The 71,850-nt window shown below is 41.0% G+C and overlaps 3 protein-coding genes, 1 non-coding gene and 8 pseudogenes across 4 annotated transcripts; all 12 read left to right on the top strand.

Annotated features, from left to right (window-relative positions):
• The first annotated feature begins 10,276 nt into the window (after window positions 1–10,276).
• Window positions 10,277–10,466, top strand: LOC146171112 (U2 spliceosomal RNA). The gene has a single exon (XR_014702976.1). It is a non-coding gene; the product is annotated as a U2 spliceosomal RNA (small nuclear RNA).
• Window positions 10,467–31,205: 20,739 nt separating this feature from the next.
• LOC146171111 (U2 spliceosomal RNA) lies at window positions 31,206–31,376 on the top strand (annotated as a pseudogene).
• Window positions 31,377–31,971: 595 nt separating this feature from the next.
• On the top strand, window positions 31,972–33,426 carry LOC146171110 (uncharacterized). The gene has a single exon (XM_084586540.1). It carries the CDS (start codon window positions 32,149–32,151, stop codon window positions 33,424–33,426), a length of 1,278 nt encoding a protein of 425 aa, XP_084442666.1. The 5' UTR covers window positions 31,972–32,148.
• A 3,611-nt stretch (window positions 33,427–37,037) lies between these two features.
• On the top strand, window positions 37,038–38,492 carry LOC146171109 (uncharacterized protein T26G10.4-like). The gene has a single exon (XM_084586539.1). The coding sequence runs from the start codon at window positions 37,215–37,217 to the stop codon at window positions 38,490–38,492; it is 1,278 nt and encodes a 425-aa protein (XP_084442665.1). The 5' UTR covers window positions 37,038–37,214.
• Window positions 38,493–39,677: 1,185 nt separating this feature from the next.
• LOC146171108 (U2 spliceosomal RNA) lies at window positions 39,678–39,883 on the top strand (annotated as a pseudogene).
• Window positions 39,884–40,694: 811 nt separating this feature from the next.
• Window positions 40,695–40,865, top strand: LOC146171107 (U2 spliceosomal RNA; annotated as a pseudogene).
• Window positions 40,866–43,607: 2,742 nt separating this feature from the next.
• On the top strand, window positions 43,608–50,072 carry LOC146171105 (uncharacterized). The gene is made up of 5 exons (XM_084586538.1): window positions 43,608–44,237; window positions 44,276–44,357; window positions 46,685–46,818; window positions 49,072–49,439; window positions 50,066–50,072. Exons 1-5 carry the CDS (start codon window positions 43,608–43,610, stop codon window positions 50,070–50,072), a joined length of 1,221 nt encoding a protein of 406 aa, XP_084442664.1.
• Window positions 45,095–45,267, top strand: LOC146171106 (U2 spliceosomal RNA; annotated as a pseudogene).
• A 1,570-nt stretch (window positions 50,073–51,642) lies between the features above and the next one.
• On the top strand, window positions 51,643–51,813 carry LOC146171104 (U2 spliceosomal RNA; annotated as a pseudogene).
• A 1,547-nt stretch (window positions 51,814–53,360) lies between these two features.
• On the top strand, window positions 53,361–53,569 carry LOC146171103 (U2 spliceosomal RNA; annotated as a pseudogene).
• Window positions 53,570–61,297: 7,728 nt separating this feature from the next.
• LOC146171102 (U2 spliceosomal RNA) lies at window positions 61,298–61,470 on the top strand (annotated as a pseudogene).
• Window positions 61,471–64,394: 2,924 nt separating this feature from the next.
• On the top strand, window positions 64,395–64,565 carry LOC146171101 (U2 spliceosomal RNA; annotated as a pseudogene).
• Window positions 64,566–71,850: the final 7,285 nt, after the last annotated feature.

The raw sequence follows: 71,850 nt of genomic DNA, 5'->3' as shown, positions 1-71,850 counted from the left end.
TTTACAGTGTGGTAATAATTAGTAATTATATTTACGCAACTGTAAATAATTAGTAATAATAGTTTACCTAGCAATTGTGGTTGGTTTTACAGAGTGTGGTAATAATTAGTAAGTATACTATGCAACTATAAATAATTAGTAATAATTGATTATCTAGCCAATGCTGTTGGTTTTACAGTGTGGTAATAATTAGTAATTATATTTTCGCAACTGTAAATAATTAGTAATAATAGTTTACCTAGCCATTGTGGTTGGTTTTGCAGAGTGTGGAAGTAATTGGTAATTATATTTACGCAAATGTAAATAATTAGTATTAAAAGTTTACCTAGCCATTGTGGTTGGTTTTACAGTGTGGTAATAATTAGTAATTATATTTACGCAACTGTAAATAATTAGTAATAATAGTTTACCTAGCAATTGTGGTTGGTTTTACAGAGTGTGGTTATAATTAGTAATTATATTCACGCAACTGTCAATAATTAGTAATAATTGTTTACCTAGCCAATGTGGTTGGTTTTAAAGAGTGTAGTAATTATTTACGCAACTGTAAATAATTATTAATAATTGTTTATGTAGCCAATGTGGTTGGTTTTACAGAGTGTGGTAATAATTAGTAAGTATACTATGCAACTATAAATAATTAGTAATAATTGTTTATCTAGCCAATGTGGTTGGTTTTACAGTGTGGTAATAATTAGTAATTATATTTACGCAACTGTAAATAATTAGTAATAATAGTTTACCTAGCCATTGTGGTTGGTTTTGCAGAGTGTGGAAGTAATTGGTAATTATAATTACGCAAATGTAAATAATTAGTATTAAAAGTTTACCTAGCCATTGTGGTTGGTTTTACAGTGTGGTAATAATTAGTAATTATATTTACGCAACTGTAAATAATTAGTAATAATTGTTTACCTAGCCAATGTGGTTGGTTTTACAGAGTGTAGTAATTATTTACGCAACTGTAAATAATTATTAATAATTGTTTATGTAGCCAATGTGGTTGGTTTTACAGAGTGTGGTAATAATTAGTAAGTATACTATGCAACTATAAATAATTAGTAATAAAAGTTTACCTAGCCATTGTGGTTGGTTTTACAGTGTGGTAATAATTAGTAATTATATTTACGCAACTGTAAATAATTAGTAATAATAGTTTACCTAGCAATTGTGGTTGGTTTTACAGAGTGTAGTAATTATATTCACGCAACTGTCAATAATTAGTAATAATTGTTTACCTAGCCAATGTGGTTGGTTTTAAAGAGTGTAGTAATTATTTACGCAAGTGTAAATAATTATTAATAATTGTTTATGTAGCCAATGTGGTTGGTTTTACAGAGTATGGTAATAATTAGTAAGTATACTATGCAACTATAAATAATTAGTAATAATTGTTTATCTAGCCAACGTGGTTGGTTTTACAGTGTGGTAATAATTAGTAATTATATTTTCGCAACTGTAAATAATTAGTAATAGTTTACCTAGCCATTGTGGTTGGTTTTGCAGAGTGTGGAAGTAATTGGTAATTATATTTACGCAAATGTAAATAATTAGTATTAAAAGTTTACCTAGCCATTGTGGTTGGTTTTACAGTGTGGTAATAATTAGTAATTATATTTACGCAACTGTAAATAATTAGTAATAATTGTTTACCTAGCCAATGTGGTTGGTTTTACAGAGTGTAGTAATTATTTACGCAACTGTAAACAATTATTAATAATTGTTTATGTAGCCAATGTGGTTGGTTTTACAGAGTGTGGTAATAATTAGTAAGTATACTATGCAACTATAAATAATTAGTAATAAAAGTTTACCTAGCCATTGTGGTTGGTTTTACAGTGTGGTAATAATTAGTAATTATATTTACGCAACTGTAAATAATTAGTAATAATAGTTTACCTAGCAATTGTGGTTGGTTTTACAGAGTGTGGTTATAATTAGTAATTATATTCACGCTACTGTCAATAATTAGTAATAATTATTTACGCAACTGTAAATAATTATTAATAATTGTTTATGTAGCCAATGTGGTTGGTTTTACAGAGTGTGGTAATAATTAGTAAGTATACTATGCAACTATAAATAATTAGTAATAATTGTTTATCTAGCCAAAGTGGTTGGTTTTACAGTGTGGTAATAATTAGTAATTATATTTTCGCAACTGTAAATAATTAGTAATAATAGTTTACCTAGCCATTGTGGTTGGTTTTGCAGAGTGTGGAAGTAATTGGTAGTTATATTTACGCAAATGTAAATAATTAGTATTAAAAGTTTACCTAGCCATTGTGGTTGGTTTTACAGTGTGGTAATAATTAGTAATTATATTTACGCAACTGTAATTAATTAGTAATAATAGTTTACCTAGCAATTGTGGTTGGTTTTACAGAGTGTGGTTATAATTAGTAATTATATTCACGCAACTGTCAATAATTAGTAATAATTGTTTACCTAGCCAATGTGGTTGGTTTTAAAGAGTGTAGTAATTATTTACGCAACTGTAAATAATTATTAATAATTGTTTATGTAGCCAATGTGGTTGGTTTTACAGAGTGTGGTAATAATTAGTAAGTATACTATGCAACTATAAATAATTAGTAATAATTGTTTATCTAGCCAATGTGGTTGGTTTTACAGTGTGGTAATAATTAGTAATTATATTTACGCAACTGTAAATAATTAGTAATAATAGTTTACCTAGCCATTGTGGTTGGTTTTGCAGAGTGTGGAAGTAATTGGTAATTATATTTACGCAAATGTAAATAATTAGTATTAAAAGTTTACCTAGCCATTGTGGTTGGTTTTACAGTGTGGTAATAATTAGTAATTATATTTACGCAACTGTAAATAATTAGTAATAATTGTTTACCTAGCCAATGTGGTTGGTTTTACAGAGTGTAGTAATTATTTACGCAACTGTAAATAATTATTAATAATTGTTTATATAGCCAATGTGGTTGGTTTTACAGAGTGTGGTAATAATTAGTAAGTATACTATGCAACTATAAATAATTAGTAATAAAAGTTTACCTAGCCATTGTGGTTGGTTTTACAGTGTGGTAATAATTAGTAATTATATTTACGCAACTGTAAATAATTAGTAATAATAGTTTACCTAGCAATTGTGGTTGGTTTTACAGAGTGTGGTAATAATTAGTAAGTATACTATGCAACTATAAATAATTAGTAATAATTGATTATCTAGCCAATGCTGTTGGTTTTACAGTGTGGTAATAATTAGTAATTATATTTTCGCAACTGTAAATAATTAGTAATAATAGTTTACCTAGCCATTGTGGTTGGTTTTGCAGAGTGTGGAAGTAATTGGTAATTATATTTACGCAAATGTAAATAATTAGTATTAAAAGTTTACCTAGCCATTGTGGTTGGTTTTACAGTGTGGTAATAATTAGTAATTATATTTACGCAACTGTAAATAATTAGTAATAATAGTTTACCTAGCAATTGTGGTTGGTTTTACAGAGTGTGGTTATAATTAGTAATTATATTCACGCAACTGTCAATAATTAGTAATAATTGTTTACCTAGCCAATGTGGTTGGTTTTAAAGAGTGTAGTAATTATTTACGCAACTGTAAATAATTATTAATAATTGTTTATGTAGCCAATGTGGTTGGTTTTACAGAGTGTGGTAATAATTAGTAAGTATACTATGCAACTATAAATAATTAGTAATAATTGTTTATCTAGCCAATGTGGTTGGTTTTACAGTGTGGTAATAATTAGTAATTATATTTACGCAACTGTAAATAATTAGTAATAATAGTTTACCTAGCCATTGTGGTTGGTTTTGCAGAGTGTGGAAGTAATTGGTAATTATAATTACGCAAATGTAAATAATTAGTATTAAAAGTTTACCTAGCCATTGTGGTTGGTTTTACAGTGTGGTAATAATTAGTAATTATATTTACGCAACTGTAAATAATTAGTAATAATTGTTTACCTAGCCAATGTGGTTGGTTTTACAGAGTGTAGTAATTATTTACGCAACTGTAAATAATTATTAATAATTGTTTATGTAGCCAATGTGGTTGGTTTTACAGAGTGTGGTAATAATTAGTAAGTATACTATGCAACTATAAATAATTAGTAATAAAAGTTTACCTAGCCATTGTGGTTGGTTTTACAGTGTGGTAATAATTAGTAATTATATTTACGCAACTGTAAATAATTAGTAATAATAGTTTACCTAGCAATTGTGGTTGGTTTTACAGAGTGTAGTAATTATATTCACGCAACTGTCAATAATTAGTAATAATTGTTTACCTAGCCAATGTGGTTGGTTTTAAAGAGTGTAGTAATTATTTACGCAACTGTAAATAATTATTAATAATTGTTTATGTAGCCAATGTGGTTGGTTTTACAGAGTGTGGTAATAATTAGTAAGTATACTATGCAACTATAAATAATTAGTAATAATTGTTTATCTAGCCAACGTGGTTGGTTTTACAGTGTGGTAATAATTAGTAATTATATTTTCGCAACTGTAAATAATTAGTAATAGTTTACCTAGCCATTGTGGTTGGTTTTGCAGAGTGTGGAAGTAATTGGTAATTATATTTACGCAAATGTAAATAATTAGTATTAAAAGTTTACCTAGCCATTGTGGTTGGTTTTACAGTGTGGTAATAATTAGTAATTATATTTACGCAACTGTAAATAATTAGTAATAATTGTTTACCTAGCCAATGTGGTTGGTTTTACAGAGTGTAGTAATTATTTACGCAACTGTAAACAATTATTAATAATTGTTTATGTAGCCAATGTGGTTGGTTTTACAGAGTGTGGTAATAATTAGTAAGTATACTATGCAACTATAAATAATTAGTAATAAAAGTTTACCTAGCCATTGTGGTTGGTTTTACAGTGTGGTAATAATTAGTAATTATATTTACGCAACTGTAAATAATTAGTAATAATAGTTTACCTAGCAATTGTGGTTGGTTTTACAGAGTGTGGTTATAATTAGTAATTATATTCACGCTACTGTCAATAATTAGTAATAATTATTTACGCAACTGTAAATAATTATTAATAATTGTTTATGTAGCCAATGTGGTTGGTTTTACAGAGTGTGGTAATAATTAGTAAGTATACTATGCAACTATAAATAATTAGTAATAATTGTTTATCTAGCCAAAGTGGTTGGTTTTACTGTGTGGTAATAATTAGTAATTATATTTTCGCAACTGTAAATAATTAGTAATAATAGTTTACCTAGCCATTGTGGTTGGTTTTGCAGAGTGTGGAAGTAATTGGTAGTTATATTTACGCAAATGTAAATAATTAGTATTAAAAGTTTACCTAGCCATTGTGGTTGGTTTTACAGTGTGGTAATAATTAGTAATTATATTTACGCAACTGTAAATAATTAGTAATAATAATTTACCTAGCAATTGTGGTTGGTTTTACAGAGTGTGGTTATAATTAGTAATTATATTCACGCAACTGTCAATAATTAGTAATAATTGTTTACCTAGCCAATGTGGTTGGTTTTAAAGAGTGTAGTAATTATTTACGCAACTGTAAATAATTATTAATAATTGTTTATGTAGCCAATGTGGTTGGTTTTACAGAGTGTGGTAATAATTAGTAAGTATACTATGCAACTATAAATAATTAGTAATAATTGTTTATCTAGCCAATGTGGTTGGTTTTACAGTGTGGTAATAATTAGTAATTATATTTACGCAACTGTAAATAATTAGTAATAATAGTTTACCTAGCCATTGTGGTTGGTTTTGCAGAGTGTGGAAGTAATTGGTAATTATATTTACGCAAATGTAAATAATTAGTATTAAAAGTTTACCTAGCCATTGTGGTTGGTTTTACAGTGTGGTAATAATTAGTAATTATATTTACGCAACTGTAAATAATTAGTAATAATTGTTTACCTAGCCAATGTGGTTGGTTTTACAGAGTGTAGTAATTATTTACGCAACTGTAAATAATTATTAATAATTGTTTATGTAGCCAATGTGGTTGGTTTTACAGAGTGTGGTAATAATTAGTAAGTATACTATGCAACTATAAATAATTAGTAATAAAAGTTTACCTAGCCATTGTGGTTGGTTTTACAGTGTGGTAATAATTAGTAATTATATTTACGCAACTGTAAATAATTAGTAATAATAGTTTACCTAGCAATTGTGGTTGGTTTTACAGAGTGTGGTTATAATTAGTAATTATATTCACGCAACTGTCAATAATTAGTAATAATTATTTACGCAACTGTAAATAATTATTAATAATTGTTTATGTAGCCAATGTGGTTGGTTTTACAGAGTGTGGTAATAATTAGTAAGTATACTATGCAACTATAAATAATTAGTAATAATTGTTTATCTAGCCAATGTGGTTGGTTTTACAGTGTGGTAATAATTAGTAATTATATTTTCGCAACTGTAAATAATTAGTAATAATAGTTAACCTAGCCATTGTGGTTGGTTTTGCAGAGTGTGGAAGTAATTGGTAATTATATTTACGCAAATGTAAATAATTAGTATTAAAAGTTTACCTAGCCATTGTGCTTGGTTTTACAGTGTGGTAATAATTAGTAATTATATTTACGCAACTGTAAATAATTAGTAATAATAGTTTACCTAGCAATTGTGGTTGGTTTTACAGAGTGTAGTAATTATATTCACGCAACTGTCAATAATTAGTAATAATTGTTTACCTAGCCAATGTGGTTGGTTTTAAAGAGTGTAGTGATTATTTACGCAACTGTAAATAATTATTAATAATTGTTTATGTAGCCAATGTGGTTGGTTTTACAGAGTGTGGTAATAATTAGTAAGTATACTATGCAACTATAAATAATTAGTAATAATTGTTTATCTAGCCAATGTGGTTGGTTTTACAGTGTGGTAATAATTAGTAATTATATTTTCGCAACTGTAAATAATTAGTAATAGTTTACCTAGCCATTGTGGTTGGTTTTGCAGAGTGTGGAAGTAATTGGTAATTATATTTACGCAAATGTAAATAATTAGTATTAAAAGTTTACCTAGCCATTGTGGTTGGTTTTACAGTGTGGTAATAATTAGTAATTATATTTACGCAACTGTAAATAATTAGTAATAATTGTTTACCTAGCCAATGTGGTTGGTTTTACAGAGTGTAGTAATTATTTACGCAACTGTAAATAATTATTAATAATTGTTTATGTAGCCAATGTGGTTGGTTTTACAGAGTGTGGTAATAATTAGTAAGTATACTATGCAACTATAAATAATTAGTAATAAAAGTTTACCTAGCCATTGTGGTTGGTTTTACAGTGTGGTAATAATTAGTAATTATATTTACGCAACTGTAAATAATTAGTAATAATAGTTTACCTAGCAATTGTGGTTGGTTTTACAGAGTGTGGTTATAATTAGTAATTATATTCACGCAACTGTCAATAATTAGTAATAATTATTTACGCAACTGTAAATAATTATTAATAATTGTTTATGTAGCCAATGTGGTTGGTTTTACAGAGTGTGGTAATAATTAGTAAGTATACTATGCAACTATAAATAATTAGTAATAATAGTTTACCTAGCCATTGTGGTTGGTTTTGCAGAGTGTGGAAGTAATTGGTAATTATATTTACGCAAATGTAAATAATTAGTATTAAAAGTTTACCTAGCCATTGTGGTTGGTTTTACAGTGTGGTAATAATTAGTAATTATATTTACGCAACTGTAAATAATTAGTAATAACAGTTTACCTAGCAATTGTGGTTGGTTTTACAGAGTGTGGTTATAATTAGTAATTATATTCACGCAACTGTCAATAATTAGTAATAATTGTTTACCTAGCCAATGTGGTTGGTTTTAAAGAGTGTAGTAATTATTTACGCAACTGTAAATAATTATTAATAATTGTTTATGTAGCCAATGTGGTTGGTTTTACAGTGTGGTAATAATTAGTAAGTATACTATGCAACTATAAATAATTAGTAATAATTGTTTATCTAGCCAATGTGGTTGGTTTTACAGTGTGGTAATAATTAGTAATTATATTTTCGCAACTGTAAATAATTAGTAATAATAGTTTACCTAGCCATTGTGGTTGGTTTTACAGTGTGGTAATAATTAGTAATTATATTTACACAACTGTAAATAATTAGTATTAAAAGTTTACCTAGCCATTGTGGTTGGTTTTACAGTGTGGTAATAATTAGTAATTATATTTACGCAACTGTAAATAATTAGTAATAATTGTTTACCTAGCCAATGTTGTTGGTTTTAAAGAGTGTAGTAATTATTTACGCAACTGTAAATAATTATTAATAATTGTTTATGTAGCCAATGTGGTTGGTTTTACAGAGTGTGGTAATAATTAGTAAGTATACTATGCAACTATAAATAATTAGTAATAATTGTTTATCTAGCCAATGTGGTTGGTTTTACAGTGTGGTAATAATTAGTAATTATATTTTCGCAACTGTAAATAATTAGTAATAATAGTTTACCTAGCCATTGTGGTTGGTTTTGCAGAGTGTGGAAGTAATTGGTAATTATATTTACGCAAATGTAAATAATTGGTATTAAAAGTTTACCTAGCCATTGTGGTTGGTTTTACAGTGTGGTAATAATTAGTAATTATATTTACGCAACTGTAAATAATTAGTAATAATTGTTTACCTAGCCAATGTGGTTGGTTTTACAGAGTGTAGTAATTATTTACGCAACTGTAAATAATTATTAATAATTGTTTATGTAGCCAATGTGGTTGGTTTTACAGAGTGTGGTAATAATTAGTAAGTATACTATGCAACTATAAATAATTAGTAATAATTGTTTATCTAGCCAATGTGGTTGGTTTTACAGTGTGGTAATAATTAGTAATTATATTTTCGCAACTGTAAATAATTAGTAATAATTGTTTACCTAGCCAATATTGAGTAATTAGTGCAATAACCAGGACATAGCATATAAATAATTATTTACTTATTTATTTCCTTTTTAATTAGTAACTGCTCATTGATTGACATATGGACATATAAGCTATGCATTTGCACATACTGTGGTGTTGCTCTGTGATTGGTCGACACCTCCACGACGTCTTCCCTTCGCGACCAATAAGTGCTGTGGCAAAAATGTGACACTTTTGCTAACGACAACTATGAGGCAATAAAGGCTTTTGCCTTAATAGCAGTAGGTATCTGCAATAAAGCATTGCTTGCAAATGTACAAAACATTTCTGGAAAACACTGTTTTAACAGCTTGATATCAGTTGCCAGTTGTAATTTGTAACCCTGACATTATACTATTTTTTGTAATGCGGCAGAGCATTCTGGGCTTGCTGTACCTCTGCCACGGGTCTACCCGGTACTGCACTCTTCCGGGACTAGCTAAGCGACTCTCGGTTTTTGGGGGAGGACAATCACAACTCAAAGATGAGGCCGACTAACTTTTTTCATTCGAGCTCACTGCTATCCATGTGCCTAACAGCAATCCTCTCAATGCCTGTCCTATTGCATTGTTGGGCGCCTCGTGCATGCAGTGACACCTTGGGTTACTTTTTCCGCGTGTCATTGCATGTGAGTCTATTATTTGAGGCAATAAAGAATGGTTTGATTAAGAATCCCCTTCAAGGGATGTGTCGAGATTTGGTAAACCATAGCTCAAGTGCTACAAACAAAAAACGATGGACCGACGCTGTTTCTGCAACAACCGTATGTTTTCGGTGCGGAGAAACCAACCGCGGGGTGCATTCGCGCGGCTAGTTGTGGCATGTACCCTTTTTGTCTTGTGGAAGCGCCGCTGCCTGGCGGAAGCACGCAGGCAGCCAGTACGAGCCATGTACCCGGCGCTGCAGAGCCTGCGCCTCCTGCTCTGGGAATACCTGTCAGAGCGGCTCGAACTAGACGGGGAGGCGCGGTTTCTGCAGCGTTGGCACACACGGTTCTTTGTTGTGAGACCAAATGGGCTAACGATGCCGACATTGTTGTATTGATGACCACATGTAACGCGCGTTGGATCATAACATGTATGCATGTACATCCCCCCCCCCTTTTTTTTCCCTTTCCCCTTCTAGTGCATTGGGATGGAGAGATTTGAGTGGTTCTCCCATTATTATTGTATATCCCTTTTTTGTACCAATTGATTGAAATTGTATAAAGGATAAGCAGACTCTGATACGAAGATAAGACTGTTAATGTAAAGTGACTTACAACATCTGTATTGTATTGGCACATTATTCGGTATCCTTTACATATAAGTGTATGTATATTGTGGTTCACATTGTCAATGTATCGTGCTCTATCAGTTTGGAAGTCAATAAACTTCTCTTTGTGTAGTATCTGTTCTTAACAGCTTAATATCTGTTACGGGTTCTAATTGTACCCATGATATTAAACTGATTTTTGTAGCGCGGCGGAGTGTTCGGGGCTTGCTCCAACTCCGCCACGGGTCGACCCGGTACTGCACTACTTCCGGGACCGGCCCAGCATCTCCCCCTTTTGGGGGGAGAAGGCACAATTGAAAAAAACAGAAAAACTGCTTTGTTTTGTTCTAGAAATTTTTGGACTTTTTTTTCCGACTTTTTTTTCCGACTTTTTTTCCGACTTTTACTGTTATGTGGTTGGTTTTACAGAGTGTAGTAATTATTTACGCAAATGTAAATAATTAGTAATAAAAGTTTACCTAGCCATTGTGGTTGGTTTTACAGTGTGGTAATAATTAGTAATTATATTTACGCAACTGTAAATAATTGGTAATAATAGTTTACCTAGCAATTGTGGTTGGTTTTACAGAGTGTGGTTATAATTAGTAATTATATTTACGCATCTGTCAATAATTAGTAATAATTGTTTACCTAGCCAATGTGGTTGGTTTTACAGAGTGTAGTAATTATTTACGCAACTGTAAATAATTATTAATAATTGTTTATGTAGCCAATGTGGTTGGTTTTACAGAGTGTGGTAATAATTAGTAAGTATACTATGCAACTATAAATAATTAGTAATAATTGTTTATCTAGCCAATGTGGTTGGTTTTACAGTGTGGTAATAATTAGTAATTATATTTTCGCAACTGTAAATAATTAGTAATAATAGTTTACCTAGCCATTGTGGTTGGTTTTGCAGAGTGTGGTAGTAATTGGTAATTATATTTACGCAAATGTAAATAATTAGTATTAAAAGTTTACCTAGCCATTGTGGTTGGTTTTACAGTGTGGTAATAATTAGTAATTATATTTACGCAACTGTAAATAATTAGTAATAATTGTTTACCTAGCCAATGTGGTTGGTTTTACAGAGTGTAGTAATTATTTATGCAACTGTAAATAATTATTATTAATTGTTTATCTAGCCAATGTGGTTGGTTTTACAGAGTGTGGTAATAATTAGTAATTATATTTACGCAACTGTAAATAATTAGTAATAATAGTTTACCTAGCAATTGTGGTTGGTTTTACAGAGTGTGGTTATAATTAGTAATTATATTCACGCAACTGTCAATAATTAGTAATAATTGTTTACCTAGCCAATGTGGTTGGTTTTACAGAGTGTAGTAATTATTTACGCAACTGTAAATAATTATTAATAATTGTTTATGTAGCCAATGTGGTTGGTTTTACAGAGTGTGGTAATAATTAGTAAGTATACTATGCAGCTATAAATAATTAGCAATAATTGTTTATCTAGCCAATGTGGTTGGTTTTACAGTGTGGTAATAATTAGTAATTATATTTTCGCAACTGTAAATAATTAGTTATAATAGTTTACCTAGCCATTGTCGTTGGTTTTGCAGAGTGTGGTAGTAATTGGTAATTATATTTACGCAAATGTAAATAATTACTATTAAAAGTTTACCTAGCCATTGTGGTTGGTTTTACAGTGTGTTAATAATTAGTAAGTATATTTACGCAACTGTAAATAATTAGTAATAATTGTTTACCTAGCCAATGTGGTTGGTTTTACAGAGTGTAGTAATTATTTACGCAACTGTAAATAATTATTAATAATTGTTTATCTAGCCAATGTGGTTGGTTTTACAGAGTGTGGTAATAATTAGTAAGTATACTATGCAACTATAAATAATTAGTAATAATTGTTTATCTAGCCAATGTGGTTGGTTTTACAGTGTGGTAATAATTAGTAATTATATTTTCGCAACTGTAAATAATTAGTAATAATAGTTTACCTAGCCATTGTGGTTGGTTTTGCAGAGTGTGGTAGTAATTGGTAATTATATTTACGCAAATGTAAATAATTAGTAATAAAAGTTTACCTAGCCATTGTGGTTGGTTTTACAGTGTGGTAATAATTAGTAATTATATTTTCGCAACTGTAAATAATTAGTAATAATAGTTTACCTAGCCATTGTGGTTGGTTTTACAGAGTGTAGTAATTATTTACGCAACTGTAAATAATTATTAATAATTGTTTATGTAGCCAATGTGGTTGGTTTTACAGAGTGTGGTAATAATTAGTAAGTATACTATGCAACTATAAATAATTAGTAATAATTGTTTATCTAGCCAATGTGGTTGGTTTTACAGTGTGGTAATAATTAGTAATTATATTTTCGCAACTGTAAATAATTAGTAATAATAGTTTACCTAGCCATTGTGGTTGGTTTTGCAGAGTGTGGTAGTAATTGGTAATTATATTTACGCAAATGTAAATAATTAGTATTAAAAGTTTACCTAACCATTGTGGTTGGTTTTACAGTGTGGTAATAATTAGTAATTATATTTACGCAACTGTAAATAATTAGTAATAATTGTTTACCTAGCCAATGTGGTTTGTTTTACAGAGTGTAGTAATTATTTACGCAACTGTAAATAATTATTATTAATTGTTTATGTAGCCAATGTGGTTGGTTTTACAGAGTGTGGTAATAATTAGTAAGTATACTTTGCAACTATAAATAATTAGTAATAATTGTTTATCTAGCCAATGTGGTTGGTTTTACAGTGTGGTAATAATTAGTAATTATATTTTCGCAACTGTAAATAATTAGTAATAATAGTTTACCTAGCCATTGTGGGTGGTTTTGCAGAGTGTGGTAGTAATTGGTAATTATATTTACGCAACTGTAAATAATTAGTAATAATTGTTTACCTAGCCAATGTGGTTGGTTTTACAGAGTGTAGTATTTATTTACGCAACTGTAAATAATTATTAATAATTGTTTATCTAGAAAATGTGGTTGGTTTTACAGAGTGTGGTAATAATTAGTAAGTATACTATGCAACTATAAATAATTAGTAATAATTGTTTATCTAGCCAATGTGGTTGGTTTACAGTGTGGTAATAATTAGTAATTATATTTTCGCAACTGTAAATAATTAGTAATAATAGTTTACCTAGCCATTGTGGTTGGTTTTGCAGAGTGTGGTAGTAATTGGTAATTATATTTACGCAAATGTAAATAATTAGTAATAAAAGTTTACCTAGCCAATGTGGTTGGTTTTACAGTGTGGTAATAATTAGTAATTATATTTACGCAACTGTAAATAATTAGTAATAATTGTTTATCTAGCCAATGTGGTTGGTTTTACAGTGTGGTAATAATTAGTCATTATATTTTCGCAACTGTAAATAATTAGTAATAATAGTTTACCTAGCCATTGTGGTTGGTTTTGCAGAGTGTGGTAGTAATTGGTAATTATATTTACGCAAATGTAAATAATTACTATTAAAAGTTTACCTAGCCATTGTGGTTGGTTTTACAGTGTGTTAATAATTAGTAAGTATATTTACGCAACTGTAAATAATTAGTAATAATTGTTTACCTAGCCAATGTGGTTGGTTTTACAGAGTGTAGTAATTATTTACGCAACTGTAAATAATTATTAATAATTGTTTATCTAGCCAATGTGGTTGGTTTTACAGAGTGTGGTAATAATTAGTAAGTATACTATGCAACTATAAATAATTAGTAATAATTGTTTATCTAGCCAATGTGGTTGGTTTTACAGTGTGGTAATAATTAGTAATTATATTTTCGCAACTGTAAATAATTAGTAATAATAGTTTACCTAGCCATTGTGGTTGGTTTTGCAGAGTGTGGTAGTAATTGGTAATTATATTTACGCAAATGTAAATAATTAGTAATAAAAGTTTACCTAGCCATTGTGGTTGGTTTTACAGTGTGGTAATAATTAGTAATTATATTTTCGCAACTGTAAATAATTAGTAATAATAGTTTACCTAGCCATTGTGGTTGGTTTTACAGAGTGTAGTAATTATTTACGCAACTGTAAATAATTATTAATAATTGTTTATGTAGCCAATGTGGTTGGTTTTACAGAGTGTGGTAATAATTAGTAAGTATACTATGCAACTATAAATAATTAGTAATAATTGTTTATCTAGCCAATGTGGTTGGTTTTACAGTGTGGTAATAATTAGTAATTATATTTTCGCAACTGTAAATAATTAGTAATAATAGTTTACCTAGCCATTGTGGTTGGTTTTGCAGAGTGTGGTAGTAATTGGTAATTATATTTACGCAAATGTAAATAATTAGTATTAAAAGTTTACCTAGCCATTGTGGTTGGTTTTACAGTGTGGTAATAATTAGTAATTATATTTACGCAACTGTAAATAATTAGTAATAATTGTTTACCTAGCCAATGTGGTTTGTTTTACAGAGTGTAGTAATTATTTACGTAACTGTAAATAATTATTATTAATTGTTTATGTAGCCAATGTGGTTGGTTTTACAGAGTGTGGTAATAATTAGTAAGTATACTTTGCAACTATAAATAATTAGTAATAATTGTTTATCTAGCCAATGTGGTTGGTTTTACAGTGTGGTAATAATTAGTAATTATATTTTCGCAACTGTAAATAATTAGTAATAATAGTTTACCTAGCCATTGTGGTTGGTTTTGCAGAGTGTGGTAGTAATTGGTAATTATATTTACGCAACTGTAAATAATTAGTAATAATTGTTTACCTAGCCAATGTGGTTGGTTTTACAGAGTGTAGTATTTATTTACGCAACTGTAAATAATTATTAATAATTGTTTATCTAGCCAATGTGGTTGGTTTTACAGAGTGTGGTAATAATTAGTAAGTATACTATGCAACTATAAATAATTAGTAATAATTGTTTATCTAGCCAATGTGGTTGGTTTACAGTGTGGTAATAATTAGTAATTATATTTTCGCAACTGTAAATAATTAGTAATAATAGTTTACCTAGCCATTGTGGTTGGTTTTGCAGAGTGTGGTAGTAATTGGTAATTATATTTACGCAAATGTAAATAATTAGTAATAAATGTTTACCTAGCCAATGTGGTTGGTTTTACAGTGTGGTAATAATTAGTAATTATATTTACGCAACTGTAAATAATTAGTAATAATAGTTTACCTAGCAATTGTCGTTGGTTTTACAGAGTGTGGTTATAATTAGTAATTATATTCACGCAACTGTCAATAATTAGTAATAATTGTTTACCTAGCCAATGTGGTTGGTTTTACAGAGTGTAGTAATTATTTACGCAACTGTAAATAATTAATAATAATTGTTTATCTAGCCAATGTGGTTGGTTTTACAGAGTGTGGTAATAATTAGTAAGTACACTATGCAACTATAAATAATTAGTAATAATTGTTTATCTAGCCAATGTGGTTGGTTTTACAGTGTGGTAAAAATTAGTAATTATATTTTCGCAACTGTAAATAATTAGTAATAATAGTTTACCTAGCAATTGTGGTTGGTTTTACAGAGTGTGGTTATAATTAGTAATTATATTTACGCATCTGTTAATAATTAGTAATAATTGTTTACCTAGCCAATGTGGTTGGTTTTACAGTGTGGTAATAATTAGTGATTATATTCACGCAACTGTCAATAATTAGTAATAATTGTTTACCTAGCCAATGTGGTTGGTTTTACAGAGTGTAGTAATTATTTACGCAACTGTAAATAATTATTAATAATTGTTTATGTAGCCAATGGGGTTGGTTTTACAGAGTGTGGTAATAATTAGTAAGTATACTATGCAACTATAAATAATTAGTAATAATTGTTTATCTAGCCAATGTGGTTGGTTTTACAGTGTGGTAATAATTAGTAATTATATTTTCGCAACTGTAAATAATTAGTAATAATAGTTTACCTAGCCATTGTGGTTGGTTTTGCAGAGTGTGTAGTAATTGGTAATTATATTTACGCAAATGTAAATAATTAGTATTAAAAGTTTACCTAGCCATTGTGGTTGGTTTTACAGTGTGGTAATAATTAGTAATTATATTTACGCAACTGTAAATAATTAGTAATAATTGTTTACCTAGCCAATGTGGTTGGTTTTACAGAGTGTAGTAATTATTTACGCAACTGTAAATAATTATTAATAATTGTTTATGTAGCCAATGTGGTTGGTTTTACAGAGTGTGGTGATAATTAGTAAGTATACTATGCAACTATAAATAATTAGTAATAATTGTTTATCTAGCCAATGTGGTTGGTTTTACAGTGTGGTAATAATTAGTAATTATATTTTCGCAACTGTAAATAATTAGTAATAATAGTTTACCTAGCCATTGTGGTTGGTTTTGCAGAGTGTGGTAGTAATTGGTAATTATATTTACGGAACTGTAAATAATTAGTAATAATTGTTTACCTAGCCAGTGTGGTTGGTTTTACAGAGTGTAGTAATTATTTACGCAACTGTAAATAATTATTAATAATTGTTTATCTAGCCAATGTGGTTGGTTTTACAGAGTGTGGTAATAATTAGTAATTATATTTTCGCAACTGTAAATAGTTAGTAATAATAGTTTACCTAGCCATTGTGGCTGGTTTTGCAGAGTGTGGTAGTAATTGGTAATTATATTTACGCAAATGTAAATAATTAGTAATAAAAGTTTACCTAGCCATTGTGGTTGGTTTTACAGTGTGGTAATAATTAGTAATTATATTTTCGCAACTGTAAATAATTAGTAATAATAGTTTACCTAGCAATTGTGGTTGGTTTTACAGAGTGTGGTTATAATTAGTAATTATATTTACGCATCTGTTAATAATTAGTAATAATTGTTTACCTAGCCAATGTGGTTGGTTTTACAGTGTGGTAATAATTAGTGATTATATTCACGCAACTGTCAATAATTAGTAATAATTGTTTACCTAGCCAATGTGGTTGGTTTTACAGAGTGTAGTAATTATTTACGCAACTGTAAATAATTATTAATAATTGTTTATGTAGCCAATGTGGTTGGTTTTACAGAGTGTGGTAATAATTAGTAAGTATACTATGCAACTATAAATAATTAGTAATAATTGTTTATCTAGCCAATGTGGTTGGTTTTACAGTGTGGTAATAATTAGTAATTATATTTTCGCAACTGTAAATAATTAGTAATAATAGTTTACCTAGCCATTGTGGTTGGTTTTGCAGAGTGTGGTAGTAATTGGTAATTATATTTACGCAAATGTAAATAATTAGTAATAAAAGTTTACCTAGCCATTGTGGTTGGTTTTACAGTGTGGTAATAATTAGTAATTATATTTTCGCAACTGTAAATAATTAGTAATAATAGTTTACCTAGCCATTGTGGTTGGTTTTACAGAGTGTAGTAATTATTTACGCAACTGTAAATAATTATTAATAATTGTTTATGTAGCCAATGTGGTTGGTTTTACAGAGTGTGGTAATAATTAGTAAGTATACTATGCAACTATAAATAATTAGTAATAATTGTTTATCTAGCCAATGTGGTTGGTTTTACAGTGTGGTAATAATTAGTAATTATATTTTCGCAACTGTAAATAATTAGTAATAATAGTTTACCTAGCCATTGTGGTTGGTTTTGCAGAGTGTGGTAGTAATTGGTAATTATATTTACGCAAATGTAAATAATTAGTATTAAAAGTTTACCTAACCATTGTGGTTGGTTTTACAGTGTGGTAATAATTAGTAATTATATTTACGCAACTGTAAATAATTAGTAATAATTGTTTACCTAGCCAATGTGGTTTGTTTTACAGAGTGTAGTAATTATTTACGCAACTGTAAATAATTATTATTAATTGTTTATGTAGCCAATGTGGTTGGTTTTACAGAGTGTGGTAATAATTAGTAAGTATACTTTGCAACTATAAATAATTAGTAATAATTGTTTATCTAGCCAATGTGGTTGGTTTTACAGTGTGGTAATAATTAGTAATTATATTTTCGCAACTGTAAATAATTAGTAATAATAGTTTACCTAGCCATTGTGGGTGGTTTTGCAGAGTGTGGTAGTAATTGGTAATTATATTTACGCAACTGTAAATAATTAGTAATAATTGTTTACCTAGCCAATGTGGTTGGTTTTACAGAGTGTAGTATTTATTTACGCAACTGTAAATAATTATTAATAATTGTTTATCTAGAAAATGTGGTTGGTTTTACAGAGTGTGGTAATAATTAGTAAGTATACTATGCAACTATAAATAATTAGTAATAATTGTTTATCTAGCCAATGTGGTTGGTTTACAGTGTGGTAATAATTAGTAATTATATTTTCGCAACTGTAAATAATTAGTAATAATAGTTTACCTAGCCATTGTGGTTGGTTTTGCAGAGTGTGGTAGTAATTGGTAATTATATTTACGCAAATGTAAATAATTAGTAATAAAAGTTTACCTAGCCAATGTGGTTGGTTTTACAGTGTGGTAATAATTAGTAATTATATTTACGCAACTGTAAATAATTAGTAATAATTGTTTATCTAGCCAATGTGGTTGGTTTTACAGTGTGGTAATAATTAGTCATTATATTTTCGCAACTGTAAATAATTAGTAATAATAGTTTACCTAGCCATTGTGGTTGGTTTTGCAGAGTGTGGTAGTAATTGGTAATTATATTTACGCAAATGTAAATAATTACTATTAAAAGTTTACCTAGCCATTGTGGTTGGTTTTACAGTGTGTTAATAATTAGTAAGTATATTTACGCAACTGTAAATAATTAGTAATAATTGTTTACCTAGCCAATGTGGTTGGTTTTACAGAGTGTAGTAATTATTTACGCAACTGTAAATAATTATTAATAATTGTTTATCTAGCCAATGTGGTTGGTTTTACAGAGTGTGGTAATAATTAGTAAGTATACTATGCAACTATAAATAATTAGTAATAATTGTTTATCTAGCCAATGTGGTTGGTTTTACAGTGTGGTAATAATTAGTAATTATATTTTCGCAACTGTAAATAATTAGTAATAATAGTTTACCTAGCCATTGTGGTTGGTTTTGCAGAGTGTGGTAGTAATTGGTAATTATATTTACGCATATGTAAATAATTAGTAATAAAAGTTTACCTAGCCATTGTGGTTGGTTTTACAGTGTGGTAATAATTAGTAATTATATTTTCGCAACTGTAAATAATTAGTAATAATAGTTTACCTAGCCATTGTGGTTGGTTTTACAGAGTGTAGTAATTATTTACGCAACTGTAAATAATTATTAATAATTGTTTATGTAGCCAATGTGGTTGGTTTTACAGAGTGTGGTAATAATTAGTAAGTATACTATGCAACTATAAATAATTAGTAATAATTGTTTATCTAGCCAATGTGGTTGGTTTTACAGTGTGGTAATAATTAGTAATTATATTTTCGCAACTGTAAATAATTAGTAATAATAGTTTACCTAGCCATTGTGGTTGGTTTTGCAGAGTGTGGTAGTAATTGGTAATTATATTTACGCAAATGTAAATAATTAGTATTAAAAGTTTACCTAGCCATTGTGGTTGGTTTTACAGTGTGGTAATAATTAGTAATTATATTTACGCAACTGTAAATAATTAGTAATAATTGTTTACCTAGCCAATGTGGTTTGTTTTACAGAGTGTAGTAATTATTTACGTAACTGTAAATAATTATTATTAATTGTTTATGTAGCCAATGTGGTTGGTTTTACAGAGTGTGGTAATAATTAGTAAGTATACTTTGCAACTATAAATAATTAGTAATAATTGTTTATCTAGCCAATGTGGTTGGTTTTACAGTGTGGTAATAATTAGTAATTATATTTTCGCAACTGTAAATAATTAGTAATAATAGTTTACCTAGCCATTGTGGGTGGTTTTGCAGAGTGTGGTAGTAATTGGTAATTATATTTACGCAACTGTAAATAATTAGTAATAATTGTTTACCTAGCCAATGTGGTTGGTTTTACAGAGTGTAGTATTTATTTACGCAACTGTAAATAATTATTAATAATTGTTTATCTAGAAAATGTGGTTGGTTTTACAGAGTGTGGTAATAATTAGTAAGTATACTATGCAACTATAAATAATTAGTAATAATTGTTTATCTAGCCAATGTGGTTGGTTTACAGTGTGGTAATAATTAGTAATTATATTTTCGCAACTGTAAATAATTAGTAATAATAGTTTACCTAGCCATTGTGGTTGGTTTTGCAGAGTGTGGTAGTAATTGGTAATTATATTTACGCAAATGTAAATAATTAGTAATAAAAGTTTACCTAGCCAATGTGGTTGGTTTTACAGTGTGGTAATAATTAGTAATTATATTTACGCAACTGTAAATAATTAGTAATAATTGTTTATCTAGCCAATGTGGTTGGTTTTACAGTGTGGTAATAATTAGTCATTATATTTTCGCAACTGTAAATAATTAGTAATAATAGTTTACCTAGCCATTGTGGTTGGTTTTGCAGAGTGTGGTAGTAATTGGTAATTATATTTACGCAAATGTAAATAATTACTATTAAAAGTTTACCTAGCCATTGTGGTTGGTTTTACAGTGTGTTAATAATTAGTAAGTATATTTACGCAACTGTAAATAATTAGTAATAATTGTTTACCTAGCCAATGTGGTTGGTTTTACAGAGTGTAGTAATTATTTACGCAACTGTAAATAATTATTAATAATTGTTTATCTAGCCAATGTGGTTGGTTTTACAGAGTGTGGTAATAATTAGTAAGTATACTATGCAACTATAAATAATTAGTAATAATTGTTTATCTAGCCAATGTGGTTGGTTTTACAGTGTGGTAATAATTAGTAATTATATTTTCGCAACTGTAAATAATTAGTAATAATAGTTTACCTAGCCATTGTGGTTGGTTTTGCAGAGTGTGGTAGTAATTGGTAATTATATTTACGCAAATGTAAATAATTAGTAATAAAAGTTTACCTAGCCATTGTGGTTGGTTTTACAGTGTGGTAATAATTAGTAATTATATTTTCGCAACTGTAAATAATTAGTAATAATAGTTTACCTAGCCATTGTGGTTGGTTTTACAGAGTGTAGTAATTATTTACGCAACTGTAAATAATTATTAATAATTGTTTATGTAGCCAATGTGGTTGGTTTTACAGAGTGTGGTAATAATTAGTAAGTATACTATGCAACTATAAATAATTAGTAATAATTGTTTATCTAGCCAATGTGGTTGGTTTTACAGTGTGGTAATAATTAGTAATTATATTTTCGCAACTGTAAATAATTAGTAATAATAGTTTACCTAGCCATTGTGGTTGGTTTTGCAGAGTGTGGTAGTAATTGGTAATTATATTTACGCAAATGTAAATAATTAGTATTAAAAGTTTACCTAGCCATTGTGGTTGGTTTTACAGTGTGGTAATAATTAGTAATTATATTTACGCAACTGTAAATAATTAGTAATAATTGTTTACCTAGCCAATGTGGTTTGTTTTACAGAGTGTAGTAATTATTTACGTAACTGTAAATAATTATTATTAATTGTTTATGTAGCCAATGTGGTTGGTTTTACAGAGTGTGGTAATAATTAGTAAGTATACTTTGCAACTATAAATAATTAGTAATAATTGTTTATCTAGCCAATGTGGTTGGTTTTACAGTGTGGTAATAATTAGTAATTATATTTTCGCAACTGTAAATAATTAGTAATAATAGTTTACCTAGCCATTGTGGTTGGTTTTGCAGAGTGTGGTAGTAATTGGTAATTATATTTACGCAACTGTAAATAATTAGTAATAATTGTTTACCTAGCCAATGTGGTTGGTTTTACAGAGTGTAGTATTTATTTACGCAACTGTAAATAATTATTAATAATTGTTTATCTAGCCAATGTGGTTGGTTTTACAGAGTGTGGTAATAATTAGTAAGTATACTATGCAACTATAAATAATTAGTAATAATTGTTTATCTAGCCAATGTGGTTGGTTTACAGTGTGGTAATAATTAGTAATTATATTTTCGCAACTGTAAATAATTAGTAATAATAGTTTACCTAGCCATTGTGGTTGGTTTTGCAGAGTGTGGTAGTAATTGGTAATTATATTTACGCAAATGTAAATAATTAGTAATAAATGTTTACCTAGCCAATGTGGTTGGTTTTACAGTGTGGTAATAATTAGTAATTATATTTACGCAACTGTAAATAATTAGTAATAATAGTTTACCTAGCAATTGTCGTTGGTTTTACAGAGTGTGGTTATAATTAGTAATTATATTCACGCAACTGTCAATAATTAGTAATAATTGTTTACCTAGCCAATGTGGTTGGTTTTACAGAGTGTAGTAATTATTTACGCAACTGTAAATAATTAATAATAATTGTTTATCTAGCCAATGTGGTTGGTTTTACAGAGTGTGGTAATAATTAGTAAGTACACTATGCAACTATAAATAATTAGTAATAATTGTTTATCTAGCCAATGTGGTTGGTTTTACAGTGTGGTAAAAATTAGTAATTATATTTTCGCAACTGTAAATAATTAGTAATAATAGTTTACCTAGCAATTGTGGTTGGTTTTACAGAGTGTGGTTATAATTAGTAATTATATTTACGCATCTGTTAATAATTAGTAATAATTGTTTACCTAGCCAATGTGGTTGGTTTTACAGTGTGGTAATAATTAGTGATTATATTCACGCAACTGTCAATAATTAGTAATAATTGTTTACCTAGCCAATGTGGTTGGTTTTACAGAGTGTAGTAATTATTTACGCAACTGTAAATAATTATTAATAATTGTTTATGTAGCCAATGGGGTTGGTTTTACAGAGTGTGGTAATAATTAGTAAGTATACTATGCAACTATAAATAATTAGTAATAATTGTTTATCTAGCCAATGTGGTTGGTTTTACAGTGTGGTAATAATTAGTAATTATATTTTCGCAACTGTAAATAATTAGTAATAATAGTTTACCTAGCCATTGTGGTTGGTTTTGCAGAGTGTGTAGTAATTGGTAATTATATTTACGCAAATGTAAATAATTAGTATTAAAAGTTTACCTAGCCATTGTGGTTGGTTTTACAGTGTGGTAATAATTAGTAATTATATTTACGCAACTGTAAATAATTAGTAATAATTGTTTACCTAGCCAATGTGGTTGGTTTTACAGAGTGTAGTAATTATTTACGCAACTGTAAATAATTATTAATAATTGTTTATGTAGCCAATGTGGTTGGTTTTACAGAGTGTGGTGATAATTAGTAAGTATACTATGCAACTATAAATAATTAGTAATAATTGTTTATCTAGCCAATGTGGTTGGTTTTACAGTGTGGTAATAATTAGTAATTATATTTTCGCAACTGTAAATAATTAGTAATAATAGTTTACCTAGCCATTGTGGTTGGTTTTGCAGAGTGTGGTAGTAATTGGTAATTATATTTACGGAACTGTAAATAATTAGTAATAATTGTTTACCTAGCCAGTGTGGTTGGTTTTACAGAGTGTAGTAATTATTTACGCAACTGTAAATAATTATTAATAATTGTTTATCTAGCCAATGTGGTTGGTTTTACAGAGTGTGGTAATAATTAGTAATTATATTTTCGCAACTGTAAATAGTTAGTAATAATAGTTTACCTAGCCATTGTGGCTGGTTTTGCAGAGTGTGGTAGTAATTGGTAATTATATTTACGCAAATGTAAATAATTAGTAATAAAAGTTTACCTAGCCATTGTGGTTGGTTTTACAGTGTGGTAATAATTAGTAATTATATTTTCGCAACTGTAAATAATTAGTAATAATAGTTTACCTAGCAATTGTGGTTGGTTTTACAGAGTGTGGTTATAATTAGTAATTATATTTACGCATCTGTTAATAATTAGTAATAATTGTTTACCTAGCCAATGTGGTTGGTTTTACAGTGTGGTAATAATTAGTGATTATATTCACGCAACTGTCAATAATTAGTAATAATTGTTTACCTAGCCAATGTGGTTGGTTTTACAGAGTGTAGTAATTATTTACGCAACTGTAAATAATTATTAATAATTGTTTATGTAGCCAATGTGGTTGGTTTTACAGAGTGTGGTAATAATTAGTAAGTATACTATGCAACTATAAATAATTAGTAATAATTGTTTATCTAGCCAATGTGGTTGGTTTTACAGTGTGGTAATAATTAGTAATTATATTTTCGCAACTGTAAATAATTAGTAATAATAGTTTACCTAGCCATTGTGGTTGGTTTTGCAGAGTGTGGTAGTAATTGGTAATTATATTTACGCAAATGTAAATAATTAGTAATAAAAGTTTACCTAGCCATTGTGGTTGGTTTTACAGTGTGGTAATAATTAGTAATTATATTTTCGCAACTGTAAATAATTAGTAATAATAGTTTACCTAGCCATTGTGGTTGGTTTTACAGAGTGTAGTAATTATTTACGCAACTGTAAATAATTATTAATAATTGTTTATGTAGCCAATGTGGTTGGTTTTACAGAGTGTGGTAATAATTAGTAAGTATACTATGCAACTATAAATAATTAGTAATAATTGTTTATCTAGCCAATGTGGTTGGTTTTACAGTGTGGTAATAATTAGTAATTATATTTTCGCAACTGTAAATAATTAGTAATAATAGTTTACCTAGCCATTGTGGTTGGTTTTGCAGAGTGTGGTAGTAATTGGTAATTATATTTACGCAAATGTAAATAATTAGTATTAAAAGTTTACCTAACCATTGTGGTTGGTTTTACAGTGTGGTAATAATTAGTAATTATATTTACGCAACTGTAAATAATTAGTAATAATTGTTTACCTAGCCAATGTGGTTTGTTTTACAGAGTGTAGTAATTATTTACGCAACTGTAAATAATTATTATTAATTGTTTATGTAGCCAATGTGGTTGGTTTTACAGAGTGTGGTAATAATTAGTAAGTATACTTTGCAACTATAAATAATTAGTAATAATTGTTTATCTAGCCAATGTGGTTGGTTTTACAGTGTGGTAATAATTAGTAATTATATTTTCGCAACTGTAAATAATTAGTAATAATAGTTTACCTAGCCATTGTGGGTGGTTTTGCAGAGTGTGGTAGTAATTGGTAATTATATTTACGCAACTGTAAATAATTAGTAATAATTGTTTACCTAGCCAATGTGGTTGGTTTTACAGAGTGTAGTATTTATTTACGCAACTGTAAATAATTATTAATAATTGTTTATCTAGAAAATGTGGTTGGTTTTACAGAGTGTGGTAATAATTAGTAAGTATACTATGCAACTATAAATAATTAGTAATAATTGTTTATCTAGCCAATGTGGTTGGTTTACAGTGTGGTAATAATTAGTAATTATATTTTCGCAACTGTAAATAATTAGTAATAATAGTTTACCTAGCCATTGTGGTTGGTTTTGCAGAGTGTGGTAGTAATTGGTAATTATATTTACGCAAATGTAAATAATTAGTAATAAAAGTTTACCTAGCCAATGTGGTTGGTTTTACAGTGTGGTAATAATTAGTAATTATATTTACGCAACTGTAAATAATTAGTAATAATTGTTTATCTAGCCAATGTGGTTGGTTTTACAGTGTGGTAATAATTAGTCATTATATTTTCGCAACTGTAAATAATTAGTAATAATAGTTTACCTAGCCATTGTGGTTGGTTTTGCAGAGTGTGGTAGTAATTGGTAATTATATTTACGCAAATGTAAATAATTACTATTAAAAGTTTACCTAGCCATTGTGGTTGGTTTTACAGTGTGTTAATAATTAGTAAGTATATTTACGCAACTGTAAATAATTAGTAATAATTGTTTACCTAGCCAATGTGGTTGGTTTTACAGAGTGTAGTAATTATTTACGCAACTGTAAATAATTATTAATAATTGTTTATCTAGCCAATGTGGTTGGTTTTACAGAGTGTGGTAATAATTAGTAAGTATACTATGCAACTATAAATAATTAGTAATAATTGTTTATCTAGCCAATGTGGTTGGTTTTACAGTGTGGTAATAATTAGTAATTATATTTTCGCAACTGTAAATAATTAGTAATAATAGTTTACCTAGCCATTGTGGTTGGTTTTGCAGAGTGTGGTAGTAATTGGTAATTATATTTACGCATATGTAAATAATTAGTAATAAAAGTTTACCTAGCCATTGTGGTTGGTTTTACAGTGTGGTAATAATTAGTAATTATATTTTCGCAACTGTAAATAATTAGTAATAATAGTTTACCTAGCCATTGTGGTTGGTTTTACAGAGTGTAGTAATTATTTACGCAACTGTAAATAATTATTAATAATTGTTTATGTAGCCAATGTGGTTGGTTTTACAGAGTGTGGTAATAATTAGTAAGTATACTATGCAACTATAAATAATTAGTAATAATTGTTTATCTAGCCAATGTGGTTGGTTTTACAGTGTGGTAATAATTAGTAATTATATTTTCGCAACTGTAAATAATTAGTAATAATAGTTTACCTAGCCATTGTGGTTGGTTTTGCAGAGTGTGGTAGTAATTGGTAATTATATTTACGCAAATGTAAATAATTAGTATTAAAAGTTTACCTAGCCATTGTGGTTGGTTTTACAGTGTGGTAATAATTAGTAATTATATTTACGCAACTGTAAATAATTAGTAATAATTGTTTACCTAGCCAATGTGGTTTGTTTTACAGAGTGTAGTAATTATTTACGTAACTGTAAATAATTATTATTAATTGTTTATGTAGCCAATGTGGTTGGTTTTACAGAGTGTGGTAATAATTAGTAAGTATACTTTGCAACTATAAATAATTAGTAATAATTGTTTATCTAGCCAATGTGGTTGGTTTTACAGTGTGGTAATAATTAGTAATTATATTTTCGCAACTGTAAATAATTAGTAATAATAGTTTACCTAGCCATTGTGGTTGGTTTTGCAGAGTGTGGTAGTAATTGGTAATTATATTTACGCAACTGTAAATAATTAGTAATAATTGTTTACCTAGCCAATGTGGTTGGTTTTACAGAGTGTAGTATTTATTTACGCAACTGTAAATAATTATTAATAATTGTTTATCTAGCCAATGTGGTTGGTTTTACAGAGTGTGGTAATAATTAGTAAGTATACTATGCAACTATAAATAATTAGTAATAATTGTTTATCTAGCCAATGTGGTTGGTTTACAGTGTGGTAATAATTAGTAATTATATTTTCGCAACTGTAAATAATTAGTAATAATAGTTTACCTAGCCATTGTGGTTGGTTTTGCAGAGTGTGGTAGTAATTGGTAATTATATTTACGCAAATGTAAATAATTAGTAATAAATGTTTACCTAGCCAATGTGGTTGGTTTTACAGTGTGGTAATAATTAGTAATTATATTTACGCAACTGTAAATAATTAGTAATAATAGTTTACCTAGCAATTGTCGTTGGTTTTACAGAGTGTGGTTATAATTAGTAATTATATTCACGCAACTGTCAATAATTAGTAATAATTGTTTACCTAGCCAATGTGGTTGGTTTTACAGAGTGTAGTAATTATTTACGCAACTGTAAATAATTAATAATAATTGTTTATCTAGCCAATGTGGTTGGTTTTACAGAGTGTGGTAATAATTAGTAAGTACACTATGCAACTATAAATAATTAGTAATAATTGTTTATCTAGCCAATGTGGTTGGTTTTACAGTGTGGTAAAAATTAGTAATTATATTTTCGCAACTGTAAATAATTAGTAATAATAGTTTACCTAGCAATTGTGGTTGGTTTTACAGAGTGTGGTTATAATTAGTAATTATATTTACGCATCTGTTAATAATTAGTAATAATTGTTTACCTAGCCAATGTGGTTGGTTTTACAGTGTGGTAATAATTAGTGATTATATTCACGCAACTGTCAATAATTAGTAATAATTGTTTACCTAGCCAATGTGGTTGGTTTTACAGAGTGTAGTAATTATTTACGCAACTGTAAATAATTATTAATAATTGTTTATGTAGCCAATGGGGTTGGTTTTACAGAGTGTGGTAATAATTAGTAAGTATACTATGCAACTATAAATAATTAGTAATAATTGTTTATCTAGCCAATGTGGTTGGTTTTACAGTGTGGTAATAATTAGTAATTATATTTTCGCAACTGTAAATAATTAGTAATAATAGTTTACCTAGCCATTGTGGTTGGTTTTGCAGAGTGTGTAGTAATTGGTAATTATATTTACGCAAATGTAAATAATTAGTATTAAAAGTTTACCTAGCCATTGTGGTTGGTTTTACAGTGTGGTAATAATTAGTAATTATATTTACGCAACTGTAAATAATTAGTAATAATTGTTTACCTAGCCAATGTGGTTGGTTTTACAGAGTGTAGTAATTATTTACGCAACTGTAAATAATTATTAATAATTGTTTATGTAGCCAATGTGGTTGGTTTTACAGAGTGTGGTGATAATTAGTAAGTATACTATGCAACTATAAATAATTAGTAATAATTGTTTATCTAGCCAATGTGGTTGGTTTTACAGTGTGGTAATAATTAGTAATTATATTTTCGCAACTGTAAATAATTAGTAATAATAGTTTACCTAGCCATTGTGGTTGGTTTTGCAGAGTGTGGTAGTAATTGGTAATTATATTTACGGAACTGTAAATAATTAGTAATAATTGTTTACCTAGCCAGTGTGGTTGGTTTTACAGAGTGTAGTAATTATTTACGCAACTGTAAATAATTATTAATAATTGTTTATCTAGCCAATGTGGTTGGTTTTACAGAGTGTGGTAATAATTAGTAATTATATTTTCGCAACTGTAAATAGTTAGTAATAATAGTTTACCTAGCCATTGTGGCTGGTTTTGCAGAGTGTGGTAGTAATTGGTAATTATATTTACGCAAATGTAAATAATTAGTAATAAAAGTTTACCTAGCCATTGTGGTTGGTTTTACAGTGTGGTAATAATTAGTAATTATATTTACGCAACTATAAATAATTAGTAATAATAGTTTACCTAGCAATTGTGGTTGGTTTTACAGAGTGTGGTAATAATTAGTAAGTATACTATGCAACTATAAATAATTAGTAATAATTGTTTATCTAGCCAATGTGGTTGGTTTTACAGTGTGGTAATAATTAGTAATTATATTTTCGCAACTGTAAATAATTAGTAATAATAGTTTACCTAGCCATTGTGGTTGGTTTTGCATAGTGTGGTAGTAATTGGTAATTATATTTACGCAAATGTAAATAATTAGTAATAAAAGTTTACCTAGCCATTGTGGTTGGTTTTACAGTGTGGTAATAATTAGTAATTATATTTACGCAACTGTAAATAATTAGTAATAATAGTTTACCTAGCAATTGTGGTTGGTTTTACAGAGTGTGGTAATAATTAGTAAGTATACTATGCAACTATAAATAATTAGTAATAATTGTTTATCTAGCCAATGTGGTTGGTTTTACAGTGTGGTAATAATTAGTAATTATATTTTCGCAACTGTAAATAATTAGTAATAATAGTTTACCTAGCCATTGTGGTTGGTTTTGCATAGTGTGGTAGTAATTGGTAATTATATTCACGCAAATGTAAATAATTAGTAATAAAAGTTTACCTAGCCATTGTGGTTGGTTTTACAGTGTGGTAATAATTAGTAATTATATTTACGCAACTGTAAATAATTAGTAATAATAGTTTACCTAGCAATTGTGGTTGGTTTTACAGTGTGGTTATAATTAGTAATTATATTTACGCATCTCTCAATAATTAGTAATAATTGCTTACCTAGCCATTGTGGTTGGTTTTACAGTGTGGTAATAATTAGTGATTATATTCACGCAACTGTCAATAATTAGTAATAATTGTTTACCTAGCCAATGTGGTTGGTTTTACAGAGTATAGTAATTATTTACGCAACTGTAAATAATTATTAATTATTGTTTATGTAGCCAATGTGGTTGGTTTTACAGAGTGTGGTAATAATTAGTAAGTATACTATGCAACTATAAATAATTAGTAATAATTGTTTATCTAGCCAATGTGGTTGGTTTTACAGTGTGGTAATAATTAGTAATTATATTTTCGCAACTGTAAATAATTAGTAATAATAGTTTACCTAGCCATTGTGGTTGGTTTTGCAGAGTGTGGTAGTAATTGGTAATTATATTTATGCAAATGTAAATAATTAGTATTAAAAGTTTACCTAGCCATTGTGGTTGGTTTTACAGTGTGGTAATAATTAGTAATAATTGTTTACCTAGCCAATGTGGTTGGTTTTACAGAGTGTAGTAATTATTTACGCAACTGTAAATAATTATTAATAATTGTTTATCTAGCCAATGTGGTTGGTTTTACAGAGTGTGGTAATAATTAGTAAGTATACTATGCAACTATAAATAATTAGTAATAATTGTTTATCTAGCCAATGTGGTTGGTTTTACAGTGTGGTAATAATTAGTAATTATATTTTCGCAACTGTAAATAATTAGTAATAAAAGTTTACCTAGCCATTGTGGTTGGTTTTACAGTGTGGTAATAATTAGTAATTATATTTACGCAACTGTAAATAATTAGTAATAATTGTTTACCTAGCAATTGTGGTTGGTTTTACAGAGTGTGGTTATAATTAGTAATTATATTTACGCATCTGTCAATAATTAGTAATAATTGTTTACCTAGCCAATGTGGTTGGTTTTACAGTGTGGTAGTAATTAGTGATTATATTCACACAACTGTCAATAAATAGTAATATTTGTTTACCTAGCCAATATTAAGTAATTAGTGCAATAACCAGGACATAGCATATAAATAATTATTTACTTATTTATTTCCTTTTTAATTAGTAACTGCTCATTGATTGACATATGGACATATAAGCTATGCATTTGCACATACTGTAGTGTTGCTCTGTGATTGGTCGACACCTCCACGACGTCTTCCCTTCGCGACCAATAAGTGCTGTGGCAAAAATGTGACACTTTTGCTAACGACAACTATGAGGCAATAAAGGCTTTTGCCTTAATAGCAGTAGGTATCTGCAATAAAGCATTGCTTGCAAATGTACAAAACATTTCTGGAAAACACTGTTTTAACAGCTTGATATCAGTTGCCAGTTGTAATTTGTAACCCTGACATTATACTATTTTTTGTAATGCGGCAGAGCATTCTGGGCTTGCTGTACCTCTGCCACGGGTCTACCCGGTACTGCACTACTTCCGGGACTGGCTAAGCGACTCTCGGTTTTTGGGGGAGGACAATCACAACTCAAAGATGAGGCCAACTCACTTTTTTCATTCGAGCTCACTGCTATCCATGTGCCTAACACAGCAATCCTCTCAATGCCTGTCTTATAGCATTGTTGGGCGCCTCGTGCATGCAGTGATGCCTTGGGTTACTTTTTCCGCGTGTCATTGCATGTGAGTCTATTATTTGAGGCAATAAAGAATGGTTTGATTAAGAATCCCCTTCAAGGGATGTGTCGAGATTTGGTAAACCATAGCTCAAGTGCTACAAACAAAAAACGATGGACCGACGCTGTTTCTGCAACAACCGATAAGTGGCACCACTTGGGCATACATTTTTGATGGGATCGAACCGCAGTTCCTTGTCAATTTATCGCTTCTCGGCCTTTTGGCTAAGATCAAAGTGTAGTTTTGCGTGCTGTGCAGGGAGGCGAGAGGCAGCACAACATCCTGGCCTACGCTGATGACCTCACCCCCCTGGCCAATGACCCGGAGATGCTTCAAGCCCGCATTAATACTGTTGAATCCCTTTCTTCTAGGCTGGGACTACAGCTTAACCCAGCGAAGTGCCGCACTCTTCATCTGAGCGGCAAAACACCGGTTGGTACAAGACTGACCCCTTTCTTTATTGCAGGAGCTGAGATCCCAATTATCCAGGATTTTGAAAGCCAGACGTTCCTGGGCCGCCCTGTGGGGTTCAACGTCTGCCCGCACAGAGCTACTGTGGACCAGGCCATCAACACCGGCCGCCGCCTGCTTAGCTCAATGCTCGCCCCTTGGCAGAGATTGGACGCTGTGAAAACATTTGTATATCCAGCGCTCAATTTCTCCATGCGGTGCGGTGTGTTGGGCAAGTCAGAGTGGGCGCGCCTCGATGATGCACTGCGGCCACTAATCAAAAAATTCCTTTATCTTCCAGGAACCGCAGCCAATGAATACCTCTACAGCAGCGCAGCATCGGGCTCGGTCGGCATTCCCCTCGCAGCGGAGCTGAGCGACATCTGCCGCATTGACAATGCATTTAAGCTCCTCTCCTCTCTTGATCTAGAGGTGCGAGATCTAGCGCTGCATGCCGTTACTGCCATCACGACGAAGAGACTACGCCGACCAGCCACGGATGAGGACATCGCTGCCTACCTGACAGGGGAGACGGAGGGAGACTTCCGAGCTAGGGCAACGCAGCTTCAGTCTGTATGGACGGAGGCTCGCAAGGCTTCGCGGCGCCTGGCGGTCACGTGGGAGATGCAAGAGGGGGGCCCCAGCATCACTCGCGCCGACGTGACCGTCACAAAGAAGCAGCGCACGAAAGTGGTGAGGACACTTCGGAGCATCGCTATGCGCGCACGAGATCACAATCTCCACGAAAAGCCTAACCAGGGGAAAGTGATGGAGTGCGTAGCAGCCGACCGTAGCCGTTCCCACTTCATGAGGACGGGGCGCTTCACTCGCTTCTGCGATTGGCGCTTCGTGCACCGTGCGAGGCTGAACCTGCTGCCCCTCAATGGAGCCAGGCCGTGGGATGTCGCTGCTGACCAGCGGTGTCGGAGATGCGGGCGAGACAAGGAATCCCTCCCGCATGTTCTCTGCCACTGCATGCACCAGAGCGTCGCCTACACCAGCCGACACAACAGGATCGTCGACCGGCTGAAGACAGCCGCTGAGAAGCGATTCACCGTCACCCATGAGAACCGGCCCGTGGGTGACACGAACCTCCCCCCAGATCTTGTTCTGGCGCGCGGGGAAACGGCGATTGTCATTGATGTCACATGTCCCTTTGACAATCGCAAAACCGCCTTCGATGCTGCACGGGAGAGTAAGGTCGCCAAGTACGAACCCGTTCGCCAATACCTGCTCCGGAAATTCCAACGGGTCAGCATTGAGGCAGTCGTTGTTGGGGCCCTGGGCTCCTGGGACCCCAACAATGACAAAGTGATGAGGCGCCTCTGTAGCAAACGCTACATGCGTCTCTTCAAGAAGCTGGCGGTGAGCGATACCATCGCAGCTTCTCGTGAAGTCTATGCTAAACACGTAGCTGCAAATTGAAGGGCTCGCACTTCGGTGGACTTCAGCAGCTCGAGTTAGAAAGACTTCCTAAACGCACAACAATACACTCACCCCACAGCAGGAATAAAACTTTACAGATGAGATTTCCCCTAAAAAGGAATGAACAACAACAGTAGGTGTCTGCAATAAAACTGCTAGGAAATGTACAAAACATTTCTGAAAGACACTCTGTTCTTCTCGGCCTTTTGGCTAAGATCAAAGTGTAGTAGGACCCCCTGCTGATCCTGGACCCCTGCACCCCCTGCTGTTCCTGGACCCCCTGCTGACCCTGGACCCCTGGACTCATGGACCATCCGCACCTGCTGTTGTTGGAACCCCTGCTGTCCCTGGATTCCCGGTTGCTGTGAGAGCTTGGTGAAAGCTCTTTTTTTTTTTACTAGTTCATTTAGTGTTTCCTATCCCCATTGTTGGCTTGTTTATGTAGTATCTGGCAGTGTTTTTTGTCCTTCAAGTGTTCTTTTTTCTTAATTTGCTAGTATTTTTTTTGTCCTTCTAGTTTTCCTTTTTTTTTGCTTGTTCTTTAACCTCTCCGTTCTGTTTGTGCTCACATTCTTTGCAATCGGTTTATTCATGTAGTGCTTTCTGCCCTTAACTTTTTTTTTCTTTTTCCGTATTTGCTAGTTTTTTTTTTTTACTTTTCTGTTTGTATTCAAATTCTTTGCCATCCTTGTTGGTTTGTTCATGTAGTATCGGCCACTGTTTCTCGCCGTTTGTGCCTTTAATTTTTTTTTATTACTTTTTGTTGCATTGCCACCAGTTTTTATTTTTTTTTTTTGAGAGCTTAGTGCGAATTCTTTGCCTGTGTGCCCTTTTATTTTAGTTGAGGTGCTGATTTATTGGGTTCCTGCAATGTGATTTCATTGACAAGAGCCGTTTTCCAGTCAAGTGTGGTGTTTCCCATGTTTTGCTCCCGTTAAACCTTTTTTTTTTTTACTTTGAGCTAGGTGAGGGCTCTTTGCCGTGTTTGCCTGGTAATTGAGTGACGATTTTTGTTAGTTGCTGCGTTGCTTCAGTACTAGGAGCTCTTTTTCACTTGTATTGTGTTGAGGGTGATTTGTGTGTGGTGTTTACTGGTGTTTCTCTCCTGTTCAGCTCCATCTTTTGTTTTGCTTTGCTACGAGCTTGGTGAGGGCTCTCATATTGTTTTCTTTTTTTTTTGGTGTTTAGCATTCTCTCTCTTTTTTTTCGCGCGCTTTGGTTTTTCAGTCTCATTATTAGTGTATGTTAGTTGTTCTTTCTGGATAGTCTTTTTCCCCGTGGGAGCTGCAGCGCTGACCTCTTCTGCGGAAGGAAATCCATTATCGCAGTATGTCGCGCGGATACACCCCGCCATTTCTTCCAGACGACCGCCGCCGCTAGAAGTGATGTCATCGCCTCCAACAAGCAGCTTCTTCACCGCCAGCAGAAGCCGCATTCCAGTCCGATCGCCGTCCACCAGTCCAAGCCCGGCCAACAATGAAGAACCGCCACAGCCCGGATCGCAACCTCGCCATGATGGGAACAGCCTTACGCTGTTCTTTCCGCTGGCGAGGACGTTCCGATGTACGGAAGAGGGATGCGCTACTGCGTACTCCCCGGTATTGTGGACGTCCAGGCGGCAGTCCCTGACTCGGCATCTTGAAAGTGAGCATGGGGTGCGCATAAGCCAGGTCACGCATTTTTGCACTCTCTGCCACAGAGAGGTCGGTCCTCGGCCAAAAGCGCATCCCTGTCTTACTGGAGAGAAGCTCGAGGTGGCCAGCACTGACTTGCACAGCCACAAGTGCGGTGATTGCCAGCTCTCTTTTCCATCAAAAAGAGGGCTGGAAAATCATCACATGTGGCACCGCAAACAGACTGCCATGCAGGGATTACCGCCTCGTCCCGTGCCACCATTAGCGGCGACGAGAAGACTAAGACGGACGCCATCACGGGACGCCAGACCACCGGATCTAGAGCCCCCACAAGCCGAGGACATCAGCCAAGATGCAAGGACACCACCAGCAACGCCTCAACAAGACACCAATGGGGAGGAAGCGGGCCAGGAAGAGCCACGACCACTAACCCCCATCTCTCCTCCTCCAGAGAGCAGCACCACAACGAGAGCAGCAACACCAGCACTAATTTTTCCCACCTCCCCATCCCAGCAGGATGACCAGGGAATTCCCGTGCCTGCCAGCAGCACACCCAACAGCAGCAGCGAGATGGAGAATTCACAAGATTCTCCTTCCTTGCAGGCAGGCGACGGACAACAGGCTCACCTGTCAACAATCAGCAAGGAAAGCAATACATCGCAGCTTCAAGACGACGACGGCGGCGGCCACCATGACGCAACTGCCACCCAGGGAGCACTAACTGATTCTCTTTCTGATGAACTGGAGTGCGAGGGCATACTCGTCGACCACACCAGGCGCCTCCGGTGTTTTCTGCGTGAGCCTGTGTCTGCTGAGGGTTGGGATGGTTTTCTTTCCATCTTGGAGGAGGCCATCACCGAGGTTGGAAAGGCGGTAAAGCTACCGAAGGCTCCGGCCGGAGGTGAGCCGCGCCGACCGACCAACCCCGACAACGCTCAACAGATCCAGTCTCTTTACCGCAGGAATCGCCGCCGAGCAGTACGCCTGATTGTGGACGGCGAGTCGCCTATGTGCACGGTTCCTTTACAGGATCTCGAGGACCACTTCACTGCAATGTGGGGCCCCAAGGAGGTGGACACCAGCCTTCTTCTCAACAAGGCCAAGAGCAGCGACCTCACGGAATTCCCTCTAGACAAGTTCACCGAAGAGGAGGTCCTGACGAAGCTGAGGAAATGTGAGAACACTGCGCCCGGCAACGACCGAATCACCTACCAGCACTGGAAGACGACAGACCCTGAAGCAGCCTTCCTGACAGCAGCATTCAACGCCTGCCTCAAGTTCAAGAGAGTGCCCCCAGCATGGAAGGAGTCCCGGACCATCCTCATCCACAAGAAGGGACCTGCGGAGGACGTCACGAACTGGCGCCCCATCGCACTCGGGTCGACGATTTCAAAGCTGTATGCTGGGTGTCTCGCCACTCGGCTGCAGCGATGGATCGCTGAACACGAGCTGCTCTCTCGTTGTCAAAAGGGGTTCCTGCCGCACGATGGTGTGTTTGAGCACAACTTCGTGCTGCAGGAGCGCCTTGACGCAGCGAGGGGTGGCGGTGGGGAGCTGTGCGTGGCGTTCCTTGACTTCAGCAATGCCTTTGGATCTGTCGCCCACAACGCCCTCATCGACGCACTACGTGGAGCAGGCGCCGGCAGCGACTTCTGTTCGATCGTCGCTGACCTCTACAGGGACAACACCTCCACCATCATAGGACAAGAAGGATCAACACGGCCGATCGACATTTCTGCAGGGATTCGACAGGGATGCCCACTGAGCGGGCTCTTGTTTAATTTTGTCATTGACCCTGTTTTGCGTGCTGTGCAGGGAGGCGAGAGGCAGCACAACATCCTGGCCTACGCCAATGACCTCACCCCCCTGGCCAATGACCCGGAGATGCTTCAAGCCCGCATTAATACTGTTGAATCCCTTTCTTCTAGGCTGGGACTACAGCTTAACCCAGCGAAGTGCCGCACTCTTCATCTGAGCGGCAAAACACCGGTTGGTACAAGACTGACCCCTTTCTTTATTGCAGGAGCTGAGATCCCAATTATCCAGGATTTTGAAAGCCAGACGTTCCTGGGCCGCCCTGTGGGGTTCAACGTCTTCCCGGACAGAGCTACTGTGGACCAGGCCATCAACACCGGCCGCCGCCTGCTTAGCTCAATGCTCGCCCCTTGGCAGAGATTGGACGCTGTGAAAACATTTGTATATCCAGCGCTCAACTTCTCCATGCGGTGCGGTGTGTTGGGCAAGTCAGAGTGGGCGCGCCTCGACGATGCACTGCGGCCACTAATCAAAAAATCCCTTTATCTTCCAGGAACCGCAGCCAATGAATACCTCTACGGCAGCGCAGCATCGGGCTCGGTCGGAATCCCCCTCGCAGCGGTGCTGAGCGACATCTGCCGCATTGACAATGCATTTAAGCCCCTCTCCTCTCTTGATCTAGAGGTGCGAGAAGTAGCGCTGCATGCCGTTACTGCCATCACGGCGAAGAGACTACGCCGACCAGCCACGGATGAGGACATTGCTGCCTACCTGACAGGGGAGACGGAGGGAGACTTCCGAGCTAGGGCAACGCAGCTTAAGTCTATATGGACGGAGGCTTGCAAGGCTTCCCGGCGCCTATCGGTCACGTGGGAGATGCAAGAGGGGAGCCCCAGCATCACTTACGCCGACGTGGCCGTCACGCAGAAGCAGCGCACGAAAGTGGTGAGGACACTTCGGAGCATGGCTATGCACGCACGAGATCACAATCTCCACGAAAAGCCTAACCAGGGGAAAGTGATGGAGTGCGTAGCAGCCGACCGTAGCAGTTCCCACTTCATGAGGACGGGGCGCTTCACTCGCTTCTGCGATTGGCGCTTCGTGCACCGTGCGAGGCTGAACCTGCTGCCCCTCAACGGAGCCAGGCCGTGGGATGTCGCTGCTGACCAGCGGTGTCGGAGATGCGGGCAAGACAAGGAATCCCTCCCGCATGTTCTCTGCCACTGCATGCACCAGAGCGTCGCCTACACCAGCCGACACAACAGGATCGTCGACCGGCTGAAGACAGCCGCTGAGAAGCGATTCACCGTCACCCATGAGAACCGGCCCGTGGGTGACACGAACCTCCGCCCAGATCTTGTTCTGGCGCGCGGGGAAACGGCGATTGTCATTGATGTCACATGTCCCTTTGACAATCGCAAAACCGCCTTCGATGCTGCACGGGAGAGTAAGGTCGCCAAGTACGAACCCGTTCGCCAATACCTGCTCCGGAAATTCCAGCGGGTCAGCATCGAGGCAGTCGTTGTTGGGGCCCTGGGCTCCTGGGACCCCAACAATGACAAAGTGATGAGGCGCCTCTGTAGCAAACGCTACATGCTTCTCTTCAAGAAGCTGGCGGTGAGCGATACCATCGCAGCTTCTCGTGAAGTCTATGCTAAACACGTAGCTGCAAATTGAAGGGCTCGCACTTCGGTGGACTTCAGCAGCTCGAGTTAGAAAGACTTCCTACACGCACAACAATACACTCACCCCACAGCAGGAATAAAAACTTTACAGATGAGATTTCCCCTAAAAAGGAATGAACAACAACAGTAGGTGTCTGCAATAAAACTGCTAGGAAATGTACAAAACATTTCTGAAAAACTATCTGTTCTTCACAGCTTAATATCTGCCATCATCATCATCATCAGCCTGATTATACCCACTGCAGGGCGAAGGCCTCTCCCATATTTCTCCACTTAACCCGGTTCTGTGCTAGCTGCATCCACTTGACCCCTGCGAACTTCTTAATCTCATCCGCCCACCTAACTTTCTGCCTCCCCCTGCTACGCTTTCCTTCCCTTGGAATCCAGTTTGTTACCCTCAGCGACCATCGGTTATCCTCTCTTCGCACTACATGTCCTGCCCATGTCCATTTCTTCTTCTTAATTTCTACTAGAATGTCGGTAACTTGAGTGAGTTATTTCTCTGACCCACTCTGCACGCTTTCTATCTCTTAATGTTACCCTTACCATTTTTCGTTCCATAGCCCTCTGGGTTGTCCTCAACTTAAGTAGAACTCTCTTGGTTAGCCTCCACGTTTCAGCCCCATAGGTGAGTACAGGCAAGATGCAACTGTTGTATACTTTCCTCTTGAGCGATACCGGTAAGCTGCTAGTCATAATCTGCGAGTGCTTGCCAAATGCGCTCCATCCCAATCTTATTCTTCTTGATATTCCTTTTCATGGTCCGGATCTGCGGTTACTATCTGTCCTAAGTAGACATATTCGCCTATTATTTCCAGTATCTCGCTACCTAATGTAAACTGCTGTTCCTTCCCGAGACTGTTGAACATTACCTTAGTCTTCTGCATATTGATTTTCAAGCCTACCTTTCTACTTTTTCTGTCTAGGTCATCAATCATTATTTGCAGTTCATCCCCCGAGTTGCTTAGCAAGGCAATGTCATCAGCAAATTGCAGATTACTGAGGTATTCTCCATCTACCCTTATCCCTAACTGCTCCCATTCCAAGTCTGAATACTTCCTCTAAACAAGCTGTGAATAGTACTGGGGAGATTGTGTCTCCTTGCCTAACACCTTTCTTTATGGGAATTTTGTTGCTTTCTTTATGTAGAACTGTGGTTGCTGTGCAGCCACTATATATATCTTCCAGCACTTTCACGTATGGCTCGTCTACCCCCTGATTTCGCAATGCCTGCATCACCGCCGCTTAATATCTGTTACGGGTTCTAATTGTACCCATGATATTAAACTGATTTTTGTAGCGCGGCGGAGTGTTCGGGGCATGCTCGAACTCCGCCACGGGTCGACCCGGCACTGCACTACTTCCGGGACCGGCCCAGCATCTCCCCCCAAAGGGGGGAGAAGGCACAATAGAAAAAAACAGAAAAACTGCTTTGTTTTGTTCTAGAAATTTTTGGACTTTTTTTTTCGACTTTTGCTGTTATGTGGTTGGTTTTACAGAGTGTAGTAATTATTTACGCAACTGTAAATAATTATTAATTGTTTATCTAGCCAATGTGGTTGGTTTTACAGAGTGTGGTAATAATTAGTAAGTATACTATGCAACTATAAATAATTAGTAATATTTGTTTATGTAGCCAATGTGGTTGGTTTTACAGTGTGGTAATAATTAGTAATTATATTTACGCAACTGTAAATAATTAGTAATAATAGTTTACCTAGCAATTGTGGTTGGTTTTACAGTGTGGTTATAATTAGTAATTATATTTACGCAACTGTCAATAATTAGTAATAATTGTTTACCTAGCCAATGTGGTTGGTTTTACAGTGTGGTAATAATTAGTGATTATATTCACGCAACTGTCAATAATTAGTAATAATTGTTTACCTAGCCAATATTGAGTAATTAGTGCAATAACCAGGACATAGCATATAAATAATTATTTACTTATTTATTTCCTTTTTAATTAGTAACTGCTCATTGATTGACATATCGACATATAATAAGCTATGCATTTGCACATACTGTGGTGTTGCTCTGTGATTGGTCAACACCTCCACGACGTCTTCCCTTCGCGACCAATAAGTGCTGTGGCAAAAATGTGACACTTTTGCTAACGACAACTATGAGGCAATAAAGGCTTTTGCCTTAATAGCAGTAGGTATCTGCAATAAAGCATTGCTTGCAAATGTACAAAACATTTCTGGAAAACACTGTTTTAACAGCTTGATATCAGTTGCCAGTTGTAATTTGTAACCCTGACATTATACTATTCTTTGTAGTGCGGCAGAGCATTCTGGGCTTGCTGTACCTCTGCCACGGGTCTACCCGGTACTGCACTACTTCCGGGACTGGCTAAGCGACTCTCGGTTTTTGGGGGAGGACAATCACAACTCAAAGATGAGGCCAACTAACATTTTTTCATTCGAGCTCACTGCTATCCATGTGCCTAACACAGCAATCCTCTCAATGCCTGTCTTATTGCATTGTTGGGCGCCTCGTGCATGCAGTGACACCTTGGGTTACTTTTTCCGCGTGTCATTGCATGTGAGTCTATTATTTAGGGCGATAAAGAATGGTTTGATTAAGAATCCCCTTCAAGGGATGTGTCTAGATTTGGTAAACCATAGCTCAAGTGCTACAAACAAAAAACGGTCGACCGACGCTGTTTCTGCAACAACCGATAAGTGGCACCACTTGGGCATACATTTTTGATGGGATCGAACCGCAGTTCCTTGCCAATTTATCGCTTCTCGGAATTTTGGCTAAGATCAAAGTGTAGAGTCCAAGCCCGGCCAACAATGAAGAACCGCCACAGCCCGGATCGCAACCTCGCCGTGATGGGAACAGCCTTACGCTGTTCTTTCCGCTGGTGAGGACGTTCCGATGTACGGAAGAGGGATGCGCTACCGCGTACTCCCCGGTATTGTGGACGTCCAGGCGGCAGTCCCTGACTCGGCATCTTGAAAGTGAGCATGGGGTGCGCATAAGCCAGGTCACGCATTTTTGCACTCTCTGCCACAGAGAGGTCGGTCCTCGGCCAAAAGCGCATCCCTGTCTTACTGGAGAGAAGCTCGAGGTGGCCAGCACTGACTTGCACAGCCACAAGTGCGGTGATTGCCAGCTCTCTTTTCCATCGAAAAGAGGGCTGGAAAATCATCACATGTGGCACCGCAAACAGACTGCCATGCAGGGATTACCGCCTCGTCCCGTGCCACCGTTAGCGGCGACGAGAAGACTAAGACGGACACCATCACGGGACGCCAGACCACCGGATCTAGAGCCCCCACAAGAAGAGGACATCAGCCAAGACGCAAGGACACCACCAGCAACGCCTCAACAAGACACCAATGGGGAGGAAGCGGGCCAGGAAGAGCCACGAACGCTAACCCCCATCTCTCCTCCTCCAGAGAGCAGCACCACGAGAGCAGCAACACCAGCACTAATTTTTCCCTCCTCCCCATCCCAGCAGGATGACCAGGGAATTCCCGTGCCTGCCAGCAGCACACCCAACAGCAGCAGGGAGATGGAGAATTCACAAGATTCTCCTTCCTTGCAGGTAGGCGACGGACAACAGGCTCACTTGTCAACAATCAGCGAGGAAAGCAATACATCACAGCTTCAAGACGACGACGGCGGCGGCCACCATGACGCAACTGCCACCCAGGGAGCACTAACTGATTCTCTTTCTGATGAACTGGAGTGCGAGGGCATACTCGTCGACCACACCAGGCGCCTCCGGTGTTTGCTGCGTGAGCCTGCGTCTGCTGAGGGTTGGGATGGTTTTCTTTCCATCTTGGAGGAGGCCATCACGGAGGTTGGAAAGGCGGTAAAGCTGCCGAAGGCTCCCGCCGGAGGTAAGCCGCGCCGTCCGACCAACCCCGACAACGCTCAGCAGATCCAGTCTCTTTACCGCAGGAATCGCCGCCGAGCAGTACGCCTGATTGCGGACGGCGAGTCGCCTATGTGCACGGTTCCTTTACAGGATCTCGAGGACCACTTCACTGCAACATGGGGCCCCAAGGAGGTGGACACCAGCCTTCTTCTCAACAAGGCCAAGAGCAGCGACCTCACGGAATTCCCTCTAGACAAGTTCACCGAAGAGGAGGTCCAGACGAAGCTGAGGAAATGTGAGAACACCGCGCCCGGCAACGACCGAATCACCTACCAGCACTGGAAGATGACAGAGCCTGAAGCAGCCTTCCTGACAGCAGCATTCAACGCCTGCCTCAAGCTCAAGAGAGTGCCCCCAGCATGGAAGGAGTCCCGGACCATCCTCATCCACAAGAAGGGACCTGTGGAGGACGCCACGAACTGGCGCCCCATCGCACTCGGGTCGACGATTTTAAAGCTGTATGCTGGGTGTCTCGCCACTCGGCTGCAGCGATAGATCGCTGAACACGAGCTGCTCTCTCGTTGTCAAAAGGGGTTCCTGCCGCACGACGGTGTGTTTGAGCACAACTTCGTGCTGCAGGAGCGCCTCGACGCAGCGAGGAGTGGCGGTGGGGAGCTGTGCGTGGCGTTCCTTGACTTCAGCAACGCCTTTGGATCTGTCGCCCACAACGCCCTCATCGACGCACTACGTGGAGCAGGCGCCGGCAGCGACTTCTGTTCGATCGTCGCTGACCTCTACAGGGACAACACCACCACCATCGTAGGACAAGGGTCAACACGGCCGATCGCTATTTCTGCAGGGATTCGACAGGGATGCCCACTGAGCGGGCTCTTGTTTAAATTTGTCATTGACCCTGTTTTGCGTGCTGTGCAGGGAGGCGAGAGGCAGCACAACATCCTGGCCTACGCCGATGACCTCACCCCCCTGGCCAATGACCCGGAGATGCTTCAAGCCCGCATTAATACTGTTGAATCCCTTTCTTCTAGGCTGGGATTACAGCTTAACCCAGCGAAGTGCCGCACTCTTCATCTGAGCGGCAAAACACCGGTTGGTACAAGACTGACCCCTTTCTTTATTGCAGGAGCTGAGATCCCAATTATCCAGGATTTTGAAAGCCAGACGTTCCTGGGCCGCCCTGTAGGGTTCAACGTCTTCCCGGACAGAGCTACTGTGGACCAGGCCATCAACACCGGCCGCCGCCTGCTTAGCTCAATGCTCGCCCCTTGGCAGAGATTGGATGCTGTGAAAACATTTGTATATCCAGCGCTCAATTTCTCCATGCGGTGCGGTGTGTTGGGCAAGTTAGAGTGGGCGCGCCTCGACGATGCACTGCGGCCACTAATCAAAAAATCCCTTTATCTTCCAGGAACCGCAGCCAATGAATACCTCTACGGCAGTGCAGCATCGGGCTCGGTCGGCATCCCCCTCGCAGCGGAGCTGAGCGACATCTGCCGCATTGACAATGCATTTAAGCTCCTCTCCTCTCTTGATCTAGAGGTGCGAGATCTAGCGCTGCATGCCGTTACTGCCATCACGACGAAGAGACTACGCCGACCAGCCACGGATGAGGACATCGCTGCCTACCTGACAGGGGAGACGGAGGGAGACTTCCGAGCTAGGGCAACGCAGCTTCAGTGTGTATGGACGGAGGCTCGCAAAGCTTCCCGGCGCCTGGCGGTCACGTGGGAGATGCAAGAGGGGGGCCCCAGCATCACTCGCGCCGACGTGACCGTCACGCAGAAGCAGCGCACGAAAGTGGTGAGGACACTTCGGAGCACCGCTATGCGCGCACGAGATCACGATCTCCACGAAAAGCCTAACCAGGGGAAAGTGATGGAGTGCGTAGCAGCCGACCGTAGCAGTTCCCACTTCATGAGGAGTGCGTAGCAGCCGACCGTAGCAGTTCCCACTTCATGAGGACGGGGCGCTTCACTCACTTCTGCGATTGGCGCTTCGTGCACCGTGCGAGGCTGAACCTGCTGCCCCTCAACGGAGCCAGGCCGTGGGATGTCGCTGCTGAGCAGCGGTGTCGGAGATGCGGGCAAGACAAGGAATCCCTCCCGCATGTTCTCTGCCACTGCATGCGCTAGAGCGTCGCCTACACCAGCCGACACAACAGGATCGTCGACTGGCTGAAGACAGCCGCTGAGAAGCGATTCACCATCACCCATGAGAACCGGCCCGTGGGTGACACGAACCTCCGCCCAGATCTTGTTCTGGCGCGCGGGGAAATGGCGATTGTCATCGATGTCACATGTCCCTTTGACAATCGCAAAACCGCCTTCGATGCTGCACGGGAGAGTAAGATCGCCAAGTACGAACCCGTTCGCCAATACCTGCTCCGGAAATTCCAGCGGGTCAGCATCGAGGCAGTCGTTAATGGGGCCCTGGGCTCCTGGGACCCCAACAATGACAAAGTGATGAGGCGCCTCTGTAGCAAACGCTACATGCGTCTCTTCAAGAAGCTGGCGGTGAGCGATACCATCGCAGCCTCTTGTGAAGTCTATGCTAAACACGTAGCTGCAAATTGAAGGGCTCGCACTTCAGTGGACTTCAGCAGCTCGAGTTAGAAAGACTTCCTACACGCACAACAATACACTCACCCCACAGCAGGAATAAAACTTTACAGATGGGATTTCCCCTAAAAAGGAATGAACAACAACAGTAGGTGTCTGCAATAAAACTGCTAGGAAATGTACAAAACATTTCTGAAAAACACTCTGTTCTTAACAGCTTAATATCTGTTACGGGTTCTAATTGTACCCATGATATTAAACTGATTTTTGTAGCGCGGCGGAGTGTTCGGGGCTTGCTCGAACTCCGCCACGGGTCGACCCGGTACTGCACTACTTCCGGGACCGGCCCAGCATCTCCCCCCAAAGGGGGGAGAAGGCACAATGGAAAAAAAACAGAAAACTGCTTTGTTTTGTTCTAGAAATTTTTGGACTTTTTTTTCCGACTTTTTTTTCCGACTTTTGCTGTTATGTGGTTGGTTTTAAAAAGTGTAGTAATTATTTACGCAACTGTAAATAATTAATTGTTTATCTAGCCAATGTGGTTGGTTTTACAGAGTGTGGTAATAATAATTAAGTATACTATGCAACTATAAATAATTAGTAATATTTGTTTATCTAGCCAATGTGGTTGGTTTTACAGCGTGGTAATAATTAGTAATTATATTTACGCAACTGTAAATAATTAGTAATAATAGTTTATCTAGCCATTGTGGTTGGTTTTGCAGAGTGTGGTAGTAATTAGTAATTATATTTACGCAAATGTAAATAATTAGTAATAAAAGTTTACCTAGCCATTGTGGTTGGTTTTACAGTGTGGTAATAATTAGTAATTATATTTACGCAACTGTCAATAATTAGTAATAATTGTTTACCTAGCCAATATTGAGTAATTAGTGCAATAACAAGGACATAGCATATAAATAATTATTTACTTATTTATTTCCTTTTTAATTAGTAACTGCTCATTGATTGACATATGGACATATAATAAGCTATGCATTTGCACATACTGTGGTGTGCCTCCACGACGTCTTCGCTTCGCGACCAATAAGTGCTGTGGCAAAAATGTGACACTTTTGCTAACGACAACTATGAGGCAATAAAGGCTTTTGCCTTAATAGCAGTAGGTATCTGCAATAAAGCATTGCTTGCAAATGTACAAAACCTTTCTGGAAAACACTGTTTTAACAGCTTGATATCAGTTGCCAGTTGTAATTTGTAACCCTGACATTATACTATTCTTTGTAGTGTGGCAGAGCATTCTGGGCTTGCTGTACCTCTGCCACGGGTCTACCCGGTACTGCACTACTTGCGGGACTGGCTAAGCGACTCTCGGTTTTTGGGGGAGGACAATCACAACTCAAAGATGAGGCCAACTAACATTTTTTTCATTCGAGCTCACTGCTATCCATGTGCCTAACACAGCAATCCTCTCAATGCCTGTCTTATTGCATTGTTGGGCGCCTTGTGCATGCAGTGACACCTTGGGTTACTTTTTCCGCGTGTCATTGCATGTGAGTCTATTATTTAGGGCGATAAAGAATGGTTTGATTAAGAATCCCCTTCAAGGGATGTGTCGAGATTTGGTAAACCATAGCTCAAGTGCTACAAACAAAAAAACGGTGGACCGACGCTGTTTCTGCAACAACCGATAAGTGGCACCAATTGGGCAACATTTTTGATGGGATCGAACCGCAGTTCCTTGCCAATTTATCGCTTCTCGGCCTTTTGGCTAAGATCAAAGTGTAGTAGCTTCTCGGCCTTTTGGCCAAGATCAAAGTGTAGTAGGAGCCCCTGCTGATCCTGGACCCCTGGACCCCCTGCTGACCCTGGACTCATGGACCATCCGGACCTGCTGCTCTTGGAACCCCTGCTGCCCCTGGATTCCCGGTTGCTGTGAGGGCTTGGTGAGAGCTCTCTTTTTTTACTAGTTCATTTAGTGTTTCCTATCCTCATTGTTGGCAGTGTTTTTTGCCCTTCAAGTGTTCTTTTTTCTTAATTTGCTAGTTTTTTTTTGTCCTAGTTTTCCTTTTTTTTTGCTTGCTCTTTACCTTTCCATTCTGTTTGTGCTTACATTCTTTGCAATCGGTTTATTCATGTAGTGCTTTCTGCCCTTAAATTTTTTCTTTTTCCGTCTTTGCTAGTTTTTTTTTTTTACTTTTCTGTTTGTGTTCAAATTCTTTGGCATCCTTGTTTGCTCATGTAGTATCTGCCGCTGTTTCTCGCCGTTTGTGCCTTTAATTTTTTTTTATTACTTTTTGTTACATTGCCACCAGTTTTTTTTTCTTCTTGTCAGCTTAGTGCGAATTATTTGCCTGTGTTCCCTTTAATTTGAGTTGAGGTGCTGATTTATTGGGTTCCTGCATTGTGATTTCATTGACAAGAGCCGTTTTCCAGTCAAGTGTGGTGTTTCCCATGTTTTGCTCCCGCTAAACCTTTTTTTTTTTTTTTACTTTGAGCTTGGTGAGGGCTCTTTGCCGCGTTTTCCTGGTAATTGAGTGACGATTTTTATTAGTTGCTGCGTTGCTTCTGTACCAAGAGCTCTTTTTCACTTGTATTGTGTTGAGGGTGATTTGTGTGTGGTGTTTACTGGTGTTTCTCTCTTGTTCAGCTCCATCTTTTGTTTTGCTTTGCTACGAGCTTGGTGAGGGCTCTCATATTGTGTTTTTCTTTTTTTTTGGCGTTGAGCATTCTCTCTTTTTTTGCGCGCGCTTTGGTTTTTCAGTCTCATTATTAGTGTATGTTAGTTGTTCTTTCTGGATAGTCTTTTTCCCAGTGGGAGCTGCAGCGCTGACCTCTTCTGCGGAAGGAAATCCATTATCGCAGTATGTCGCGCGGATACACCCCGCCATTTCTTCCAGACGACCGCCGCCGTTAGAAGTGATGTCATCGCCTCCGACAAGCAGCGCCTTCACCGCCAGCAGAAGCCGCATTCCAGTCCGATCGCCGTCCACCAGTCCAAGCCCGGCCAGCAATGAAGAACCGCCACAGCCCGGATCGCAACCTCGCCGTGATGGGAACAGCCTTACGCTGTTCTTTCCGCTGGTGAGGACGTTCCGATGTACGGAAGAGGGATGCGCTACCGCGTACTCCCCGGTATTGTGGACGTCCAGGCGGCAGTCCCTGACTCGGCATCTTGAAAGTGAGCATGGGGTGCGCATAAGCCAGGTCACGCATTTTTGCACTCTCTGCCACAGAGAGGTCGGTCCTCGGCCAAAAGCGCATCCCTGTCTTACTGGAGAGAAGCTCGAGGTGGCCAGCACTGACTTGCACAGCCACAAGTGCGGTGATTGCCAGCTCTCTTTTCCATCGAAAAGAGGGCTGGAAAATCATCACATGTGGCACCGCAAACAGACTGCCATGCAGGGATTACCGCCTCGTCCCGTGCCACCGTTAGCGGCGACGAGAAGACTAAGACGGACACCATCACGGGACGCCAGACCACCGGATCTAGAGCCCCCACAAGAAGAGGACATCAGCCAAGATGCAAGGACACCACCAGCAACGCCTCAACAAGACACCAATGGGGAGGAAGCAGGCCAGGAAGAGCCACGACCGCTAACCCCATCTCTCCTCCTCCAGAGAGCAGCACCACAACGAGAGCAGCAACACCAGCACTAATTTTTCCCACCTCCCCATCCCAGCAGAATGACCAGGGAATTCCCGTGCCTGCCAGCAGCACACCCAACAGCAGCAGGGAGATGGAGAATTCACAAGATTCTCCTTCCTTGCAGGCAGGCAATGGACAACAGGCTCACCTGTCAACAATCAGCGAGGAAAGCAATACATCGCAGCTTCAAGACGACGACGGCGGCGGCCACCATGACGCAACTGCCACCCAGGGAGCACTAACTGATTCTCTTTCTGATGAACTGGAGTGCGAGGGCATACTCGTCGACCACACCAGGCGCCTCCGGTGTTTGCTGCGTGAGACTCTGTCTGCTGAGGGTTGGGATGGTTTTCTTTCCATCTTGGAGGAGGCCATCACCGAGGTTGGAAAGGCGGTAAAGCTACCGAAGGCTCCGGCCGAAGGTAAGCCGCGCCGACCGACCAACCCCGACAACGCTCAGCAGATCCAGTCTCTTTACCGCAGGAATCGCCGCCGAGCAGTACGCCTGATTGTGGACGGCGAGTCGCCTATGTGCACGGTTCCTTTACAGGATCTCGAGGACCACTCCACTGCAACGTGGGGCCCCAAGGAGGTGGACACCAGCCTTCTTCTAAACAAGGCAAAGAGCAGCGACCTCACGGAATTCCCTCTAGAGAAGTTCGCCGAAGAGGAGGTCCTGACGAAGCTGAGGAAAAGTGAGAACACCGCGCCCGGCAACTACCGAATCACCTACCAGCACTGGAAGACGAGAGACCCTGAAGCAGCCTTCCTGACAGCAGCATTCAACGCCTGCCTCAAGTTCAAGAGAGTGCCCCCAGCATGGAAGGAGTCCCGGACCATCCTAATCCACAAGAAGGGACCTACGGAGGACGTCACGAACTGGCGCCCCATCGCACTCGGGTCGACGATTTCAAAGCTGTATGCTGGGTGTCTCGCCACTCGGCTGCAGCGATGGATCGCTGAACACGAGCTGCTCTCTCGTTGTCAAAAGGGGTTCCTGCCGCACGATGGTGTGTTTGAGCACAACTTCGTGCTGCAGGAGCGCCTTGACGCAGCGAGGGGTGGCGGTGGGGAGCTGTGCGTGGCGTTCCTTGACTTCAGCAACGCCTTTGGATCTGTCGCCCACAACGCCCTCATCGACGCACTACGTGGAGCAGGCGCCGGCAGCGACTTCTGTTCGATCGTCGCTGACCTCTACAGGGACAACTCCACCACCATCATAGGACAAGAAGGGTCAACACGGCCGATCGACATTTCTGCAGGGTTTCGACAGGGATGCCCACTGAGCGGGCTCTTGTTTAATTTTCTCATTCACCCTGTTTTGCGTGCTGTGCAGGGAGGCGAGAGGCAGCACAATATCCTGGCCTACACCGATGACCTCACCCCCCTGTCCAATGACCCGGAGATGCTTCAAGCCCGCATTAATACTGTTGAATCCCTTTCTTCTAGGCTGGGACTACAGCTTAATCCAGCGAAGTGCCGCACTCTTCATCTGAGTGGCAAAACACCGGTTGGTACAAGAATGACCCCTTTCTTTATTGCAGGAGCTGAGATCCCAATTATCCAGGATTTTGAAAGCCAGACGTTCCTGGGCCGCCCTGTAGGGTTCAACGTCTTCCCGGACAGAGCTACTGTGGACCAGGCCATCAACACCGGCCGCTGCCTGCTTAGCTCAATGCTCGCCCCTTGGCAGAGATTGGACGCTGTGAAAACATTTGTATATCCAGCGCTCAATTTCTCTATGCGGTGCGGTGTGTTGGGCAAGTCAGAGTGGGCGCGCCTCGGCGATGCACTGCGGCCACTGATCAAAAAATCCCTTTATCTTCCAGGAACCGCAGCAAATGAATACCTCTACGGCAGCGCAGCATCGGGCTCGGTCGGCATCCCCCTCGCAGCGGAGCTGAGTGACATCTGCCGCATTGACAATGCATTTAAGCTCCTCTCCTCTCTTGATCTAGAGGTGCAAGATCTAGCGCTGCATGCCGTTACTGCCATCACAACGAAGAGACTACGCCGACCAGCCACGGATGAGGACATCGCTGCCTACCTGACAGGGGAGACGGAGGGAGACTTCCGAGCTAGGGCAACGCAGCTTCAGTCTGTATGGACGGAGGCTCGCAAGGCTTCCCGGCGCCTGGCGGTCACGTGGGAGATGCAAGAGGGGGGCTCCAGCATCACTCGCGCCGACGTGACCGTCACGCAGAAGCAGCGCACGAAAGTGGTGAAGACACTTCGGAGCATCGCTATCCGCGCACGAGATCACAATCTCCACGAAAAGCCTAACCAGGGGAAAGTGATGGAGTGCGTAGCAGCCGACCGTAGCAGTTCCCACTTCATGAGGACGGGGCGCTTCACTCGCTTCTGCGATTGGCGCTTCGTGCACCGTGCGAGGCTGAACCTGCTGCCCCTCAACGGAGCCAGGTCGTGGGATGTCGCTGCTGACCAGCGGTGCCGGAGATGCGGGCAAGACAAGGAATCCCTCCCGCATGTTCTCTGCCACTGCATGCGCCAGAGCGTCGCCTACACCAGCCGACACAACAGGATCGTCGACCGGCTGAAGACAGCCGCTGAGAAGCGATTCACCATCACCCATGAGAACCGGCCCGTGGGTGACACGAACCTCCGCCCGGATCTTGTTCTGGCGCGCGGGGAAACGGCGATTGTCATTGATGTCACATGTCCCTTTGACAATCGCAAAACCGCCTTCGATGCTGCACGGGAGAGTAAGGTCGCCAAGTGCGAACCCGTTCGCCAATACCTGCTCCGGAAATTCCAGCGGGTCAGCATCGAGGCAGTCGTTGTTGGGGCCCTGATCTCCTGGGACCCCAACAATGACAAAGTGATGAGGCGCCTCTGTAGCAAACGCTACATGCGTCTCTTCAAGAAGCTGGCGGTGAGCGATACCATCGCAGCTTCTCGTGAAGTCTATGCTAAACACGTAGCTGCAAATTGAAGGGCTCGCACTTCGGTGGACTTCAGCAGCTCGAGTTAGAAAGACTTCCTACACGCACAACAATACACTCACCCCACAGCAGGAATAAAACTTTACAGATGAGATTTCCCCTAAAAAGGAATGAACAACAACAGTAGGTGTCTGCAATAAAACTGCTAGGAAATGTACAAAACATTTCTGAAAAACACTGTTCTTAACAGCTTAATATCTGTTACGGGTTCTAATTGTACCCATGATATTAAACTGATTTTTGTAGCGCGGCGGAGTGTTCGGGGCTTGCTCGAACTCCGCCACGGGTCGACCCTTTACTGCACTACTTCTGGGACCGGCCCAGCATCTGCCCCCAAAGGGGGGAGAAGGCACAATGGAAAAAAACAGAAAAACTGCTTTGTTTTGTTCTAGAAATTTTTGGACTTTTTTTTCCGACTTTTTTTTCCGACTTTTGCTGTTATGTGGTTGGTTTTACAGAGTGTAGTAATTATTTACGCAACTGTAAATAATTATTAATTGTTTATCTAGCCAATGTGGTTGGTTTTACAGAGTGTGGTAATAATTAGTAAGTATACTATGCAACTATAAATAATTAGTAATATTTGTTTATCTAGCCAATGTGGTTGGTTTTACAGCGTGGTAATAACTAGTAATTATATTTACGCAACTGTAAATAATTAGTAATAATAGTTTATCTAGCCATTGTGGTTGGTTTTGCAGAGTGTGGTAGTAATTAGTAATTATATTTACGCAAATGTAAATAATTAGTAATAAAAGTTTACCTAGCCATTGTGGTTGGTTTTACAGTGTGGTAATAATTAGTAATTATATTTACGCAACTGTAAATAATTAGTAATAATAGTTTACCTAGCAATTGTGGTTGGTATTACAGAGTGTGGTTATAATTAGTAATTATATATACGCAACTGTCAATAATTAGTAATAATTGTTTACCTAGCCAATGTGGTTGGTTTTACAGTGTGGTAATAATTAGTGATTATATTCACGCAACTGTCAATAATTATAATAATTGTTTACCTAGCCAATATTGAGTAATTAGTGCAATAACCAGGACATAGCATATAAAGAATTATTTACTTATATATTTCCTTTTTAATTAATAACTGCTCATTGATTGACATATGGACATATTATAAGCTATGCATTTGCACATACTGTGGTGTTGCTCTGTGATTGGTCGACACCTCCACGACGTCTTCCCTTCGCGACCAATAAGTGCTGTGGCAAAAATGTGACACTTTTGCTAACGACAACTATGAGGCAATAAAGGCGTTTGCCTTAATAGCAGTAGGTATCTGCAATAAAGCATTGCTTGCAAATGTACAAAACATTTCTGGAAAACACTGTTTTAACAGCTTGATATCAGTTGCCAGTTGTAATTTGTAACCCTGACATTATACTATTCTTTGTAGTGTGGCAGAGCATTCTGGGCTTGCTGTACCTCTGCCACGGGTCTACCCGGTACTGCACTACTTGCGGGACTGGCTAAGCGACTCTCGGTTTTTGGGGGAGGACAATCACAACTCAAAGATGAGGCCAACTAACATTTTTTCATTCGAGCTCACTGCTATCCATGTGCCTAACACAGCAATCCTCTCAATGCCTGTCTTATTGCATTGTTGGGCGCCTCGTGCATGCAGTGACACCTTGGGTTACTTTTCCCGCGTGTCATTGCATGTGAGTCTATTATTTGGGGCGATAAAGAATGGCTTGATTAAGAATTTCCTCCAACGATGTGTCGAGATTTGGTAAACCATAGCTCAAGTGCTACAAACAAAAAACGGTGGACCGACGCTGTTTCTGCAACAACCGATAAGTGGCACCACTTGGGCATACATTTTTGATGGGATCGAACCGCAGTTCCTTGCCAATTTATCGCTTCTCGGCCTTTTGGCTAAGATCAAAGTGTAGTAGCTTCTTGATTGAAATTGTATAAAGGATAAGCAGACTCTGATACGAAGATAAGACTGTTAATGTAAAGTGACTTACAACATCTGTATTGTATTGGCACATTATTCGGTATCCTTTACATATAAGTGTATGTATATTGTGGTTCACATTGTCAATGTATCGTGCTCTATCAGTTTGGAAGTCAATAAACTTCTCTTTGTGTGTAGTAGCTTCTCGGCCTTTTGGCCAAGATCAAAGTGTAGTAGGAGCCCCTGCTGATCCTGGACCCCTGGACCCCCTGCTGACCCTGGACTCATGGACCATCCGGACCTGCTGCTCTTGGAACCCCTGCTGCCCCTAGATTCCCGGTTGCTGTGAGGGCTTGGTGAGAGCTCTCTTTTTTTACTAGTTCATTTAGTGTTTCCTATCCTCATTGTTGGCAGTGTTTTCTGCCCTTCAAGTGTTCTTTTTTCTTAATTTGCAAGTTTTTTTTTTGTCCTTCTAGTTTTCCTTTTTTTTTGCTTGCTCTTTACCTTTCCATTCTGTTTGTGCTTACATTCTTTGCAATCGGTTTATTCATGTAGTGCTTTCTGCCCTTAAATTTTTTCTTTTTCCGTCTTTGCTAGTTTTTTTTTTTTTACTTTTCTGTTTGTGTTCAAATTCTTTGCCATCCTTGTTTGTTTGCTCATGTAGTATCTGCCGCTGTTTCTCGCCGTTTGTGCCTTTAATTTTTTTTATTACTTTTTGTTACATTGCCACCAGTTTTTTTTTTTGTTCTTGTGAGCTTAGTGCGAATTCTTTGCCTGTTCCCTTTAATTTGAGTTGAGGTGCTGATTTATTGGGTTCCTGCATTGTGATTTCATTGACAAGAGCCGTTTTCTAGTCAAGTGTGGTGTTTCCCATGTTTTGCTCCCGCTAAACCTTTTTTTTTTTTTAGTTTGAGCTTGGTGAGGGCTCTTTGCGGCGTTTTCCTGGTAATTGAGTGACGATTTTTATTAGTTGCTGCGTTGCTTCAGTACCAAGAGCTCTTTTTCACTTGTATTGTGTTGAGGGTGATTTGCGTGGGGTGTTTACTGGTGTTTCTCTCCTGTTCAGCTCCATCTTTTGTTTTGCTTTGCTACGAGCTTGGTAAGGGCTCTCATATTGTGTTTTTCTTTTTTTTGGCGTTGAGCATTCTCTCTTTTTTTTTTGCGCGCGCTTTGGTTCTTCAGTCTCATTATTAGTGTATGTTAGTTGTTCTTTCTGGATAGTCTTTTTCCCAGTGGGAGCTGCAGTGCTGACCTCTTCTGCGGAAGGAAATCCATTATCGCAGTATGTCGCGCGGATACACCTCGCCATTTCTTCCAGACGACCGCCGCCGTTAGAAGTGATGTCATCGCCTCCGACAAGCAGCGCCTTCACCGCCAGCAGAAGCCGCATTTCAGTCCGATCGCCGTCCACCAGTCCAAGCCCGGCCAGCAATGAAGAACCGCCACAGCCCGGATCGCAACCTCGCCGTGATGGGAACAGCCTTACGCTGTTCTTTCCGCTGGCGAGGACGTTCCGATGTACGGAAGAGGGATGCGCTACCGCGTACTCCCCGGTATTGTGGACGTCCAGGCGGCAGTCCCTGATTCGGCATCTGGAAAGTGAGCGTGGGGTGCGCATAAGCCAGGTCACGCATTTTTGCACTCTCTGCCACAGAGAGGTCGGTCCTCGACCAAAAGCGCATCCCTGTCATACTGGAGAGAAGCTCGAGGTGGCCAGCACTGACTTGCACAGCCACAAGTGCGGTGATTGCCAGCTCTCTTTTCCATCGAAAAGAGGGCTGGAAAATCATCACATGTGGCACCGCAAACAGACTGCCATGCAGGGATTACCGCCTCGTCCCGTGCCACCGTTAGCGGCGACGAGAAGACTAAGACGGACACCATCACGGGACGCCAGACCACCGGATCTAGAGCCCCCACAAGAAGAGGACATCAGCCAAGACGCAAGGACACCACCAGCAACGCCTCAACAAGACACCAATGGGGAGGAAGCAGGCCAGGAAGAGCCACGACCGCTAACCCCATCTCTCCTCCTCCAGAGAGCAGCACCACAACGAGAGCAGCAACACCAGCACTAATTTTTCCCACCTCCCCTTCCCAGCAGAATGACCAGGGAATTCCCGTGCCTGCCAGCAGCACACCCAACAGCAGCAGGGAGATGGAGAATTCACAAGATTCTCCTTCCTTGCAGGCAGGCAATGGACAACAGGCTCACCTGTCAACAATCAGCGAGGAAAGCAATACATCGCAGCTTCAAGACGACGACGGCGGCGGCCACCATGACGCAACTGCCACCCAGGGAGCACTAACTGATTCTCTTTCTGATGAACTGGAGTGCGAGGGCATACTCGTCGACCACACCAGGCGCCTCCGGTGTTTGCTGCATGAGCCTGTGTCTGCTGAGGGTTGGGATGGTTTTCTTTCCATCTTGGAGGAGGCCATCACCGAGGTTGGAAAGGCGGTAAAGCTACCGAAGGCTCCGGCCGGAGGTAAGCCGCGCCGACCGACCAACCCCGACAACGCTCAGCAGATCCAGTCTCTTTACCGCAAGAATCGCCACCGAGCAGTACGCCTGATTGTCGACGGCGAGTCGCCTATGTGCACGGTTCCTTTACAGGATCTCGAGGACCACTTCACTGCAACGTGGGGCCCCAAGGAGGTGGACACCAGCCTTCTTCTCAACAAGGCCAAGAGCAGCGACCTCACGGAATTCCCTCTAGACAAGTTCACCGAAGAGGAGGTCCTGACGAAGCTGAGGAAAAGTGAGAACACCGCGCCCGGCAACGACCGAATCACCTACCAGCACTGGAAGACGACAGACCCTGAAGCAGCCTTCCTGACAGCAGCATTCAATGCCTGCCTCAAGTTCAAGAGAGTGCCCCCAGCATGGAAGGAGTCCTGGACCATCCTCATCCACAAGAAGGGACCTACGGAGGACGTCACGAACTGGCGCCCCATCGCACTCGGGTCGACGATTTCAAAGCTGTATGCTGGGTGTCTCGCCACTCGGCTGCAGCGATGGATCGCTGAACACGAGCTGCTCTCTCGTTGTCAAAAGGGGTTCCTGCCGCACGATGGTGTGTTTGAGCACAACTTCGTGCTGCAGGAGCGCCTTGACGCAGCGAGGGGTGGCGGTGGGGAGCTGTGCGTGGCGTTCCTTGACTTCAGCAACGCCTTTGGATCTGTCGCCCACAACGCCCTCATCGACGCACTACGTGGAGCAGGCGCCGGCAGCGACTTCTGTTCGATCGTCGCTGACCTCTACAGGGACAACACCACCACCATCATAGGACAAGAAGGGTCAACACGGCCGATCGACACTTCTGCAGGGATTCGACAGGGATGCCCACTGAGCGGGCTCTTGTTTAATTTTCTCATTGACCCTGTTTTGCGTGCTGTGCAGGGAGGCGAGACTCAGCACAACATCCTCGCCTACGCCGATGACCTCACCCCCCTGTCCAATTACCCGGAGATGCTTCAAGCCCGCATTAATACTGTTGAATCCCTTTCTTCTAGGCTGGGACTACAGCTTAATCCAGCGAAGTGCCGCACTCTTCATCTGAGCGGCAAAACACCGGTTGGTACAAGACTGACCCCTTTCTTTATTGCAGGAGCTGAGATCCCAATTATCCAGGATTTTGAAAGCCAGACGTTCCTGGGCCGCCCTGTAGGGTTCAACGTCTTCCCGGACAGAGCTACTGTGGACCAGGCCATCAACACCGGCCGCCGCCTGCTTAGCTCAATGCTCGCCCCTTGGCAGAGATTGGACGCTGTGAAAACATTTGTATATCCAGCGCTCAATTTCTCTATGCGGTGCGGTGTGTTGGGCAAGTCAGAGTGGGCGCGCCTCGACGATGCACTGCGGCCACTAATCAAAAAATCCCTTTATCTTCCAGGAACCGCAGCCAATGAATACCTCTACGGCAGCGCAGCATCGGGCTCGGTCGGCATCCCCCTCGCAGCGGAGCTGAGCGACATCTGCCGCATTGACAATGCATTTAAGCTCCTCTCCTCTCTTGATCTAGAGGTGCGAGATCTAGCGCTGCATGCCGTTACTGCCATCACAACGAAGAGACTACGCCGACCAGCCACGGATGAGGACATCGCTGCCTACCTGACAGGGGAGACGGAGGGAGACTTCCGAGCTAGGGCAACGCAGCTTCAGTCTGTATGGACGGAGGCTCGCAAGGCTTCCCGGCGCCTGGCGGTCACGTGGGAGATGCAAGAGTGGGGCCCCAGCATCACTCGCGCCGACGTGACCGTCACGCAGAAGCAGCGCACGAAAGTGGTGAGGACACTTCGGAGCATCGCTATGCGCGCACGAGATCACAATCTCCACGAAGAGCCTAACCAGGGGAAAGTGATGGAGTGCGTAGCAGCCGACCGTAGCAGTTCCCACTTCATGAGGACGGGGCGCTTCACTCGCTTCTGCGATTGGCGCTTCGTGCACCGTGCGAGGCTGAACCTGCTGCCCCTCAACGGAGCCAGGCCGTGGGATGTCGCTGCTGACCAGCGGTGCCGGAGATGCGGGCAAGACAAGGAATCCCTCCCGCATGTTCTCTGCCACTGTATGCGCCAGAGCGTCGCCTACACCAGCCGACACAACAGGATCGTCGACTGGCTGAAGACAGCCGCTGAGAAGCGATTCACCATCACCCATGAGACATATGTATCAGCAGCGCGAACACAATCAGAGGAAAAGAAGAATAAGATAGGAGAACATCTGCGGTTGATGGTGTTCGCATCATCGCCGGTGTCAGCAGCAGCCAGAAAATGGCGTGAGGTTCAGTCACAAGTCAACCGGACGACAGAGTGCCTCTGGCAGCATGTGCTCCCAGGCTTGCGTGCACTCGTGCCCGCCAAGAAAGAAAAGACTGGAAACCCCGTCCACCTCGTGGGAGGTGTCAAGAGCATCCCTGAAGAAGTCCAGCGGTTTCTTAGTCACGGACCCAAGTTCGCCGTGGAGCCCAAGAGGACAGCACCGGAACTGTTGACCATGGTCAGGCAAGTTTCTCGCCTCGCCCCAGCGGCGGAAGCGGATCGTTGTACCGCGGACGGAGTGGACCTGATCACGCGTTGTAACGCCGATAGGCATAGGTTCCCAATTAAGAAGACTGTTTCACACCTGATTAAGAAGAATTTGTCATTGTTAACCGCTGACAAGGAAGGAGGGTTTGCCGTCCTACCGAAACGCGTATTCATGTCAAAGGCCGCGGAAGCAGTCCAAACAAATTTTGTAAAATGCAGAACGTCTGAAACAAAAATAAGAAGTAATGCAAAGAAGCTATGCCAACGCTTGAATTTAGAGAACCTTTCTCGTTCAATACAGGGAAAAAAGACAGGCTGTCTGGAAATGTTTTTTACAGCAAAAACGCATAAAGCTGGATGCCCTTTGCGTGTGATTGTGTCCGAAAGATTGACCTGGCAAAAAGAAGTCGCCAGGTTTCTACAAGGCAACCTTAAGCGGCTCACTGTTGATGACCCCTTCCTTGTAAAAAACACTGCAGAAGTAATCGGGTTCCTGCATGAGAACAGCACAAAGACGTTCAATGGCTTCTCCATTGATATTAAAGACCTGTTTTATTCCATCCCGCAGGCTGACCTCATAGAATGTGTTCGTGATGCCATAGATAGATACGGTGTGGTGGCCTTCCAAAATGAGTGTGGTGCAAATGTGGACGGCTTCATTGAAGTATTGTGCACTTACCTAAAATCGACAGTTACTGAGTGGGACGGCTGCAGATTTATTCAGAAACAAGGCATATGTATAGGTTCATGCATAGCCCCCATTTTGAGTGACCTTTTCTTGGCCATGCATGACAGATCCTTGAAGGACCAGCTCGAGTCTTCAAGCGTTCTCAAAATTTTCCGCTATGTTGACGACTTCCTGGTTCTCTTAGATTGCATCCCTGAAGCATTTCAAACAAAAGCAGATGAAGTTCTCCAAGTTGTTTCGAGGACTATGTCCCCTCTTGAAGTTACGCATGAATTCCCAGAACACAACGCCATCAGGTTTTTGGAGTTAAAAGTTTCTTTCGGACAGAACCACGTGTGCTGGTCATTTGAACCAAGAGCCAAAAAAACCCATTCTGCCCTACGACTCAGCACATTCAAAACTGGTCAAAAGAAACATAGTAAAGTCAACCTTTAAAAACGCACTCACAAAATCCTGTGAACACAAGCTGCAGGCTAGTTTTTCCAACCAAGTGTTGAGGCTGATGCAATCAGGTTACCCGCAATCTCTCCTTGCATCTGTAGCAGAAATAATCCTGAAAGGTATGAAGCACGAATGTGACGTTCCAAATGAGGCCCGACCGCGGAACAAAAGGGTTGCTGTTGTGCCGTACCTGCATCAAATATCACACAATCTGAAAAAAATTGGTAAAAAATCAGGCGTCGAAGTAGTCTTTTCAGCCCCACTGCGCCTCTCAAGCCTGTGTAACAAAGTCAATAATAAGAAAAAGATTAGTGGCTGTACAACCAGGCATCGCGACCCTCTCGCGGCCTGCGAGGAGGGCGTCGTTTATTCAATTCCTTTAACATGCGGTAAGGCTTACATAGGCCAAACAGGGAGATGTTTAAATGAGAGATTAATGGAGCATAAGAACGATTTATCCGGGGCCCTTTTAAAAAACCTACCCGCCCACTGTCGGGGATGTGACAGCAAAAAGAAATGCACCCCCAGTTTCAAGAAGACAACCATCCTGAAGAAACATAAGAATCAACTGACGCGCGAAATTGTTGAAGCCGCCTACATCTCAGGTCTTAAGGAAGGCTGCGTAAGCACCCCATCTATCTCACTATCTGAAAAAGAATTCACCTTCCTCTCTGGCGGCATTTGATCTTACCTAGATTTTAGAAGCTCACCCCCCTCACTTTTTTTCCTTTAGCCGTGTTAATTGTTGGCGCCCTTCCTTCGTATTGCTAACCTTTGTTACCGCTTTTCGCCTTCCCATGTTTTTAATAAAACGCGCCCCTCTTCTCTGTTTTTTCCATTGTTACCTTCCGTCATTGCCCGCCCCCAACCCTGTTTTTTCCATTCTTGTTTACACATGCCCGTAGTGCGTCATTTCACGAAAAGGTTTGTCTGCGTGTTTTTCATGATGCTCCTCGTGTAATCTTTTGATGTCCCGGACACGTGTGTTTTTATCAGTTCACTCGTGCGCCCTGACGGTCACGTCGCCGTGATAATTCCCCCTGGTGGGTGTTTTCTCGGTGTGCATATAAGTGCGGGTTTCAGTTTCCTCTAATAAAGTTGCAAGTTCAGCGCTCTATCCTATCTTATTCTTCTTTTCCTCTGATTGTGTTCGCGCTGCTGATACATATGGATCGTTACCAACTAGCCCGACAGATCGTGTCACCCATGAGAACTGGCCCGTGGGTGACACGAACCTCCGCCCAGATCTTGTTTTGGCGCGCGGGGAAATGGCGATTGTCATCGATGTCACATGTCCCTTTGACAATCGCAAAACCGCCTTCGATGCTGCACGGGAGAGTAAGGTCGCCAGTGCGAGCCCGTTCGCCAATACCTGCTCCGGAAATTCCAGCGGGTCAGCATCGAGGCAGTCGTTGTAGGGGCCCTGGGCTCCTGGGACCCCAACAATGACAAAGTGATGAGGAGCCTCTGTAGCAAACGCTACATGCGTCTCTTCAAGAAGCTGGCGGTGAGCGATACCATTGCAGCTTCTCGTGAAGTCTATGCTAAACACGTAGCTGCAAATTGAAGGGCTCGCACTTCGGTGGACTTCAGCAGCTCGAGTTAGAAAGACTTCCTACACGCACAACAATACACTCACCCCACAGCAGGAATAAAACTTTACAGATGAGATTTCCCCTAAAAAGGAATGAACAACAACAGTAGGTGTCTGCAATAAAACTGCTAGGAAATGTACAAAACATTTCTGAAAAACACTCTGTTCTTAACAGCTTAATATCTCTTACGGGTTCTAATTGTACCCATGATATTAAACTGATTTTTGTAGCGCGGCGGAGTGTTCGGGGCTTGCTCGAACTCCGCCACGGGTCGACCCGGTACTGCACTACTTCCGGGACCGGCCCAGCATCTCCCCCCAAAGGGGGGAGAAGGCACAATGGAAAAAAAAACAGAAAAACTGCTTTGTTTTGTTCTAGAAATTTTTGGAATTTTTTTTCCGACTTTTTTTTTCCGACTTTTGCTGTTATGTGGTTGGTTTTACAGAGTGTAGTAATTATTTACGCAACTGTAAATAATTATTAATTGTTTATCTAGCCAATGTGGTTGGTTTTACAGAGTGTGGTAATAATTAGTAAGTATACTATACAACTATAAATAATTAGTAATATTTGTTTATCTAGCCAATGTGGTTGGTTTTACAGTGTGGTAATAATTAGTAATTATATTTACGCAACTGTAAATAATTAGTAATAATATTTTATCTAGCCATTGTGGTTGGTTTTGCAGAGTGTGGTAGTAATTAGTAATTATATTTGGGCGAGGGCACAATGTCGGAGGATCCGGCTGTGATCGCGCAAGTCTTTCGGCAACACTTTGCCGCGCGATATACGTCGGCCTCCCGAAACCAAGCTGACGGAGAGACAGATATTGCCTCCTTCTTTGACGACTTACCAGCTCTGCCCGAAGCCGAGGGTGCGGCACTTAGTGCCCCAGCGTCACGCACAGAAGTGTTGGAAGCCTTAAGAGACATGTCACACTCATCCGCGCCCGGTCCGGACGGCATTATGGCGGCCTTCTACTGGCAATTCTTTGATGTTCTTGGCGGCCTGATAACCACCTTGGTCAGCATGGTCATCAGGGATGGACGGAAACCTGCATCCTTCTCAGCAGGACGCATAATTTTGATCCCCAAAGAAGCAGCATCGCCGTCATCTCCAGAGGCATGGCGACCAATAACGTTATTAAATAGTGATTACAAGTTGGTTACTTCTCTGATTGCCAAGCGCCTCCGGCCCTTTTTGGCAGATTTAATCTGCCCCTATCAGTCGTCGGCGGTACCGGGACGCTCCGTATTTGCAGCGCTCACGTTCACCCGGGATGTTTTCGCATATGCACAGGAGAAAAGAGCGAGCGGAGTGTTTGTTTCACTGGATCAGGCTAAGGCCTTTGATCGGGTCGAACACCCATATTTATATCAAGTTTTAAGGTCCTATGGGATCCCAGGAGAAGTCATAGGGATCATAAAGCGCCTGTATGAAGATGTGTCGTGTGATATGCTATTGAACGGGGAGGCGCTCCCCAAGTTTGCGGTAACCCGAGGAGTGCGGCAGGGTTGCCCTTTGTCACCAGCACTGTTTGTCCTCTCACTGGACCCACTTCTGCAGCGCGTCGTCAGCGAGCATCGCATCCGTGGCTTTCCGGGGATAGGTCAGGACGAGGTGAAGATAATGGCCTATGCCGATGATATCTCCCTGTTTGTGCGTGATGGACAAAGCCTGCAGAGGTTCATGACAGTCTTTAGAGAATATGCATCGCTCTCGGGAGCAAAACTGAATGTAGGAAAAAGTCACGCGCTCCGCTTTGGCAGCTTCCAAGAGGCACTACCAGAACCGATCCCCTTGGTAGAAGCTGTTAGGGTACTGGGAGTACACTTTCAGGAAGGAGGAGTATCCCCAGCTACTTGGACCCTGACTATCGACAAAGCCAATAGGGTTTTCGCAAACGCTGCGCGATTTGACTTGTCAACGGCCGCCAAAATTGTGGTAATTAAGAACAGCGCGCTTGCCTTTGCGTTCTACGTGGCAAGACTGGCAGTGATGCCAAGATGCACGGCAGGGAGACTCTCCTCCCTGGTAATCACTTTCCTCTGGGGAGGACAGACAGCCCTAGTGGCGCGACATCTTGTGCAACTTCCCCGCAATAGAGGAGGCCTCGGAGTACCGTGCGTCCAAACGGTTGCGCGGACTATGCTGACCAAGCTTGTCGTCGGCCTTTTGGACCAAGCAGATTACCCAGGACGGCCCCTACTCTTGTACTGGCTAAGCACTGCGAGGAGGGCCTTCACCCCTCAAAGACATCTGGGGCCGCGAGCGGAAACACCGCACCCTTTCTACCAAGCGGCCGCCAGGTTCCAGGAAACACTTAATGTACAGCTGCCAGAGGTAAACATAGAGGAAGTGCCGCCAACCGAGATAAGCGCCCTCATGGCGTGCGCTCGCCTCAGCGCAGAAGAAGCGGAGCGAACCGATCCTAGGAGATGGAGTACATGGGCCGCAAGCACAATGCCAGACCAAGTTAAAGACTTCGAGTGGCGACGGCGGTGGGGCGTACTCCCGACCCGGGATCGCCTCTATCGATGGGGGGTTGTCCCCAACAATCAGTGCCCGCAGTGCGGAGCACTGGAGATTGGCGATCATTTCGCTTTTGAGTGTCGGGTATCCAAAGTTATGTGGCACCTAGTACACCGTATGTTTTTGGTGCGGGGAAACCAAACGCGGGGTGCATTCGCGCGGCTAGTTGTGGCATGTACCCTTTCTGTCTTGTGGAAGCGCCGCTGCCTGGAGGAAGCACGAAGGCAGCCGGTACGAGCCATGTACCCGGCGCTGCAGAGCCTGCGCCTCCTACTCTGGGAATACCTGTCAGAGCGGCTCGAACTAGACGGGGAGGCGCGGTTTCTGCAGCGCTGGCACACACGGTTCTTTGTTGTGAGACCAAATCGGCTCACCATGCCAACATTGTTGTATGGATGACCATATGTAGTGTGCATTGGATCATAACATGTATGCATGTACATCCCCCCCTTTTTTCCCTTTCCCCATTTAGTGTATTGGGATGGAGAGATTTGAGTAGTTCTCCCGTTATTATTGTATATCCCTTGTTGTACCAATTTATTGAAATTATATAAAGGGTCAGCAGACTGATAAAGAGATAAGAATGTTAATACAACATCTGTTTTGTATCGGCACATTATTCTGCATCCTTTAAATATAAGTGTATGTATTGATGGGTTCACAGTGTCAATGTATAGTGCTTTTTCAGTTTGGAAGTCAATAAACTTCTCTTTGTGTGTAGTATCTGTTCTTAACAGCTTAATATCTGTTACGGGTTCTAATTGTACCCATGATATTAAACTGATTTTTGTAGCGCGGCGGAGTGTTCGGGGCTTGCTCCAACTCCGCCACGGGTCGACCCGGTACTGCACTACTTCCGGGACCGGCCCAGCATCTCCCCCAAAGGGGGAAGAAGGCACAATTAAAAAAACAGAAAATCTGCTTTGTTTTGTTCTAGAAATTTTTGGACTTTTTTTTTCCGACTTTTGCTGTTATGTGGTTGGTTTTACAGAGTGTAGTAATTATTTACGCAACTCTAAATAATTATTAATAATTGTTTATCTAGCCAATATGGTTGGTTTTACAGTGTGGTAATAATTAGTAATTATACTTACGCAACTGTAACTAATTAGTAATAATAGTTTATCTAGCCATTGTGGTTGGTTTTGCAGAGTGTGGTAGTAATTAGTAATTATATTTATGCAAATGTAAATAATTAGTAATAAAAGTTTACCTAGCCATTGTGGTTGGTTTTACAGTGTGGTAATAATTAGTAATTATATTTACGCAACTGTAAATAATTAGTAATAATTGTTTACCTAGCAATTGTGGTTGGTTTTACAGAGTGTGGTTATAATTAGTAATTATATTTACGCAACTGTCAATAATTAGTAATAATTGTTTACCTAGCCAATGTGGTTTGGTTTTACAGTGTGGTAATAATTACTGATTATATTCACGCAACTGTCAATAATTAGTAATAATTGTTTACCTAGCCAATATTGAGTAATTAGTGCAATAACCAGGACATAGCATATAAATAATTATTTACTTATTTATTTCCTTTTTAATTAGTAACTGCTCATTGATTGACATATGGACATATAATAAGCTATGCATTTGCACATACTGTGGTGTTGCTCTGTGATTGGTCGACACCTCCACGACGTCTTCCCTTCGCGACCAATAAGTGCTGTGGCAAAAATGTGACACTTTTGCTAACGACAACTATGAGGCAATAAAGGCTTTTGCCTTAATAGCAGTAGGTATCTGCAATAAAGCATTGCTTGCAAATGTACAAAACATTTCTGGAAAACACTGTTTTAACAGCTTGATATCAGTTGCGAGTTGTGATTTGTAACCCTGACATTATACTATTCTTTGTAGTGCGGCAGAGCATTCTGGGCTTGCTGTACCTCTGCCACGGGTCTACCCAGTACTGCACTACTTCCGGGACTGGCTAAGCGACTCTCGGTTTTTGGGGGAGGACAAGCACAACTCAAAGATGGGGCCAACTAACATTTTTTCATTCGAGCTCACTGCTATCCATGTGCCTAACACAGCAATCCTCTCAATGCCTGTCTTATTGCATTGTTGGGCGCCTCGTGCATGCAGTGACACCTTGGGTTACTTTTTCCGCGTGTCATTGCATGTGAGTCTATTATTTGGGGCGATAAAGAATGGTTTGATTAAGAATCCCCTTCAAGGGATGTGTCGAGATTTGGTAAACCATAGCTCAAGTGCTACAAACAAAAAACGGTGGACCCACGCTGTTTCTGCAACAACCGATAAGTGGCACCACTTGGGCATACATTTTTGATGGGATCGAACCGCAGTTCCCTGCCAATTTATCGCTTCTCGGCCTTTTGGCTAAAGCCTCGAGGTGAGAAGGAAGTCATTTTACCTGGTTGGAGGGGTCGTGCTGCCCGGCTAGGGTGCTAACCCCCTCCGTTCCCGTGGTATCAGCGGTCCTGCTGCCCTGGTGCCTGGCCTGCTGCCTGGCGTCCGGGGCTCCTGCGGCTGGTGGCTTGGTGTGCTGCCTCCTGGTTGGGCGGGGTCCTGCTGCTCGTTGTCGTGCTCTGGTGCCTGGCCTGCTGCCTGGTTCCTGGGCCCCTCCACCGTGCGGAACCCCCCCCTCCTGAGGTCCTGCGGCCTACAGTCCTTGGTCGGGTTTCCTGCCTGGCGCCCTGGTCCTGCGGTGATGGACCATCCACCTCCGAGCACTCGGCCCTCAAAGGCCCAGTGCTTCACCTTCCAGTTGCCGGCGCCCGCTCCGGCAGACGACATCATTGATGCCCTCGAGGGTGTCGTCGGTGTCGGGGGGCTGCAGTACCTGCAGCACCTCGGCGGAACCGAGTTCCTGGCTGCTGTTGCCTCAATGGCACAAGCCACCAAAGTTGTTGCCGCGGGCACTGTGCTCGTCGGCCGTCATCATGTGCCGCTGGTGCAGCTTGCTGCTCCAGTGGTTTTTGTTACTGTTTTTAGGCTGCCGCCATGTGTAAGCGACGATGTCCTGACTACAGCATTGACACCGTATGGAAAGGTGCGAGCCATCACGGAGCCCGGCTTCAAAGGGAAAAGCCATGTACAAAATGGGTGCCGCCTCGTTAAACTGGACATGGTACGAGCCCCACCGAATTTTCTCTCTGTCGCAGGTTATCGAGTTATGCTCGAATACCGCGGCATGAAGAGGGTATGCTCGCGGTGCGGAGGGGAAGGCCACATGGGTGCTGCCTGCCAAGCAACCAAGTGCGCACGCTGCTCAGCATACGGACACAGCACGGAGACTTGTAATACTGGTTGCAAGCGCTGTAGTGGGGCACATGCCACATCGGATTGTGTCCTGCCACGTACCTATGCTATGACTGTAGCAGCGGCTGCTGCCGCGCACCGTGATGGGCCAAGCGGTGCTGCTGTGTCTCTGCAGGAACCATCGGACGGTGGCCACGAGTCCCGAGACTTCGAACCTGACGACGATAGAGCCTCGACGATCACCATTGCTGCGGATGAGCAAGGAGCCGCCGCCAACCTGGAGTCCGATAACGAGGAAGGGTCCCGCTTACCGGAGCTTCCATCCTTGGAGGAAGCTTTGTTTGAGCAGGATCTTACCGCTGCACAACGGACACCATCTAAGACCTCCAGGGAATTGTCCGAGTCCTTAACAGAAGACTCTCCGCTGCACACACCTATTAAGTTGCAGGTGGAACCAGGGAGAGCCAGGAGTGAAGAACGGCCTGTTCCTGGTTCATTGGCAGCTGCGATGCCCCAGCGACCAAATAGTGGGGACTCTTCGCTGCGGCCAACGCGGAAGACGTCCTGTACAGACGAGGACCTGGTAAAGCGGACTCTTTCTTCGGACAGCGGATCGGGCCCGTGCGGTTCGGCGCCGAAGAAAAAGCCCAAGAAAGTGGACGGCAACGAGGCAGACGAAATGGACACCAGGCCGCCAGAGAACTAAGCACCATGGCGCCAGCAGAAGAGCGACAGGACCGTAACGGTCCACATCCCTTCCCGTTGACCTTCAGTGGTCCCGGCGTCCATTCCAAGGCGCCATCGAGGGACCACCACCCCGGCCCGTCGACTCGGGCGGTACGGGGGACAAACGATGGACAGTGTACCGGTTGGGACTGTGTTGGCACGCGAGTGACTGTGTGTTTTTTTTTCCACAGCCGAGTGCGCCGACTGGATCCCCTTGCAGCCCAGCCGTTGGCACCGCTTGGCATCGTCGTCCTGCCGCCGCGGGGCCGCCAGCCAAGGCGTCTCATGGACCAGGAAGTCCTCCCGTCTCAGTGCCACTTCTGCAATGCTGCGCCTTCATGGACGCTACCCGCTGCACTGTGCTGTGAGTCTGTCCGCATCGTTTGTTCTATAGTTTCTCAGTTTGCTTTGTTATTTGAGTTCCTTCCATTTATTTGTCATGGCTTCTTTTAAGTTTGTTACCTTTAATGTTAGAGGGTTTCGCAACCCTGACAAGCAGCGCGAGATTATCCATTTTGCGCGATTACACCAAATTGATGTCTTATTTTTGCAAGAGTGCAATTTACGCACTCCATCCGATGTATTATCTTTTCGTTCCCGTTTTCATGTTGATGCTTTTTTTTCGCTAACAGACTCACGTTGCTGTGGTGTAGGGGTTATTTTCATATCTCCCGCGTTTCGCAATGGAGCGCATTGCACGTACGGTCCTGACGGGCGGGTTATTGCGGTGGATTTGTTCTTAGAAGGGCGGAAGACTCGTTTCGTGAACGTATATGCTCCAGTTACAAGGGCACTCACCAACGACTTTTTCAAGTCCATCTCACCCTTCTTCCTAGATTCCACCCCTCATGTTTTGTTGGGAGATTTTAACTGGGTGCTAGATTCGGAGCGAGACCTTAGAGGACCAGGGCAGGGCTCATCCTGCTACCACGCAAAAGAGCTACGCAAACTCGTGCGCCAGGTCCACCTCTCGGATGCGTGGGTGGTGCTACACGGAGACGAATTTATGGCCACTCGCACGAGCAGACGTAGCTCTAGCCGTATAGATAGAGTCTACGTCCCTCCCTGTTTGATGCCCCTCCTGGTCTCCTGCGAGGTGGTAAATCTCCCACAAGATATGGCAAAGCTGAGTGATCATGTACCTATCATGGCCACATTGAGATGTTCAGCAGGCCGCCCGACGCACCCGAATCTGTGGCGTATGGACGCATCGTTAATGCTGGATGGCAAGAGCATCAGCGACATTCGGGCGGAGGTGTCGAACTCTATTGCTGACATTAACCAGCTGTCACCCGAGGGGTGGGACAACCTCAAGACCGAATGGCGGGCAATTCTCGTCCGGGCAGGAAAGAAGAAAAGTGCACGGCGTACCGCTGCGCTGAACGATGTACTAAGAAGGATGAAGATAATTCAAAGTGCCGACGAGTTATCATTCGCCATGCGAGAATACCTGGATATCTTGAGGATCAGATATCACCGCATCCTGCAAGATGGGTACCAGGATGCACAAAGCAGGGATGCGTCGCCCACAGCCGAGTGCACGGCGGATTTGATGCACAGTCGAAGCACGCGCAGGCACGATGGCCGGACAGAGCGGGTGGAGAGTGTAGACATGGGCGAGGGCACAATGTCGGAGGATCCGGCTGTGATCGCGCAAGTCTTTCGGGAACACTTTGCCGCGCGATTTACGTCGGCCTCCCGAAACGAAGCTGACGGCGAGACAGATATTGCCTCCTTCTGTGACGACTTACCAGCTCTGCCCGAAGCCGAGGGGGCGGCACTTAGTGCCCCAGCGTCACGCACCGAAGTGTTGGAAGCCTTAAGAGACATAACACACTCATCCGCGCCCGGTCCGGACGGCATTATGGCGGCCTTCTACTGGCAATTCTTTGATGTTCTTGGCGGCCTGATAACTACCTTGGTCAACATGGTCATCAGGGATGGACGGAAACCTGCATCCTTCTCAGCAGGACGCATAATTTTGATCCCCAAAGAAGGAGCATCGCCATCATCTCCAGAGGCATGGCGACCAATAACGTTATTAAATAGTGATTACAAGTTGGTTACATCTCTGCTTGCCGAGCGCCTCCGGCCCTTTTTGGCAGATTTAATCTGCCACTATCAATCGTCGGCGGTACCGGGATGCTCCGTATTTGCAGCGCTCACGTTCACCCGGGACGTTTTCGCATATGCACAGGAGAAAAGAGTGAGCGGGGTGTTTGTTTCACTGGATCAGGCTAAGGCCTTCGATAGGGTCGAACACCCGTATTTATATCAAGTTTTAAGGTTCTATGGGATCCCAGAAGAAGTCATAGGGATCATAAAGCTTCTGTATGAAGATGTGTCATGTGACATGTTATTGAAGGGGGAGGTGCTCCCCAATTTTGTGGTAACCCGAGGAGTGCGACAGGGTTGCCCATTGTCTCCAGCACTGTTCGTCCTGTCACTGGACCCACTGCTGCGGCGCGTCGTCAGCGAGCGTCGCATCCGCGGCTTTCCGGGGATAGGACAGGACGAGGTGAAGATAATGGCCTACGCCGATGATATCTCCCTGTTTGTGCGTGATGGACAAAGCCTGCAGAGGTTCATGACAGTCTTTAGAGAATATGCATCGCTCTCGGGAGCAAAACTGAATGTAGGAAAAAGTCACGCTGTCCACTTTGGCAGCTTCCAAGAGGCACTACCAGAACCGATCACCTTGGTAGAAGCTGTTAGGGTACTGGGAGTACTCTTTCAAGAAGGAGGAGTATCCCCAGCTACTTGGACCCTGACTATCGACAAAGCCAACAGGGTTTTCGCAAACGCTGCGCGGTTTGACTTGCCAACGGTTGCCAAAATTGCGGTAATTAAGAACAGCGCGCTTGCCTTTGCGTTCTACATGGCAAGAGTGGCAGTGATGCCAAGACGCATGGCAGGGAGACTCTCCTCCCTGGTAGGCACTTTCCTCTGGGGAGGACAGACAGCCCTAGTGGCGCGACATCTTGTGCAACTTCCCCGCAATAGAGGAGGCCTCGGTGTACCGTGCGTCCAAACGGTTGCGCGGACTATGCTGACCAAGCTTGTCGTCAGCCTTTTGGACCGAGCAGATTACCCAGGACGGCTCCTACTCTTGTACTGGCTAAGCACTGCGAGGAGGGCCTTCACCCCTCAAAGACATCTGGGGCCGCGAGCGGAAACACCGCACCCTTTCTACCAAGCGGCCGCCAGGTTCCAGGAAACACTTAATGTAGAGCTGTCAGAGGTAAACATAGAGCAAGTGCCGCCAACCGAGATAAGCGTCCTCATGGCGTGCGCTCGCCTCTGCGCAGAAGACGCGGAGCGAACCGATCCTAGGAGATGGAGTACATGGGCCGCAAGCACAATGCCAGACCAAGTTAAAGACTTCGAGTGGCGACGGCGGTGGGGCGTACTCCCGACCCGGGATCGCCTCTATCGATGGGGGGTTGTCCCCAACAATCAGTGCCCGCAGTGCGGAGCACCGGAAATTTGCGATCATTTCGCGTTTGAGTGTCGGGTATCCAAAGTTATGTGGCACCTAGTACAACGTATGTGTTTGGTGCGGGAAAACCAACCACGGGGTGCATTCGCGCGGCTAGTTGTGGCATGTACCCTTTTTGTCTTGTGGAAGCGCCGCTGCCTGGCGGAAGCACGCAGACAGCCGGTAAGAGCCATGTACCCGGCGCTGCAGAGCCTGCGCCTCCTGCTCTGGGAATACCTGTCAGAGCGGCTCGAACTAGACGGGGAGGCGCGGTTTCTGCAGCGCTGGCACACACGGTTCTTTGTTGTGAGACCAAATGGGCTAACGATGCCGACGTTGTTGTATTGATGACCACATGTAGTGTGTGTTGGATCATAACATGTATGCATGTACATCCCCCCCCCTTTTTTTCCCTTCTAGTGCATTGGGATGGAGATATTTGAGTGGTTCTCCCATTATTATTGTATATCCCTTTTTTGTACCAATTGATTGAAATTGTATAAAGGGTAAGCAGACTCTGACACAAAGATAAGACTGTTAATGTAAAGCGACTTACAACATCTGTATTATATCGGCACATTATTCGGTATCCTTTACATATAAGTGTATGTATTTTGGGGTTCACATTGTCAATGTATTGGGCTTTATGAGTTTGGAAGTCAATAAACTTCTCTTTGTGTAGTAATCAAAGTGTAGCTTCTCGGCCTTTTGGCTAAGATCAAAGTG

This window comes from Amblyomma maculatum, unplaced genomic scaffold, assembly GCF_055883805.1.
Source record: "Amblyomma maculatum isolate TAMU_Amacu unplaced genomic scaffold, ASM5588380v1 scaffold_23, whole genome shotgun sequence".
Lineage (NCBI taxonomy): Eukaryota > Metazoa > Arthropoda > Arachnida > Ixodida > Ixodidae > Amblyomma > Amblyomma maculatum.
The sequence above is the reverse complement of the archived record's forward strand: the minus strand, read 5'-3'. Positions and strand labels throughout refer to the sequence as shown.

Excerpts from the sequence above, each read along its gene's own strand:
- LOC146171110 (XM_084586540.1), top strand. The coding sequence starts at position 32,149 with ATGCTCGCCCCTTGGCAGAGATTGGACGCTGTGAAAACATTTGTATAT.
- LOC146171109 (XM_084586539.1), top strand. The coding sequence starts at position 37,215 with ATGCTCGCCCCTTGGCAGAGATTGGACGCTGTGAAAACATTTGTATAT.
- LOC146171105 (XM_084586538.1), top strand. The coding sequence starts at position 43,608 with ATGCTCGCCCCTTGGCAGAGATTGGATGCTGTGAAAACATTTGTATAT. Across the intron at positions 44,358-46,684 it reads CGATTGGCGCTTCGTGCACC|ATCAAAGTGTAGTAGGAGCC; the intron begins GTGCGAGGCTGA and ends CTTTTGGCCAAG. Across the intron at positions 46,819-49,071 it reads CCGGTTGCTGTGAGGGCTTG|GATCTCGAGGACCACTCCAC; the intron begins GTGAGAGCTCTC and ends GTTCCTTTACAG.